This window comes from Uloborus diversus, chromosome 8 (genome assembly GCF_026930045.1).
Source record: "Uloborus diversus isolate 005 chromosome 8, Udiv.v.3.1, whole genome shotgun sequence".
Taxonomy (NCBI): domain Eukaryota; kingdom Metazoa; phylum Arthropoda; class Arachnida; order Araneae; family Uloboridae; genus Uloborus; species Uloborus diversus.
Window position 1 is genome coordinate 85691763 of NC_072738.1, and position 72089 is coordinate 85763851.

General features: G+C 34.1%; 1 protein-coding gene across 1 annotated transcript; it reads right to left on the reverse strand.

Moving 5' to 3' along the window:
* Nucleotides 1-4473: 4473 nt before the first annotated feature.
* LOC129228151 (uncharacterized) lies at nt 4474-37014 on the reverse strand. The gene is made up of 7 exons (XM_054862801.1): nt 36842-37014; nt 30512-30588; nt 20860-20925; nt 20741-20773; nt 13072-13215; nt 6699-6740; nt 4474-4636 (listed from the first exon to the last, which is right to left on the reverse strand). The coding sequence occupies exons 1-7, from the start codon at nt 36903-36905 to the stop codon at nt 4550-4552; spliced, it is 513 nt and encodes a 170-aa protein (XP_054718776.1). The 5' UTR covers nt 36906-37014; the 3' UTR covers nt 4474-4549.
* Nucleotides 37015-72089: the final 35075 nt, after the last annotated feature.

A 72089-nucleotide genomic window follows, 5' to 3' on the forward strand; every position in this document is an offset into this window, starting at 1 on the left:
CTCATGGGGGGGGGGAGTAGTCTTTCTTCCACATGTAACCCCCCCTAAAATGATACTCTGTATCCGCCCCTGTATATAGTATATATATATATATATATATATATATATATATATATATATATATATATATATATATATATATATATATATATATATATATATATATATATATATATATATATATATATATATATATATATAATATACATATATATATATATATATTATATATATATATATATATATATATATATATATATATATATATATATATATATATATATATATATATATATATATATATATATATATATATATATACATATATATATATATATATTATGTATGTGTGTGTGTGTGTGTGTGTATAAACTTTTTTAGTATTAACAAAATAAGAGGAGGTGAATCTTACATACTTTGGAATGAGTCGTGCCTCAAGTCCCGAAACTTGTGTCAAACAAAGCAAAAGCAAAGAAATTTTTAAAGAGATTTTTTAGAAGAAGAGTAAAGGGGTGAAATTCATAGGTTTGACATTTAAGATGAACATTTCAAGTTCATGGTTAATGATCATTCAAGTTAAAAGCCATTTCACTCTGTTATCTGGATTAGTACTGTTCTTTGGTTGCTCTCTTCCTTAAAATTGTGATTCCTTAGGAAAACCGAAATGATACGAGTAAAAAGAAAGTATAAGATTTTTTCAACTAACTAAACTAATACAGAGGAGTTTTAATCAACAACCCACATTGTCTTTAGTATCGATTTCAAATTTTCACCATCATATTCCAAATTTCTATAACGTTTCTTAAAGCCCTCGTATCTCAAAACCTCTTTATCTCGATTTTTTTCTTTCCTGTGAAATTCGAAATATACAGATTCGACTGTATGCAATATTCCCACTGCGCCACTCATAAAATTAAACATATTTAACAATTTGCGGAATGAATGACGAAGAAAGGCTACATATACGTGGATTTAACAAATCAATCTCATTTCTAAAGCGAAGTGTCAAATTTTCAGTCAATTATCAAAAATTGTCGCAGCAGAGGGAGGCATCTTTATGCTTGAGGGTCACTCATGTAGCAGATTATCATGTCATTGGGAGGGGGGAGCGAAGTGAATTTTTGACCTTTGTTACTCAGAAAAATGTCGTTTTGATTTTTTTCTTTTTCTTTTTTTTTTCTTTCTCTTCTCTTTTCTTTTTCTCTTTTTTTTTTTTTTTTTTGAGACAAACATTTCAGAGGGGGTTTTGTCCCCAAACCCCCCCCCTTAGCTACGCCCCTGGTAAGAGTAAGAAAAAGAAGGGCGGGGGGGTGTAAAATGTTACTCTAAACAATTTATTGCTCAAAACACTTTATACGTTTTAGAGTTTGCTTTAATTTCCTACTCTTTACAAGAAATCTCTTCTTCAAACGAAGTATAAGCGATTTCCGTTTTTTCGCTTTTGAAAGTATATAATCTATCCAAAAATTTTGGATATGGAAAGGTAAGCGAATTTTATTTTTTAACGTTTGGTTTGGATTCTGTACTTATACAAGATAGTTTAGAAATACGTTTTTAGACCACAATGTTGAAAATTTTTTGGACAGAGTCCCTTCCCCTGCCGTTTCCTGACGTAGCAAACACAGCCAAAAAGTATATATTTAGACCTTTGATTCAGAAAGTTTTCCTGGAGAAAACTCCCACTCTCTCTTCTAAAGTCTCAACATCTAGCCTAAAATTACGTTTTTAAAGCTTCGATACTTCAATATCAATTTTGTAAAACAACAATCGAACCCTGAGTGTCTTTGATCCCCTAACGTGATCAGATATAAGCCTAAAATATGTTTTTAGGACTTTAATTTTGGAACATTTCCTAGAGAGATATCTTAATCGCCTTTGCCCTCTCACCTAACGTCTAAAAAATTAAAACTGCGTTTTGAAAACTTCAATTTTGAAAAAATTTCTTAGGGAAGAACTCTTTACCCCTTTGCCTAACGTCCCCAAAGGTAGCCCAACATTTCTTTCTTAGAAATTTGGGTGAGTAGGAGAGCTCGCTAACTCTTCTTTCTGACAGAAAGTCTAAAATGAACTTTAGCTTTAAGAATGATTTTGAGAGGGAAACCTCCCTCTGTTCTGTCCTCTCTTCCTCCTAACATTATAAAACAAAGCCCAAAGTGGAACGTCAATTATGGAAAATTTTCAGGAGAGAACCGCCTGGCTTCACAACATTTTTTATGCCAACGTCACCAAAGACAGCCTAGAATTGCGTTTTGAGGCTTCGGTGCCGAAAAATTATAAAGAAAGAACCCAAATCTTCCCTTTCAACCAAACCACCAAAGATACCCAAAATTTGATTTCAATTTTAAAAACATTTCAGTAAGAAACCTCAGCGTCTCTCTCTCCCCTAACACCTACAACTTCGTTAGAATACGCATGCCACATTGAGTATCCGACCATTCACGATTTCCTTGACTTCTTCTAAGTAGCCTATTCTGCATTTTAAAATTTCGTAAAATTTCCTTTCGTTGCCCGCTGATCCCCTAACGTCAACAAAGAAACACTAAAAGAGGACTAATTCTGAAAAACATTGGCAGAAAACCCCAAAGTGCTCTTTCTAATATCTTTACTAAAATTGTAGTTTTTGACTTAAATTTAGCAATATTCTCCTAGTGTGGGCCCTTATCCCCCTTAACTTTCTTTTTTCTTTTGAAAAATATAGAGAATAATTAAGTCTTATTTTTTCTTTAATTAAATCTCTGGTTTTATTTTAAATACGTTTGACAGTTTTATGTATTAGCTATTTCACTAAGGGCGGCAAACACTGTTGCTACGCCACTGATGCATTCAAGTAAAGCTGAAACAGGGATGACAAGGGGGAGAGTGGTCGTGGTCAGGGTGCAAATTAAACCATCAAAACTTTTAGAGGTGTTTAAAAAATACTAAAGTGTCATTGAGGAACATTTTTTGGATGCTTGTGGAGCTTCGTAAAATTTGGGGAAGAGAGGAGTGCTCTGTCGTTCTTGGGTGAGTGGGGGGGGGGGGAACACCCAGAACTAAATCTGCATTTTAAGATCTGCAATGAAAGCTATCGGTAATCTCTCGATAAACCAGCGATTCGAGCAATTTACCCTTAGCTGCGCAGGGGTGCCTAGGGGAGGACGGAGGATGTTATGGCGCAGACAGCACCATTGAAAATTTTTAGAGAAAATAAAAGAGCTCCATTCCTTAAGTCAGTGGCGCCACTAGGGGGGGGGGGATGATTCGGCCCCGGGTGTCACCCGTCTGGGGTGGTGACACTCAAAGTGGAATTGCAATTTTTTCTGAAAAATACGAAGTTAAATTGCATTTTTAAGACTACAAATTTAAAATTTTTTCCGGAGGTAAACCCTCCGGGACCCCTTCTTTCACCCCCACATCATGGGGTGAATACTATACTCAGTATTTGGTTCATATTGTCAGTACTTGGACTGAAAATTGTATTAATTTCATGCTTACAAAGAATACTAACACCTTTTTTCTTTGTCGAGGGCCACAAATTGGAGCCCCGGGTGTCACCGATGCTGAGTACACCAATGCTTAAGTTCTCCTCATTTTCGGTAACTTTGAAAAGCGAAACGTTTTCTTTTCCTGATACATAACCTACTTTTGCACGCTGTATAAAACAAGATGTAGCTTTTTTTTTCTCTTCATGTTCGACTTTGATGTGGTCCCCATTAAAATATTTCAAAACTCTTTCAGAATTATTTTACGAAATGCGGACGCATAATCGAATTACAACTAAATCCCGCATCAACTAATGTGGACTCCGTCAAAAGTAACGTACTCTCTAACCGCACTGCCCTCTAGCGGAATTCTTCAATTTCGTCCGCAAGAATCGCGGGGAAAACAGCGGCGGTCGACACACTACTCTTTCTAGGCACTATAACAGAAGTCATTCATTTATTGTCCGTTTTTCATGCGAGGGCACTTATCCCCGCCTCCTTGAACGCAGAGTTCCATTTTTATGCGAGGAAGATTGGTAAGCAATCCACGCGCTTCCAAATGAGAACAACCAAACAGCCTGAACTTGGGAATTTTAATGTGCAAAAAATTCTTTGTGTCCTTTTACATCACTTGCTTCACTTGTCTGTTGTCATGTTGGTTATTCTTACATTTTAAAAACTGCTGCTTTTACAATAAAAATGCTATGATCTGAATATACCTAAAAGACTGAAATAGAATCATCGGATACCACGTGACGAAGGAAGAGTCAAGTGCCTTCTTGTGGAAAATGGACAATACCCTGTTATGGAAGTACCCAAGAGAAGCAAAGTAAAATTTAAAAATTTCGTAGACATTGGTTTTGTTCAAAATCAGATTGAATTTCAATGTATTGGTTCGCAAAATTTAAAACTGAAGTTGTGTTTAAATCATTGTTGTCGAGTATATTTCTTAGCCGTGTAAACTCAATTTGGGAATGGTATCAAGAAAATGAAAATTGTAAAACAGAAGACAAGTATCCTTTTATTTATAATTTTTGGAAACGTTTAGAATGAGCTTTATTCATTTATTATTTTTTTTAAATATTTTCTTAAAGAACAGCTTGAGCTTCTTCAGATTCTTCAACTGCCATACTTCCCTCTTCCATTTTCATTGAATTTTCCATCATGGTGCAATTCTACAAAATGTAAAATATTTTTATGAAGTTTTTTCCTCATAGTAATGGAGAAAACAGTAAAGTTTTCGAAAAAAAAAAACTTTTAAAATTACAAAAAAAAAAAATCTTACATTTAAGTTATATGCACAAAGATAACAATTTAAGCCACATGTGCAATATACCGACGGTAAATGGTGCTAAAGCAAATTGTGCCACATGCTCAAAGAAAAATTATTACTTCAGCGAAAAAGACAACAGGTATTTAAAATTAAAAAAAAGCTCTTTTCAACATGTTAACACTACATGCAAAATAGCAACAGCCCATTTTATGACATCTTGATCTAGCGACTGCAGTTTAGACCTTGTTTTGGACTACGGCTCCACTAAATTTCCGCTTACGCTTACGGGCCTTGACAATTTTTGACTTTTCTGCGTTAAACCGATGCAGCTTATGCATCCCCTAATCAATGTCAACGTTTCAATGCAGCTCATGCATCCACCAATCAATGTCAACGTTTCAAAGTTTGTTTATTTTTGATTGGACGTCGCCAATTTTGACCGCAAGAGGCGCCACAGTGAACCCCCTACATCCACCAATCAATGGCAAAGTAATGGAAACAGGGATGCCCTGTAGCGCCCTCTTTGTTGCCATGTGTTTCAGCAACAGTCACGGCCTATAAGAATTAAGTGGGGCCATGTTTGGACTCATCAGCTGGAATAACTAATAACCGAGCTGGAAATGACGAAACTGTAGTCCCTGGATGTCATAACTGGGCTATCGGAGTTTTGCGCGTAGTTCTGCCTTAGCCCTGGCTTAAGGGCGATTTACTTCTTATTACCAAGCTTTTACTCTCGATTCGCGAGTTGAATAGCACCATTGCTGGTGAACTCTCGGTGGTGTGTTTAATTCATTTTAGCTACCAGTTAGTTGGTAATCTCATCATCAGTGCGAGAACATCTGACTCCAGATCAATTATTATTTCAGAATCAACAGTCTATAATGAGGAGGGAAACTGCAGTCTCTGAGTGCCATAAATGGGCTGTCGGTATTTTGCATGCAGTTCTGCTTTATTGGTTAATTACTGCTTATATTAACATTACCCCCGTTTTAAAGTTTAGTAACCCTTTTTCAATAGATAAATTCCATATTCATGTGGTAAAGATATCAAAAACGTTGAGCTACAAAAGGATAAAATCTCCAGCCGAATCTCCAATTTATATGTGGCACAAAAAAAAAAAAAAAAAAAAAAAAACTTTACAAGCTGAAATAAAATGTATGCATTTTTAGACATACTACTAAAGCTCACAGAAGCTTCACCAATGGAGTTTTACACTTTTGGTTCGTAGAAGCGATTACTAAGAAAATGACAACTGTACACTGAAAAAAGGAATGAAAAAAAAACTCGAATGTTTTCAGGATAGGTCTTTTATTAGAAGAAATTAGAGAAAGAACCATAAATCAGGGTATATTGCATGAAGTATTAAAGTTGTTTACATGATATCAAATAACGTTCTATAGAAATTATATTTTGAGTACCGCATTTTTATTCCTATTTTCATTTGTAGTCATTTTACACGCAAATCAAAATTGTCAAAAATCATTCGTAGGACTTTAGAAAATTTTTGCAATTTTATACTATTTTACTTTTCAAAAATTTTTTTTCGAAGTTGTTGTAAGTTGCAAAACAATCAAACAATTCTCTAATGCTAACACTAACGGCCATGTTCGCTAGCTGATAGCAGAGTTGAACTTTAGTGAGATACGTCAACTTCCAATTAAAGTCATCTGATTGGATGAAACAGACATCGATTGACGATTCGAGTGTCTAAGTGAGATTATAATCGGTTGATGAGTATGGCCGATAGAAAAACACTACAGTATCGCGACCAATATATTTTTACTAGTAACCCACCAGTTCTGACAAATAGTTAGAAAGAACGCTATCCATAGCATCTCGTTAATAATTGATTAAAAAAATATTTTTTTTATATGTACAATTTCTGGGTTGATTTATAATGATGCAAACTGCACAGTAAATGCAAGTGGAACTGCTTGCAAAAGAAAAAAAAATATTCAACTCACCATGCTTAAATTTTCAAGAAGACACAGGACGAAATCTTGAGACTAAAATTAAAAAATAAAACAATGAATTCTAAACGAAGAAACGAAAGATAACAAGAATAAAAATAAATTAGTATAACATTTGAGTAAAATATCAAAAGCAAAAATTATTTACGAAAAATAATACTATTTTCAATTCGAAAACAGGTGATTTATTCCAATCATTATTCATATACAAGATTCAAAACGCTGGTATTAGAATTTATAAAGATGTACTACCCAGAGGCACTGAACATAATCTATACTAATAATATAAAGAAGAGAGGGAGGATTTTTGTGTGTTTATATATTCGAGGTAATCTCCGGAACCACTGCACCTATTTGAAAAATTCCTTCACTATATGAAAAGTGCTTTCTTACTGAGTGTCATGGGCTATAATTCGAAAAAAATCCGATAAATATTTCTTTTTTCATTCCAATTTAGGCCCAAATTTCACATAAACTCCCGAATATGGGAGTGAAAAATGACTTGCACATATTAATACAAATACAAAAGTGACGACCAGCAACAGGCTCTGGGCCCAGCTAGACTGGTCCTAGTCAATTTACAATCCCCAGTGAAGATCAATGGCCCTCTTAAAACTATCTACTCCCTTGCTCATTACCACCTCTTCCGGTAAACTGTTCCAAGGTTCCACTACCCTGCTAAAATAATAATTTTTCCTAACATCCATGTCAGCCTGAGATTTAATGAGCTTAAAACAATGACCCCTTGTCCTGTTTTCAGTGCTAAACTTCAGCCCCGTAACATCTTTCATTTTAATAAATTTAAACAACTGAATCATGTCCCCTCGGTCTCTTCTTTGCTCAAGACTGTACATTTTTAGCCTTCTAAGCCTGGAATCATAGTCTAAGTGAGAAAGTCCATTTATTAGCCTTGTAGCTCGCCTTTGAACCCTTTCCAATACATTAATGTCTTTCTTAAGATAAGGAGACCAAAACTGAACAGCATACTCCAAATGAGGTCTTACCAAACTTCTATATAAGGGCAGAAGAACTTCTTTAGATTTGTTTGAAATAGATCTATTGATAAACCCAAGCATCTTATTGGCCTTGTTACTAGAAATGCTGCACTGTTGGCTAAACTTAAAATCCTGACTTATTAAGACCAACAGATCAGTAACTTTGTCTGCCTGACTAATGACTGAACCTTGCAAATAATAACTTGTACACTTATTTCCATGCCCTAAATGTAGCACTTGACATTTCCCAACATTAACAGCCATACCCCATTTATCAGCCCACTCCGTAATAGTATCTAGATCCTCTTGCAGCTGTTTTGCTTGTTCTTCATTTTCTACAGTCCCCATAACTTTGACATCATCAGCAAAACAATTCATGTTCCCAGAAATATTTTTGTGAATATCGTTCATAAAAATAATATTACACATCGTTATTTAAAAATTATTTTTGAAACGGAAATTAACTTCTGTACGTTACCATGGTTAGTCATTTACGCCCGTTGATTGTTTCGTTACTTTTTCTTACATTTTGTTTTAATCATTTTTAAAAACGTACTTATTTTTGCGATCCAAATCCTTTTCTTTTATTATAAAAAGACTTAAGTTGAAACATTTTAACAATTCAAAAAAAGTCGTCTGCTTTTATTTTCTTAGTTACTATGGAATTACGTTCAATAGATTATTAAAATATTGCGATTACAACATATTTCCCATAGTGTTTATTTTCAGAAAATATCGTTTTGCGTTTTAAGCAAGGAGGGAAACTTTCTTCCTCTCTTTTAATTTTCTACTACGGGCAAAGCCGTGCGGGGTACCACTAGTTTTCAATAAAAATACAAGAGGTTTAGCAACTAATTTTTTTGCCCAATTCTGTAAAAGTTGTTTTTCTGCTAACGCAGTATCAGCGTAAGAAAAACAGCCTGTCTTAGCTGCAATGTATTTTCAAATCAAGTTGCTGATTATTGAAAAGGAATAATTATTTAACATTTTTGCTTGAGATTGAACTTTATTGAAAGGCAAAACGATGTACTGTTTATTAAATTATAAAATTTATGGAAAAAATAAAATAGACAGAAAGGAAAAAAGAGAGAGAAAAGGAGAACTTAAGAGTATTTTTAATCCTCCATCATTTACATTTATTCACGGGGCCTTGGCATTTTTTTTGCTGCGTATCTATTTCGTCACTTTTTTTTTCAGTATTTTCAACAAAAATACAAGAGGTTTGGCTACTAATTTTTTCGACCAATGTCTAGGATAACTCTTTAAACTTTAAACTTATTTATGAGTTATGTAAAAGTTTTTTTTTTCCTAACGCAGTATCAATGTAAGAAAAACAACCTGTCTTCGCTGCATCGTATTTTGAAATCAAGTTGTTGATTATTAAAAAATAATTATTATTTAACATTTTTTTTTTTTTTTGAGATAGAACTTTATTCAGAGGCAGAACGACGTACTGTTTATTAAATTATAAAATTTATGATTAAAATAAAATAAACAGAAAAGAAAAGAGAGTGAGTAAAAAGATAACTTTCGATTCTTTTTAAGTCTTCATTTCACATTTATCCACGGGGCCTTGAGATTTTTTTTGCTTCGGGACTATCTCGTTAGTCATTTTTGCCCATCTTTTCCAATAAAAATACAAGAGGTTCGGCAACTATTTTTTTTTTCCGCCCGATTATGAGTTCTGTAAAAGTTGTTTTTTTGCTAACGCAGTATCAATGTAAGAAAAACAGCCTGCCTTCGTTGCACTGTATGTATTTTGAAATCTTGCTGTTGATTATTGAAAAAAAAAAAAATAGTATTTAACGTTTTTGTTTGAGGTAGAGCTTTATTAGAAGGCAAAACGGTGTACTGCTTATTAAATTGTAAAATTTATGAAAAAAGTCGACAGAAAAGAAAAGAGAGAGAGAGAGAGAAAAGAAAACCTTACAGTCCTTTTAATCCTCCTTCATTTCACATTTGGGGTAGTGAGAAGCAAAGGGATATAAGCGGACATTTTCAAGTTTTGAGTAAAACGCATTTAAAGATAACGTCCTAGGTTGGCTGTAACTGATCTTTTTTTCAAAATCATGCTGTAAAGCAGTACATACCAGGGCTACTAGTAATATCTCTTGACCCAAGACAGAAGAGAGGTTCCCCTACTAATTGTTCTGTTTATCTCCAAATTTTCAATTTTACCACTTCCGTCCCTTTGCTTCTCACTGCCTCATTTATCCACGTGGCCTTGTTTTTTTTATTTATTTATTTTTTTGCAGTATAAGAGGTTTGGCAACTAATCTTTTCGCCTAATGCATTTTATACCTCGCAAAACAAATTTATGAATTCTGTAAAAGTTGTTTTTCTGCTAACGCAGTATCAATATATGAAAATTAGCATGTCTTCACTGCAATGTATTTTAAATTAAGCCGTCGATTATTGAAAAAGAATAATTATTAAACTTTTTTTTTTAGATTTAACTTCCTTAGGAGGCAGAAGGGTGTGTACTATTTAATAAATTACACAATTACAAAAAGAAAAAAAAATGAACAGACAGAAATGAAAAAAGGGAGAGAAAAAAGAGAACTTTAGAGTCCTTTTAATTTACCTTCATTTTACATTTATTCACAGGGCCTTGACATTTTCTGCAGCGGGTCTATCTCGTCAGCCATTTTTTCGCACCATTTTCAATAAAAAATACTAGAGGTTTATCAACCAATTTTTTCGCTCAATGCCTTTTATGATAACGCTCAAAACAAATTTATGAATTCTGTAACAGTTATTTTTCTTTTAACGCAGTATCAAGGTAAGGAATACAGCCTGTCTTCGCTGCAATGTAGTTTGAAATATCGTTGTTGATTAGTGAAAAAGAATAACTATTTAACTTTTTGTTTTGAGATAGAACTTTATCCGGAGGCAAAACTATACACTGTTTATTGTTATGGTTGTGTTATTATTAGTAACTTTGTACCAGCTAGGCTGGCAACTTAGGGTGCGCTGCATCACTTTTCCAACTGTACCGTAATTCGGTGTGTGGTTGTGTTATTATTAGTAACTTTGTACCAGCTAGGCTGGCAACTTAGGGTGCGCTGCTTCACTTTTCCAACTGTACCGAAATTCGGTGTGTGGTTGTGTTATTATTAGTAACTTTGTACCAGCTAGGCTGGCAACTTAGGGTGCGCTGTATCACTTTTCCAACTGTACCGTAATTCGGTGTGAAGTAAGACTTCCACAGTACACACATGCCTTAAGGACCCGTTTATAGGGTAGGCAACCATTCACATCACAACAGCACATTCCCATAAAGAAAGGAAATACGGAAATACGTACTGTTTATTAAATTATAAAATTTAAGAAAAAAATTAATAGACATAAAAGAAAAGTGAGGGAGAAAAAGAGAACATCCGAGTCCTTTCAATCCTCCACTTTTATCCACGGGGTCTTGGACGTTTTTTGCTGAGGGTCTATCTCGTCAATCATTTTTTCCCACGACTTCCAATAAAAATACATGAGGTTTGGCAACTATTTTTCTTCGCCCAATTATGAGTTCTGTATAAGTTGTTTTTCTGCTGAAGCAGTATCAATGTAAGAAAAACAGCCTGTCTTCGCAGCAATGTAAGCACCGTTTATACGTTTCTCTTTTATACGTTTTTATCAATTTACGTTTTTAAAATTGGTCCCTGCAAAGTCTAATACACATTAACCTATACCTATTATACGTTTTTTCGTTTGTACGCTTTTTTCATATAGTCCCTTCAAAAACGTATAAATAGTGCTTCACATAAAGTTGCTGATTATTGAAAAACAATAATTACTTAACATTTTTGTTTGAGACATAACTTTATTCGAAGGCAAAACGCTGTACTGTTTATTAAATTATTAAATTTATTAAAAAAGGGAAGTAGACAGAAACGAGAGAGAGAAGAGAGAGAACATTAAAGTCTTTCTAATTCTCCTTCATTGAAATTTAATCACAGGGCCTTGACATTTTTTTGCTGCGGGTCCGTCTCGTCAGCCCATTTTTCTACAATTTTTAACAAAAATATAAGAAGTTTGGCTACTAAATATTTTGCCCAATGCCTTTTAGGCTAATTCTCAAAACAAATTTATGAGTTCTGTAAAAGTTGCTTTTCTGCTAACGCAGTATCAATGTAAGAAAAACAGCCTGTCTTGGGAGCAATTTATTTTGAAATTAAGTTGGAAAAGAATAATTATTTAACATTTTTGTTTTAGATAGGACTTTATTCAAAGGTCAAACGATATACTGTTTATTAAATTATAAAATTGAAGGAAAAAAAATAAAATTAACAGAAAAGAAAAGAGAAAGAGAAAAAGAAATCATTTGAATTTTGACTTCTTAAATTCAAATTATGGGTTTCGGATCACGGATTGCGATAGGACCTACTTGTTGAGTTTCTTGTTTCTACAAATGGACTGGGATGGAAATGGAGAAGAAATTTGCACACATCATATTATGATTGGCGGTTTTCCAGATTAGGTAATATGAATTCGAGCAAGTCCATAAAAAAAAGAAATGATCATTTGGATGCGGTCTTAAAGATCTGGTTGCTTTTCTCTGGTTACTGCAAATTTTCTCCCGTATACTCATCATAAAGATTAAATTTGGTGTATACCATAAGATATTTTAATTTCTTATCAATCTTAAATGATAGGGATTAGTAATCTGGATATTTTGTGTTGAGATTAAGTTTTGCTTTTTAAGTTCACTTATGTTTATGTTTTATCTGAAAAAACGTAATTCACCCCACCCCCTTTAAAAGAAAAAAAAAATCTGCTTAAGTTAAGCCATGAATGAGCGCAAACGATTTGTAACCATGGTGGCAAAAATTTGTCCTTTTAAATAAACACTAAAACAACTAACTAGTTTTAATTTTATACTCTTGTTGTCATGGTAACATGGTTATCTGAAAAATTAGAGGAGCATCAACTTTAGTCAAGCGAGAACAATAAGCAATTCGTGATTGCTCAAAAAAGATAACTTTAGGATGCTTTTAATTTTTCTTCATTTTACATTTAGCTACGGGTCCTTGACATCTTTTTGCTGTGGATCTATTTCGTCATCTTTTTTTTTCCTTTGTGTGTGTGTTTGTCCACAGTTTTCAGCAAAAGTACAAAGGGTTTGGTGACTTGTATTGTTAACAAACTCCCAGTGCAATAATTATTAATAAAGACATATGAATTATCTGAAAGTTGTTTCGCTATCAGAGCAGTAAAAATGCAGGAGAAAAGCCTGTCTTTTCTGCAATGTAATAAGAAATCAAGTTGTTCACCCAGTTATTACTCAAAGAGTTGGTCACCAAACCCCTTGTACAAATAGTTCTCAACACAAATTTGTTAAATTGTGAAGTTTATGAAACCAAAACAAAACGAAATACCTTAGAGTCTTTTAAATCCTCTGTCATCTCACATTTATCCACAGCTGCATTGACATTTTCCTGTTGCAGATCTTTCATGTCCGTAATTTCTTCTTCTACCATTTTCATCTTCATAGTATCCACTTTATCTTCTTCTTCGATAATCTGTAGGGGACATACACAAATCTCTGCATTTTAGTGAATTAGAGAAAAGGGTTCAAAATACATTATGCGCGAATGAAATTTAAGAATTGAATGATGGAGACAGACATAGATGAGTAGTTCTTAAATTAAGACGACAAGGATAAATATTCTGACCAAAACAAGAAGATTAATAGAGAATTTGAGCAAATAATCATTTGCTTTTGTGTTTATATATTTAAAAAAAAAACAATTAATAGTATTGCTACAGGTGCTCTGCCACTCTCTTTTTTTATAACGACAGGCGATCTTAAATTTTTGTCAGTAAGTAAGCGCTCTGAAATAGGAGGAAAAAAACTGCACAAATAAATTACAACAAAAATTCCTTTAAGATTAAAGTACCTATCTCTTGGAATACGTAAAAATAAATAATCAAATTACTCAAGAACATTTTTTTGCAATGGGTTACAAAAAAAAAAGCCTTTTTTTTATTTCAACATAACATTTCAAATATTTTTTTTTTCCTAAAGATTTGTTGAAGCGTTTCACTATTTCCAATAATAAATAAATAAAATAAAATATCTTATAAGAATTTGGATTTTGCTTTTTTATCGTTTCTAAAAACAAAAATGGAAGATAGTAATTTTAAAACTTTTTGTGAAAATAGAGATGTGTACCTGTGTACCAATAATTACTTGCAACAAAAACAAAATCATTTGCAGTTTACTCTCGCTTTCAGTTCTATTCATTTTGATACAGTAACGCAATTTTTAACTTTCACCAATGTTAAGTCTGTGAGAAATTGCATTTATAACTTTACTAATAACTTTTTTTTTAATTTCTTAAAACCAAAAATTAAGAAATAGCTAATTTTTTGGTGTTAAAGAATAATTTTTAGTGTGATTGGTTATTTAGATAAAAAGGTCTGAATTTCTTCGCACACAGTTGAATTTTTGAACAGCTGAAAAATTCCTTTAAAGTAGACAGTTAAAAAAGAAATTGTTCATGTTTTTTGCAAAGATTTTTTCAAAGTAAGTTTGTTTGAAGCGAATTAGCATTTAAGTTCAGGATTTATATTTGCCACTATTCTCCATGCAGACTCTAATGTTAATTTTTTAAAACTGTTAACACCAGAGCATTTTTTAAGGAATTTTTACTAGGCAACACAAGTTTATCATAAGAGTAAAAATCATTGAGAAGGTTACAGTCATTTTTTTCAACAAACGTATGCACTTACGTCGCCTGAAAGTGGTATTTCTAAAAGTACTGTTTGTTCTGAGGCGGCTGTATAGGACTTCTGATTTAAGAGGAAGCCGATATGAACCAAACCTTAAGTATAGTATTAACTCCGAAGTAAAGGGGGTCCGGTGGTTTCTCCCCCGGAAATTTTTCGAATTTGTAGTCTTAAAAACGCATATTAGACGATCTTTGGTAATGTTAGGATTGAAGAGGTTCGGTGTCGCTCACCTGTCTATTTTTCGAAATTGTATCTTTAAGAATGCAGTTTTAGACGATCTTTTTGATGATGTTAGAGGGAGGAGAGATTTGAGGGCCCATATCCCAAGAAATTTTTCTTGGTTCGTAATCTTAGAAATGCATTCTAACTTTCTTTCGTAATATTATGCGCTCGGGTGCGACTCCCTCCCTACGCCTATTTTTCGAGATTGAAACCTTCAAAACGCAAACATTACGTCTAATAACGTTCAAAAGAGGGTGGATCGGGGGTTGTCCGGCGGATTTTTTTTCTGCAATTGTAGTGCTAAAAATGGAGATCAATATGTTCTTTTCGTGATGTGACGTGGAGGAGTGATTAGAAGGCTCGCAACAAGAATTTTTTTAAATTTGCAGTCTTGAAGATGAATTCTAATTGTCTTTGATAATGGTAGAGGAGAAGAGGTTTGGAGCGCTCCTTCGGAAATTGTAGCTCTAAAAAGGTTGTTTTAGACGCTTTTTGGTGATGTTAAGGGGAGGAGAGATTAAAAGATCCGTCCCAGGAAATTTTTCTCATTTATAAACTTAAAAACGCATTCTATACTATCTTCGGTAAGGTTAGCGGTTGCAGAAATTCTGAGGTCCACCCCCCAAAATTTGTTTCAAATTGCAAATGTAGGCAATACATGATTCATGAGTAACTTTTAGAGTACCAGCAATCTTTCGAAATTGAAGTTCTAAAAACGTAGTTCTAGAAGACTTTCAATGACGTTAGGGAGGGAGGAGTTTTCCTCGGAAACATTTTGAAACTTTTATTTTTGAAATTATTATTATTTTGCTCTATATATTTGTCTTTTCCCCTGGGATACATAAAGTTATGCTCTCTTTTCTTTCTTTCTTTCTTTTTTTGTGTGTGTGTTTTTTTTTTTGTAATGTGTGTTTGCCTGCCTTTTTGGATTTCCCTTAAGAAAGGGAATAACATCGAGAGAATGATGTAGAGCTCCCAATTTAGGGGTTCCGGAGGTTCCCCTAGAGGGAATTTTGAAAAAAAAAAAAAGCAAAATTCTGCAGTTTGAAACCGTATAAAAGAAGATTGGAATCAAAAATATTCGGGGAAGAAATAGGCAAACAAAACTTTTTTTAAAAAGTATGTACTCTTGCAAGTTGAGATAATACACCAGGGTTGGGGTTTTCTACACTGTAAAAAAAATTCGGAAACGTTTCTGAGTATATCGTGCAGCTGCGGTTCATGAAATTTTCAAAAACGTTTCTGAGTATTTTGGAATCCTCTTTCTGTAATTTTCAGAAACGTTTCTGAGTATTTCGGAATCCTCTTTCCGTAATTTCCAGAAATGTTTCTGAGTATTCTGTGCTGCTGTGGTTCATAAAAGTTTCGAAAACGTTTCCGAGTATTTCGGAATTCTCCAAACAATTTTCAAAAACATTTCTGAGAATTTCGGAATTCTTTTTCCATGATTTTTTCTAAAAAATAATTCTTTACTATAGTATTGCATGCCATATCAGTTTCAATTCTTTCATATCTAAGAGCAATGAAACAAGCAATTTTAGAATCATTCGTGGATTTTTTTTTCTGAATTTCTAATGACAAATAGCATGGTTAACAGCATAACATATGCACAGTCATAAATTTTTGAAAATTTATGAAATAATATAGTAGTTTCATTCATAATCACAAAATCGTCGGGGGGAGGGAAGGGGAGTACTTTCTCAAAAATGGGATTGTTTGTTAAACAATATTAAACTTCAGTTTTTCTCTCAATACTTTCAAGAAAAAATTATCAACATATTGTATTTTCAATGCAGAACTTAAAAACATATTTTGTATCAAACTTGATAGCTTTTATTTTCGGATATAATTTGACAGAACTTACCTACACTTTGCGTTCCGAAATTCGTTCACGTCAAGTCAATTTCTTTGACGAACAAAGTGTACCGAAAAGTACCAACAGAGAAATTGATGAATTTAAATATGACACCAAGTTCTCCTGTTGGAAACATTCGGGGTGATTCTTCTGTTCTTGCCCGTTTCCAGTTCATCACAAATATAAATACTTAATCAAAATAGGTTACTGATTTTATTTTTAGAGTGTGCGCAAAATGCATTATATATTTTATTTATTAAAACATTGAACTCTATTACATGATTATTCCATTTCATATATACGAGAGTCCCCTCCCCCCACACCACAAGAGTGATGGTGCACCCATAAAATGATATAAAGCGCCCCCCACCTTAAAAAAAGCAACCCCTTGAAAATGTCAATGGCACAGTCTCTCACCATATGTGCATTGCATATTAATAACATAGTATTTAAAAACTGATCACTTTTAAAACGATGACATGAAATAATATTACTTTTTATTTCAGCATGAAAATGCAGCGGTTCCATTTTTGCCACTGACTCATTCTTCCTGACTGTCCTACATTAAACTAGTAGGAAATGTTATTTTCGGAACTAATGTCAAGGAATTTTTTTATTGTTAACCACATTTAACAAAATGAATAAGCAGATGAATTAATTTCATAACTATGTTCTTACTAATAGATAACATGGTCATTTTCTAATGGTATAAATATTTTTAAATGAATGAATAAATTATAATAAAAAAGATAAATTATACCGGCACATTTTTTGTGAAGCATATTACAATACTAGAAAATATTTGCATTACCATATTTCTAATGAATTAAACAATTGATTTTTTTTTTCTTTTTGAACCAAAATGTATGTACATTCAAGTATTTCGAAGTAACTTTTCTGTGATTGCTTCTCAAATATAAATCTTACTTCTTTTGCGTAATTAATCAGTTTCAGTTGGTTACAACAAATAGTACACCGCGCACATAGGTATGTAGGATAACTTTAAATTAATTCGATAAACCCAAAAACAGTTACAATTGGAGCCTCATCAAATGCAAATCAACAAAAATATAAATGTATATAACAACATGTTTTAAAATATTCATTAATACTTACAAGTGAACATGAGCGGAAGAAAATCTAAGTACCTCCATTACAACTGAATAAGTAATCCAAAGGATTTCGTTTCATTAAGTATAAACACGGGTGTTGAAACTATTCACACTTGAACACACAATATATATCCAATTATGGTCGCATTGGAAATTGTAAAGAAGCCAATGGTTATTAACTAACTTAATAGCTGCGTACATCGTCTAAAAAATCAAGGGCAGTTCAAAATGCAAAGGTGTAAAATTAGTTTCGACACATTTTACTACTCTCTAGACATGAAATAACAAGCAATCCAATGCTAAACAGTTGCTGACTGCAGCAACCATAGATAAGAAAAAAAGAAGTTCTCGTTATTTCCGACTCATTGGCGCCTGTGTTGGGAGGATGAAATAGGTTTCGAAGCGTTGCGTCATCACTTCCGCTTCTAGATATCTTGAAATAACAAAAAGCTTTCTGAATATTGAGGAGTTCGCTATAGGATGAAGGATTCCTACTATTTCGGAAACGTTTCCGATATATCTAGAAACGTTTCCGAAATTTGTTACAGTGTAGTCCAAAACTTGTTTTTCCCATCCCATCGGGAAAAACTGGGAAGAAGTGGTAAATACCAGGTAAAAGTGGTAAAAACCGGGAAAAACTTCCAAATAACAATATGTAAGAAATATTTTGGCTTTTTGAATCTGATGTGTAAAATGCAAGCTAGAAATAAAGTTATTACAAAATTCCCTTGGGTTTAAAACTATTCTGTAGGGAAGGAATATAAAAAAATAATTACACTTGAAAATTCCAGGGTCATCAAGAGAAGCAATAAATAATGTGTGTTTACTTTAAATAAAATTATTATTACAGTTTTAAATATAACCAGTTAAACAAATTTTTTTCTTAAATTTTGTTTTGATGTGATATTTACACAAAATGTTCTTTTGCATCACCAATAACAGTTATCGTCAAATTCTTGGCCACTCAAATGGAATGTTTGAAAAATCAGTTGAAGACATTTTTTTCCGTACAGGCATTATAAACACTATTTCACCAGCACTACGGTGGTAGAATTTTAAGTAAAATTCCTGCAATTAATGAAACATCTTAAGGGATGTCCGTCCTACATCATCAGAGTCTCCTGAACATATTTTTTCTAATTTTTCATTCATCCAAAACAACATTAGAAATAGACTGGATTTTCAAAAAGCCGCTATACTAGTGTTTTGTTACATGATGCTACAACCCAATGTGGAAGTAGAAGACTAAGAATATGAATAACAGGATTATGTGTATTGTGTAAATATTTATTAATAAATCTACTTCATTGCCCATTTTTGTAAATTTTCCTCTTTTTTTCAATTTTCAAGCTATTTTTTACTTAGAACTCAATTTTGATATTTTTAAAGATTGTTTTGAATTTTTACTTATGTTTTTAAAAATCAATTTTTCCCACGTGGGAAAAATATAGTATTTCCCAGGACGGTAAATACCGGTTTTTACCGTGGTATTTACCACGGTACTTGCCAACCCTGTAATACACAATAAATTTTTTTTAGGGGTCGATGAGGCAGTCGACAGAGAGATAGAGCGAGGGAGGAGAAAGGATAATGCATTGTTACTTGCTCTCATGGACTTTTTGAAATAGTTAGTTTTTAATCACCTCTGCAACCCATCGACAAAGTGCTTTAAAAGAAATAGGGTACAGACTTAGAAAATAGGTAGCAAGAGAGTTACATACTGCCCATTTGAACAATTCATAATTTATACGCTTAGTAAGAAATAAAATTGAAGCATACTTTGACGAACATACATTGAAGCACACACTGAATTTAACACATTTTGGCACTCATCCTCCCTATCAACTCCAATTTGTTAGAGTTTTTAAAATTCAAGGCTTGTAGCCACATTTTTGCAAAATTTCAAGCATTTGAAAATGAAATTGATTTTTTTCAAGTATTTTCGGTTTTTTTTTTTTTTTTTTTTTTAGGAACGACAACTCACACAACTTTTCATTATAAGCAATAGCTTTAAACTAAAATGTAAATTTTGCCCTGCAAATGATAGTATAAATAACAAATGTCTCAAAAACATTTTTACAAATTAAAAGCGGTAATGGATAATTAAAGTAACAGTTTTAGAAATAAGTAAATTTTTTTACGAACCAGACTTACCCTTTAAAATCCTTTGTTTGAATCATCAAAATAATTTTCAATTTCATTATAAGTTTAATAGGATTTTTAATTACATCTAACACGTGTTACAAATGACTCCATCATTCTTCAGTCCTGTTGTCTCGAAACTGGAGAAAAAATAAATAGCTTGCCAGTGCCTACAAGTTTCTACGCGCGAATCCCTTTTATTCACAAAGCCATAAAAAAGGAAGTGAGTGGTGTGGTATAATCCTCAGTTACCCTAAAGCAAAAATTACTGATAAGAATTCCAGGAAACAATCCCGACCCTTCAGCCGTCGGCTTCACTTTCTAATGAAAAACAGCTGTTTCTGTTCCGCAAACTGCTTTTGCCGTCCCGTCCCAAGTAGTTTTCCAGTGGGTCCCTGTATACAGATAGCCGCAAAATGGTTATCGGCTATCATCAATGAAAGGGCTAATGAGGTAGGGTGCTAATCGATTGCTTAATCTGGCGCCAAATGCGTGGTGACTCGGTCCACGGGCAGGGCTTTTCTACAAGGGAAGAAAAAGAAGGCTTTTGTCATGTACGAGTCGACGGTTTTTTTAAAAAAGAAAACAAGGGTCTTCCTAAGGTTTTTATAAAGATTTGAAATCGGTTTACAAAAATGGGTGAACCAATTTTAGATTTTCCAATGTCGCCCAGTGGTTTGATTTCGCATCTTCTAGGCGACAGATTTTTTTCACTAGGCGACATTGGTGTCGCATAGTCCCTATGTTAAAAAATGCTCTGGTTAACACCATTCTCTGCAAACCATTATATCTTCATGCTTATTGAAATCCCTTCATACACACTACGTTTACCTTTTTAAATAAAACTTTCATTTTTCTTTAATGATGGAGTGCTAATGAAACGTTCTGGTTAAATGGAAAATGCCTGATAAAAACGTGTAAAAGGAAATCAATTACTATAAATTGTTGTAGCAACAAGAATGTATGAATACTCAATCTTACCATTCCAGCCGTTCTTAAAACACAGAGTAGTACCTGAAAAAAAAAGTTTAAATTAAGCTTGATCAAAGTATAAAAAGTTACTAATTAAGAAATGAAAATATACTTTTATAAAGACTCACATTTTTTTCTTCCGACATATTTGCTTCATTCATATTCACAACACACATGTCGAAGTGCATCTTAAGCTAAAAAGAAGAAAAATACGGACATGAGTTTTTATAAAATGCATCTAACAAACACGCGAAAACGAAAGTTATAGTTTGAGCTAACTCATCAGAAATTTTGTCGCACATATTATTGTTTAAGACTTCTGTGAATCGCGGATACATTCATAATGCTTTTAAAATAAATTTAACAAAATTTTAACCTTAAATATGCGAGTTGAACGAATTGCACCTATGCACTTTACTTGAGAATTCTGATTTATTTAAGCACTTCAATATAATTGCTATGTTCAACAATCAACCAGCTGTTGGAATAGTTACCAACGCCAAATGTTATGTCCTACGAACCTAAGAGAGTAAAACTTATACCTCAGAGATTTTTTTTTTCTGCTTTATTCCATGTTTGTTCCAGGATATTTTGTAGAACCTTTCACATGTCTCTCTGACTACGGACACCACTAGCTGCAAGATATCAACATTACTCCTATAACGAGTAGTTTTTTTTTTTTTTTTTGAGCAATCACGATTGCTAATTGTTTTCATTTGACCGTCCTTGATGTTGTGGTTCCTTTTTCAGCTTGAACCAGGGGCTTCTGCAGCACCGCCACCCATCGGCCTCTGCAGGCGCGCCTCCTCTGGTCCTGACCGCTGTCACTTAGAATCCGGTGGCGTGCATATCCTACATACACACGCGCGCTCATACACACTCACACACGCAAGCGCCTTGACACACATACACACTGACACACATATGCGCTGACACACACCCGCCTTTACACACATACGCTCACGTTCATACACGCAGGTCTACGCACACACACAAGCCTAGCCTACATATGCACGCACGCACACCTACACATGCTTGCACGCACGCCTACACACACACACATTCCTGCACACACACACACACAACTATACACACGTAATCGCCCAGGAGGAGGGGCAGGCTTGAGGGGACAGGGGCCGTTTCTAGAAACAATAACTCAAATGAGTAGAGTAACGCCTGAACTCGTGATTGCGAAAAACCTAATTTGGATTTAAAATTTCAGAATTCAAATTAGTTTTTTCTTTTTTTTTCTTTTACTTTTTTTTCTATTATAGACTACAGTTTATCTTTATTTACACGATTGAAAGACGAATCATTACAGAATATCGTAACGATTGGAAAAGCCATGTTCGACGTATGACACGAGGGAAGCTTCCAAGAGTTGCCTTTTATTACAGACCCAGAGGCAAACGAGACCGTGGTGGGCCCAGGAAACGGTGGGACGACCAAGAAGCCGGAACACGCTATAAGCCTAATCCTTGACGATGATGATGATGACAATTAGGGTTTTTTTTCTTTTTTTTTATCTTCAAGGAGTTAAAATACGTCTTGAGAGTTTTGAAGGAGTGAAATCCATTTTAAAGGAGTGAATTACGCAAACACACAAAAGATCACAAGGGTGATCCTTTCCATAAAACAACTAACTTTCTAAGCATGAATTAGAAGATAGTGGGGAAAAAAAGGATGTACACTATTTTAATTTTTAAAGTATGGAACGTGTGACATTTTGTATTAAAAAAAAATAACGTACATTCAAAAAATTATTTTAAAAATTACAACTGTATTTTTTTCTGCGATGCTATTTTATTTTCATTTAAAGTACAAAACGTGAAAATACGTTTGATTAAATTTTTGAGGCGTATTTCCTATATTCAATGAGTGCAATAAGCCTGTACATGTACGATTTGCCACAGGGAATGTGAAAGCTGGCAAGCGGCCAAGTTAGTACGATTTCATATGAATGAATCTAGCAGGGAAGAAGGGAAAATAGCGGTAAGATTTTGATGCACGAGTTTTATAATGTCACTAGGGTCTTATAAGACGCGAATTTATTGCATTCTCTAAGTTGAGAATGAGGGGAACCAAAAAGAGTTTCTATGGAAACAGCAAAACGAAAATAAAATGTTTTCATTTCGTCCAGAAATGTAAAAGAAAAATGGTAAGCTCAAAATTATGCTGTAAAAAAATACAGTAGAACCTCTCAATAATGGACACTAAGGGGACCGAAAACAACTTGACCCTTTAATAGAGGTGTCTCTTCTTTGAAGGTAAATGAATTGAGGCATTCTGTGCACTTAACTCACTATAATTTCATTATGAACGGAAACTAATAGCATTTAAGATTAAATGCACAAAATGTTTCATATTTGCTGAATAAAATTTGGAATAAAACTGAAAAAAAAAAAATAAATAAATAAATAAAATAAAATTTTATCAAACATTTTGTAGCATAAAAAGTTTTGTAACTGATTTTCATTAATTGCAATTTTGAATTAATGTGTTACATGGATTTGTTTGATTTCATGTATTTTGCAATGCAAAAAGCATTGTGATCACATTTCAAGTTTTCTATAGTAAGCTTGTCATGGGCGGCACACTATCTGCCGAGGCTGAGCCCCTATGAAGAAATTGATGAAAAAGAAAAGCGTGAACGTTGGTCCCAGCAAAAATTTTATAATATATATTTGTTTATTTGCATGTTAATGTGAAGATAAACTTTTACCAGTTAATTTTTGGATATAAAGTAAACCTTAAATTCCAATAATTTCGATTTCGATGTTTCTAATGCATTTGTGCATATATTTTTTTTAATTTTCCTCAGTTGATGTCCCTTAAATAGAGTGTCCCTTAGTGAGAGGTAAATACATGGAGATCCCTAAAAAGGAGGACCAGAAAAAGTGTCCCTGAAACAAAGGTGTCCCTTATTCAGAGTTGTCCCTTAAAGGAGGTACTACAGTAAATCAATTAATTTTTGCATTGAGGATATAGGTCGAATATAGTTAAGGTTAAAAAAAATATTGCCGTGAACAAATTGTCATTTTTCTAAAATGCGTCTAAATAATCAAGAGGCAAAAGGGCACATCTGTAACGTATAAACTTCCATTCCCTGTAAACTAATAGACGCGTCCGTTTCCGCCCACAAACCGGATGTTTGTCTTTCCATCTCGTCTGTGGTCAGACCTTAGAGCAGGAATCAAAATGGAGGGAGCAAGTCCAATCATTGGTTTAGCAAAAGCTGAGACTACGACTCCAAGTCACGTGACTCAACAACGACGAATGGTTGACACGTTTTGAGTGAAACTAGCGAAAAACACATGATTTCATCCAACGTTTTGCTTTAAGGTCTATCACGTGACTTGGGGGTCTTTGGTTCACGTAAGAAAGTTTTCACTCCCTCCATTTTATCTCTTCTCAATGGGTCAGACATTACAGACGTAAAGAATATCTCTGCACTCGCAGTTTCTCGTATATTTTATGGGGTGTGAAGGGATGTGATTACAATAATCTAGTTCATACTGCTCTGAACGGTTTGTTAGGTAGTAGGGTATCGCAACGAGAGCCACAGGGCCCCTTTGGAAACCCCCCCCAGAACAAACCAAGGGGGCCGCAGGAAAAAATGTAAATAGGGGAGCCATGAGCCTTGCAAAGGGGCCCATGGTCGAATTGTTTCCAACTGGAAAATCATTTAAATGAGAATAAAATATTCTATTAAATTTAATCAAATCTATTACGCATGTGTAAATGATTTTAAAAAATGCATATGAATCTTAAACAAAATCATTACACACACCCCAAAACTTGCATTAGTTTTTCTCTGAGGTTTTTTCAGCACATTTTGCAAAAATAATCCCTGACATGAACATGAACATATGACTGTTTTTTGAATCTCGGCAAACACATTAGGTAGAAAAAGGTATTCGTAATTATTCCTTTAAGGGTTTGTTTACAATAATTATTGTTGAAAGGCTTCTTATATGCAGAGCTAGATAATGCAGATGCACGCCGTGCGCGGATACATCCGCTGACGTGCGGATACATCACCGCAGAATAGCGCGACGTTTGATACTCGTAAAAGTTCATACTCTTCTCTACATAGTATAAAATGAAGTCTCCAAAAAGCGTCAGTGTGTTTGAACTCACAAAACTCGAGAACTACCCGGCTGATTTCGCTGACATTTTCACAGTTTGTTCCTTTAAGTACTGAGAAGGTTTGCAGACCTGTTCGAAAAAAAAAATCGATGAAAAGTTTTTTTTATTTCAATTTAGGCCCAATTTTCACGTAAATTCTTGAATATGGAGGTGAAAAATTGCTTGCACATATTAATATTGCATATCGTTAGAAAGGGTAGAATTTTCCGCGTTCTACGCAATTTGTTCTAATGCTCTAACTTTATTACGGCGGGAGTTATTGGAGTTTTTAGCTCGAATTTTTTTAGGCTTAGCTGAAATTTAGGCACTACTCTTCTCTTCAATAAATCTTTCAAAAAAAGAGAAGGAATGGTCCCACAGTTTTCATTTTGACCCCATTGGAAAGAGAGACATTTTTTACTCCAGATCCTTCTCGACCTACGGTCGAAAAACTAAGCTTCTATCTCCAAAGGAAAAAAAAAGTTACAAGCATTTTTCATCAAATTCAAAAAACCGCATTTCCATTCAAATTGTTGACCATTTTCTTGCGCATTTTAATTCCTTAAACTTATTTTATTTTGTGTTTCCATGTTTACACTTTTTAAATCCATCTGTCTCGATTTAATTTCTTTAAAATATTTTAATATATGTCGTCATTGTTTGGAAGAGAAATTTTGCATGATGTTTTTTTTATATTTATTTAAGCCTGATTGTTGAATATACGTCATTTGACAAAATTTGTATTTTCAAGATGGACCGGATAAAGCCAGGCAACGAAGCTAGTTACTTCTAATTCGTTTTAAATTGATATTGATATTATTTGTTTAGATTGTAAAAATTATTACCAGATAATATATACACCCGCGGATTTGGTGGATGTATTCGTTGCGGGCACGCGCATCTCGCGATAATCATTCAAATTCTTATTCTAATTTGTTTTAAGCTGATATTATTTAATTAATTTGTAAAAATTATTAATAGATAGTATTTACGCAAGCGCGTAAGGTGAATATATTCGCTGCTATGCGGATACATTCGTTGCAGGCACGTGCATCTCGCGAAAATCATTTATTCAAGTTCTCCTTCTTTACTTCTAATTTGTTTAAAATTAATATTGCTAATGTAAAACGTAGTTATCATAACTGGACAATATAGACGGATGCAGATACATTCGCTGCTATAAGAAAATATTTGGTGTTGTGCGGATACATTCATTACGGACATGCGCATATCTCCATAATCGCGAGTAATGTTTTAATTTCAAACCTCTCCTTTTTTCCTTCTGTTAAAATTTTACCGTGATATAAAAATTCCACAAATTTTCCCGATCTATACTCGGAAATTTGGACATTTTTTCGATTTTAGCTCAATCCTTTTACTAAAAACTAAAGCAATAAAACACATTCTGGCATAATTTAATACTATCTTTCCGTTATTTAAAGACTTAAATAACAGTAGAAGCTAAACTGCGAAAAAGGCGGAACACGCCGATTGTGAATTCATCAGTTTTTTCCATAGTTAATCGCTTGGGGGGAAAAAAGCGTGTTTAATAATGCTACCAGAAATTCAAAAAGAAAATTTTGTTATTTTGTATTCAAAACACATTTTGAACACAATTCCGATCATTTCGAAGAAAATTCCAAACAATTTATTTTCCTTCTTTTTAAAATAGTTCATTTTCCGTAAAATGTTGTAAACTAAAAAAAAAGTATGCGCCGCACCTGCTGCAACCGCCACATCGGCCATTTTATAAAATTTGATTTTTCGTAAGTGCCGCGGCGCTTATACCCGAAAATACGCTATAGTTTTGGAATCCTTGTGTGCATTGGACTATTAAGGGACCAATGACACATGGGGACTTGCTCCTAGTGGTATCTCTCATCTTCATAAATAACACTCTTGCTACTAGATTTATTGCACTTGTTTCTGTTCCCTCCCTCAACAGAGAGTTTCCAAGAAGCAGCGAATTGCTAGTTTTTCCTTTGTTCTCAGAAATTTAGGTATCCTATTGATTTCTTGACTTAAAAGAGAAAGGTCCCACCAATGTATGATCTGCAGTAGAGATATAATTCCCAAAAACATGTTAGCTCACGAATGCAAAGATATCCGCTAAAAGAAGCTTAGATTTAAAATTTTGAAATTTAACTTAGGTCTTTGCATCCATAAGTTCACATAATCGGCATGAAAATTAGCTCTTTGTAGCCTCTACCTGCATTTATTTGCAATTTTGTGTTTTATAACGTTGTTTTAGCCAATTAACTTTTGAAGATGTATTTATTTCAAAAATGTTCTTATGATTATTATTATTATTGTTATTATTATTATTTTATTTATTTATTTATTTATTTTATTTATTTATTTATTTTTATTATTATTTTTTTTTTTTTTTTGGAATCCAAACCCCCTCCCCCCTTTTTTTACGTGAAAGACAATTATTTGTTTGCAGATACTCTTGAGTTGCGTGCGCAGATACTTTATATTTTTATATGACTCTGCTTATATGACTTGTTCTTAGTTGGGAAAAAAGGGTAAAATGATCAAAATAAGTGTTTTGCATAGTTATGTATGTTTCAGCATAAAAATCATTCACAATTTGTCTTTTTTTAAATGTCACTATGTTCAATTCAATTCAATTCAATTTAACTCATTTTATTTCAATCAGGAGAATATTTTTTACAAAAATGCATTTCACAAATAAAATAAAGAAAATAAATTACAAACAGAAGTATATTTTGTACTGTCTATTTGAAACTTCCTGATTGAGTAGATTTGAGTAAAGACTATGATTTTAGCTCTCCAATAGAGCAACAAAAGAAATATGTAGAATAATTTCTTTTCCTGCTGTATTGTTTTTTGCAATATTTCTTCCAACAAGTTATTCTAAATTTTGCATAATATAGGTTTTTAATTTTAAAACTATACGTAGAATCTCTTTTATTTAATTACTTTCCCTTAAAAACGTTTTAGAAAAATGATGGCAAAATTATCGCTAAAGAGAAAATGAATCAAAACATAAAGTAGTTCTGTGAAAGTATAAAAACAAAAAATGTAATGTTCATGTACGCTTATGATACTTGGAACTTTTTTATCCGTATGTGTTTATGTGTTTTGAAAGAATGGTCCAATTCAACGAACATTTCTAAGATGAATCTTTGCAATGACTCCTCATCTCCATTTTACAAGCTTCATTTTTTAATTTGAACTATTATTCTTTTAATTTGGAACAATTTACAACATGTTTTAACATGAAACTTTGAGCCTAAATTTTTTGGATTTTGTATAAATACAATTTCAATGGTAGATTGGCTTTACCGGAAAAAACGTTATATGAGGCAGTGAGGAGCAAAGGGATGTAAATGGTAAAATTAAAATTTTGGAGATAACCAGTACAAATGGTAGGTAAGTCCCTTTTCTGTCTTGGGTCAAGAGATAGTACTAGTAGCCCTGGGACGTTTTGTTATACAGCATGATTTAGAACTTAGTGAAACTTGTACAAAGCATTTCATATAAATATTTTACGTTATTTTTCGACACATAAAAAGTGTTCAACATTAGTATTTGCAGGAGAAACTGAAAACATTTTCTGTATAAGTAAATAATACCAGCAATAGAATGTTCGTACCTAAAATCAGAAACCTATAAAATTCTCGACATACTTGCATTTTTTCTTTTTATGGGTTTAAAAGAAAAAAGAAAAAAAATAATGAATTCTGAAAATTTTTTAAGAGCATTATTTTCTCATATAAGAATAAGAGTTGCAATGGGTTTTATTCTCAATGTTGCAAATCTTTCTAGAGGTATAATTCTTTCTTTTAAGCTTAAATATTTATATTTTGTTTGTTATTTTTGTTTTGTTTGGTACTGTTTGAAAGGTGAAATATTTGTTGTTTCCTATGAAATCAAAACCGTCAATTTCAATATAATCCTCTAAAAATTTGGAGCCTTTAGAATTAATTTAATGAAAACAATTTTTAACCTTTATATACATTTTTACATGTTCAGTTTTGAAGTTTTATGCATTGAGAGCAATTTTTGTTTTTCAGATTTGAATTCTATTTATCTTATTCTTTGTATGCAATTGTATTGCAAATATGCACCTGATTTAAAATGCTTGCTATTTAAACATTGGTAATACTTTGAAACTGCTGAAATTTCACACCTATAATTCTAACTTAAAATAATTTGAACTATATTGGAGCAGAAGTCCAGTGCGTCTGTGTGTATGAGAGAGATAGAGAGATATACAGAGTTACAAAATCAGGGTTGCAATGCCGAAAAGTGAGCCCAGTTAATTCTTTCTGCTTCTTGTTAAAATAATATAAATAATTAAAATAAGGCTTTAGCAATCAGAGGAAATTTTTAATTCGTTATTCAATGTTTTGCTAATCATGTATATGTAGTACTTCATTCCGTAAACTTTTGTCTTCAATTCTTCATACAGTATTGTAATGATTATTTTACTCAGTATTACACCAAAGATTGAGATGGTTTCTTTTAAATTCTAAATTTATCAATCGAGGCAGTGAGAAGCAAAGGGGTGTAAGTGGACATTTTCAAGTTTTGAGTAAAATGCGTTTAAAGATAACGTCCTAGGTAGGCATTCATTGTTTTTTTTTTTTTTTTACAAATCATGATGTACAGCAGCACCTACCAGGGCTACTAATTCTATCTCTTACCCCAAGACAAAGGAGAGGTTCCCTTACTATGTGTACTAGTTATCTCCAAATTTTTACTTTTGCCACTCACATCCCTTTGCTTCTCACTGCCTCATATGTTATTCTTTACCCTTAATGCCATTCAGCATATTCTCAATCAGTTTAACTTTAAGACTTTATTCTTTCTTTCTACTGCAACCAACAATGAGGTTGTTTCCTTCGGTCAAAAGCAGTACTTTTAGTCACTAAAATTGATAGAATACGCAAAAAAAAAAAAAAAAAAAATGACCCAGAAAATTCTTTCATTTTCCCAACAGTTATTTTTTAATTATTTTTTTTAAATGTCCGATTTTTCAAACAACGCGTGGTCTTGATGACGTCGCAAATGATGCTCTTTGGCGCATCTTCGTACTGCGTTTCCACGTAATGATAACCAAGAAGCGAATTAAAATCGAGCTATCAACCATATCATTGCCAATACACGTGAGTAAAGAGGCGAATTAAATATTTTGCTCTGTGAATGGCAACACAGAATGGCATTTCATCATTTGTGATGCCATCGGCAAGAAATGTAAACAATGAAAGATCACCGATTTAAGTAATTTTTTTAAAATATTTAACTTAAACAAATTATTTAATAAATGCTTATATCCTATGTTTTTAAGCATGTTCTTTCAGAAAAAAAAAATACTTTTAAAATATTGGAAACGACCCCATTCGATGTATCACATTTGATCTGTTTGAATATTTACGATATCATTGCAAATGCAGATTTTCCCATCAAACATTTCTTGAACTGAAACTTTTCTTACCCGAGAGGGACCACGAAGTATTTTGGGGCTCATGTGAGGGCCACACGTCAAGAAAGGTTGAGAAATCCTGGCTTAGAGCCACCATCTCCTAGAGCCCGATAAATGGCAGTAAACTGGCAGAATGTGTGCTAAATTCAAGCAAATACATTTCATATTCATGACGAAACTTATGCAAAATTACTTACGTTTTCAGTCAGACTCTCTTTCAAGCACGAATATGTCTTATTCGTTTCTTCAACAGTCATTTCTCCATCCATAGGCACTGAAATGAGGCGAACATATTAGCAAACAACTACATTACCAGTCATAATATCCAACATCACATAATGGAATACAAGCGATCTACTACTAAACCAGCTACATGAACCACTTTTAAATCGGTAAGGTATCGGACTTTTGACTGGAGGGTCCCGGGTTCCCAGCGGTCTTCATTAATGGTGACTGGGGGACATTAAATATGCTCGTGGTCAACGTCCTCCTAGGGAAACAATACCTCTGGGGGGTGCTGGACCAGGGATTATTCGATTTCTGGTCTGGATCAAAACATCAGAGTTGTCTTCAGAGTCTTTAACTTAGGATTAGGGGAAAGTGGGGAAAAGTAAAATTGTAACGATAAATTACCATTTTCAAAATGAAGAAATCGGAAATTTAATTTGAAAATTGCACGGTGTCAACTGCAAAAAAAAAATTTTAAATGAAGCATTTTTACTGTGATTTCTTTGATATTGGTTGTTATTATGAATACATATTTTTTCATTAATGGGGTAAGAGAAAAATTAACTATTTGGTGCCAAGATTTGGCTTAAAAAAAAAAAAAGTACGGTGCAGTGAGTCAACGTGTTGGCAGGATACAAAAAATAAATGTTGATCACTAGATAATAAAAACGAATCTTCATGCATTTATATGCAGCAGGATTTTATTTTTTTTCCACTTCCTTGTTCATTTATTTTTGCAGATCACTTGTCTCTTTGTACAATCTAATTAAATTAAATTAATCCAAATATAAATACAAACATATTTGCTCTGTCCAATCAATAACCATGTATTTAAAAAAGGTTAACTTATCGAGAGACTAAAACATAATTTATTTTTAGTACCTTTTGAAGACTTCAGACTTTCGGCAGATTCAAAAAAATGATTTTTCAAAAAAACTCTATTTCGACACTTTTTTTTAGTATAAAATCATTTTTATTCATCATCTGTCGTCGAATTCATATTAAATCATCCTCATATCGTCTAGAATTCTGCTCTTGAAATATATCACATTGTTCTAACTTGAAACTAGCTGAATGACAGTTTATCATTGTTGAAACAAATTTACTTTTGCTTCAACATGGTCGATAATCACATTTCACTTCGTTTTGGTTGAAATATTTCAAAAACAAATGTTTTACATTACGGGAAACACGTCTTAATAGTCGAGTTAGAAGTAGAATATTCTGCCCTCTGATGAATTCCCATGTCAGCCATTAATAAACAATTCTATCTATGTGGTTAATAAAGCTAATTTGAGTTCACGTTCTCGAAAACGATCCATATAATGAAAACGTTTTGTTTCTGAATAAGAATTAAATAGAACATGCTGAAGAAAAATATGCAATATCACCATTCTTTGTTTTTCGAAAATTAACATTTGGCGAAGCTGCATCTAGTTTCTCCTAATGTATTATTGGCATGGGAATAGTTTAGGTAGCTGAAAATATTTGAGTGCTTTTAGAAGCAATCAATTATTCGTTGCAAATTCAAAGGATAATTATATAGAGTTTCTTTCTGTTTATAGTACTTAAATTACTGTCCGAGTCCCATTTGGATAAGGTAAATTATGTTCTACCCGTAATAGGACATTTAAAAATAGACAAACGAACCAGAAGTGATATCGATTGGGGTAAATGAGCTGTGTAAGTATAGATTTCAGTTTTTGAAGACTGTGATGAAAATCAGGCACAGTAATAGATTTTTGAATAAAAAAACATTAGATTCAATATGACATTAAATAAAAGCTATTTCACTTGCTTTTAGCCCAAAAAGGTAGTGACGGCAGGCCCATCATGTCGAATTTTTTCAAGTCAGGGAGGGGGCAAAAGGTGTGTACTCAATGTAAATTTCATCGGCAAACAGCACAAACCAAACCCACTTATATGAAAAAACATTAATTTTTCAAAGCTTGGGAGGCAATTGACTCCACCCCCCACCCCCCATCCCACCCCTGAATCCCCTAAATGGCTGGCCTGAGATTGACTCGGATTTACCTGACTGGTCGGATTTACAATGTCGCAAACACCACGATTGTGAGAGGCTCTTACGACCATAGGAGCCCTGAAGATGAAAAAATGCAAAATAAACGTTTTACATCGATCTCTCGCAGATAAAGCCCCCCCCCCCCCCCTCTCTTTTGTACAGACACAAACAAACGCATTGAGATGAGGTCCCAAACTTGTAAATCTGCCACTGCAAAAAGGGAAATAAAAATTAAGAATAATGTGTTGAATAAAAATGTATTGTAACCAGAGTCTCTTAGAAATTTTATGGCGATTTCATATTTAAAAGAACTGAGGTAATTTGAAACAAAATTTCAATGTTTTAACTTGATGCTTCCCTAGCTCTCGGGTGATTTGAAGATAAAATTTTATGCAATGCACAAGACCATATGAGGCAGTGAGAAGCACAGGGATACAAGTGGCAAAATTAAAAATTTGCAGATGGCAAGAGATTGTACTAGTAGCCCTGGTAGATGCTGCTGTACAGCATGATTTAGAAAAATCTTCAATTAAAGCCTACCTAGGATCTGATCTTTAAACGCGTTTTACTAGAAACTTGACATAGTCCACTTGCATCCCTTGGCCTCTCACTGCCTCATATTTTCTGTGAGTAGAGGAAAGTAGAAGAATACCGCTCATCATTTGAGGGAAAACAGAAATAGCTAGTCAAATTTAGTCAAAAAAACAATATTTTTTTTACGTACAAAAAGGCATAAAAATTGTTTACAATCAACTAATTTGCATGAATGTATCAGGATGTGTTTTTTTTTAATCGCTTAATTGACTGCTTCACTGATTGAGCAGTAATGCTTGACATGATACGGCTAAAACAGAACTGCATGCAATACACCGACAGCCCGATTATGACATCCAGAGACTGTAGTTTCAGAGCGCGTGGTCATCGTGAAGATCCGCCCCCCCCCCTGCCCCCACACACAGAAAAATATGAAGTGACGGGCCTGCGAGAAGTACGGTAGGGTCAGTTAGATAAAGGGAAACAGAATTCCACTGTTTTAACTCGAGATTATTTCTTTTTTCTTTTGGGTGAATTGAGAGATAAAATTTTATGCACTGTGTCAAGACTACAACACTTTCTGAAAGAGTAACTTGGTGTGAAAATTTTGACTTTATGACTGTTTGTTTGCAAATGCAATCCTGTTTACATTAACCCCAGAGTGTTTCCTTTTACCCCAGAGACTAAGAGGTAAACGGAAACTGGTTTCTTTCTTCATGTGGTTAATGCAGTCAGACAATCGCAACATACGCAATGAATTTGGAAGTTTAAGAAGTTTTACACCAACACTACTCAATTTGCGGCCAATAGGTCGCATGCAGCCCGCTGAATCCTTTAAACGTAATAAAAAAAATTCAAATTCAAAACGGGCTAGCGACAGTCCCCGCAACTTCAAGCGAGTTCGTGCGTGCCTAAAAGAAGCTGCCTGAAAATATTCTTACGTAGTAGCAATGGATCTTGGTGACCTGATCGGTAAAGCATCGGGCTCGTATCTGGACGGTGCCAGGTTCGATGCCAACCAGTAGAAGATCCTCCGTGTCCGCTGATGATGACTGGGACACGTTAAATATGTAGTGGTCATAAAGTCCTCCAAGCGATTCAGTACATCCGGGTCCGGGGGTGTTGAACCAGGAGTTGTTCAGCTTCTGGTTTGGATCATAATTATCGAAATGTCGACAGATGGTGCTTCCATCTATCTCGTGCTGTCTGAACTAAATTGAACTTCCACTTTAGTGGTGCTCAGTAGACGGAAGTCGTACCTCCTTGCCGAGAACCTGGTAGCATTGTCTACTCAAGCTTGATACCCGAATGCTTTAAGCAACAACATGCAATAGCAATGAGGTGTTGCACGACGAATGTGGGATCAAGCGTTTCAATCGAATTGACTGCAAATTATGAAATACAACATTTAAAATAATACGCAAATTTTTTATTTTGACGATGGAACCCTCAGCATATTAAAATGCACCAAATTACTCGACTGTGCATAACATGGAACGTGGATTTATTTGATCTAAAACTACTTTTTCCTTTCCCCTTTTTTAGCCTACTTTCCCAGTAAAAGTCAGAGAAAGAAGAGAAAAGCATGAAAGAAGGCTTAATACATCTTAAAAATATCCTGAAAAACAAAAAAAAGTCAAAAATAAATAAAATGGTTAGATAAATATTGAAAAATTAAAAATTGGAAAGTAGGGTATTGAGATGGGGAAAAAATGTCTGTCGGTCTGTCTGTCTGTACCCCCCCCCCCCTAATAACTTTTGAATGAATAGTCCGATTGGAACAATTTTTTTTTGTTAGAAAGATCTCGGCGAGGACATCTCATTCCCATAATTCATTTTTTGATTTGAACAATTTTTCGTTCAATTTTGAACAGTTCAAAAAACTTAACATTCGCGCCTACGGGGATATTCAAAGCAAAAATAAATCTTGAACTTAGAGCCGAAGTGGCTTCAAACAAACTTTGTAGGGAAAAGCTTTTGATGAAAAACATGTGTCGAAAAAATCTTTTTGATTTGAACAAGTTTTCGTTTAATTTTGAACAGTTCAAATCTCTTAAGATTAGCACCTACGGGGACGGGGAAACTGAAAGTCAATATAGATTCCTAACTTAAAGGCGGATTTACTTCAAACAAACTTTGTTGGAAATAGCTCTTTACGATTTACTCCCGACTCCGACTCCGATAATTTTGGGGCTCTTGACTTCGACTCCTACTCCTGTGTTCGAAAATTACTCGGACTCCGACTCCCCGACTTTGAATCTGACTTCGTAGCTTTCGCAAAAATTTATGCACGGAGGAAAAATGATTGACTCCAACTCCTGGAAATTCGACTCTGACTCCAACTCCTGTATCAAATAATAAGTCCGACTCCGACTCTGCAAGTATTGGCAGACTTGCGGACTTTTTGAGGAAATGACCGATTCCAACTCCGAGTCTTTGAATTTAAAACTTTCGGCTCTCGATGCTAACTCTTTGGTCCCAAAATGAGATGGACTCCAACTCTGACTCCGCAGTCATGGTTTTTACTGTGAAATAATTGTTTTGAGTATGTTTTGATTTTATTTTCAAGTTAAAGTTTTAATTTACGTATTCAGTTTTTGGCGGAGAAATTCGGAGTCCTTTATGTTTCTACATAAAGATATGTGCAGACGATTGTTTTTTTTTGACAATCAAAATTATTTCTTTAAGTTGACATTTTATCGTTTTTATTTATTTTTGAAAGTACATTAATTCATTCTTTAAAAAAATTTTGGCAACAGGGGAAAAACAAATGGTTTTTTGAGCAATCACGATTGCTTATTGCTTTCATTTGACTGTTTTTGGCGTCCTATCATTTTATTTTACCACCGCCACCCTTCGCACCATAACCGTCGACCGGCTCCTCACGATGCTGCTCCTATAGCGAAAGCCGTCTCCAGGTTGCATCCATGTCCTACACACATGCGCATACACACAACTACCCACACATGCATGCCTGCACACAGACACAAACACATATGCCTACACACACATACACATACCGCGCACCCACGCACACACATTCATACACAAAACTACCCACACACTTATGACAGCACACAGACACAAACACCCGTGCCTACACACACATACACATACCCCCTGCCCCTACTCACAAACACACATACCCCCAGACGCAAACACACACGCCTGCATACACACACTCGTGATTGCGAAAAACATATTTTAAATTCAAGATGTCAAAATTCAAATTGATTTTTTTTTGGATATGATGTATTTATTTTAATTAGCTTTTAATTTCAATTTTTTTTTTTTTTTTTTTTTGAAAGCGGTAGAAGATTTTTTTGATGGAAAAAATGTATTTAGCTGCTTTGTTTAAAAGGTGCTGCTATTTTATCTGTTCTTTTATTTATTTTTTACGTATCTAATTCTTTAGATGAGCGAGGCATACTTTATTTCTCGAAATCAGTTTGAAATATTTAAAAAATATGTTTGAAATAATATACGATTTTAGCTAATTTTGAGAGTATTGATCAGATACTAGAAAGTCGATATTGGTATACGGGAAAGTAGGCTCGTCTAGTTCTAGACAGAACTTCTTGTTTTTCTTTAAAAAACAAAAATAAACCCTGCGGGAATAACCAAGATCAGAAACATGAAATCCGTGAACTTCCAGTTACTAGTAAAATTCCTGTTCTGGAGTTCCATTAGTTTAAAAATATTAACTGGAAAAACTTTTCGTTTTACAATAAAATTGACTTACTTGCACTAACAGAGTAAATCCAAAAAGCAGTGAAAACTGACAAACTAAGAATAAAACGTCCCATGGCTTTACAAGAAAATTAATCCTGTCCGAAGTCAAGTTATGATTTCAAATATTTGAGTTATGTTGTGTCATCAGAGTATTCCATATATATTCCGTGTGCAAACTTTGTTTTTTTAGCGACTCTTTTGTCATGTAGTGATGTCTAATTTATTTTGCAAGGTGGAGTTTTTATTTTTTTCGCTTCTGCTGTTCCGGCGAATAGAATGGATTTTTTTGTAAAGGGAATCAGGACGTATTGTCAAAGAAGAATAATGGTCATTTCCCTAAAACACTGTTTCTGAATTGGGATTCGCATGAAAGGTTGCTGTATCTAACTGGCTGCGTTTTAGCAAAAAGTACCATAGTGGTTTTTCAAGCTTTGGAGGTCACGTGTGCAAAAATAGTACAATATTCTTACAGAAAAGAATACAATGTTATAAGTTTTTACTCATGCTTGAGATCAAACGCACAGCCGTCAAAGCGACATCTGCTTTTTCAATTAAATAATAAAGATTTTAAAAAATGGCTTAAAAATGAGGATGGAATCAGGACTAATATTGTGGGTCAAAAAATGACCGCCTCTGGGAATTTTTGAGCCTTTGATTTCTACTCTATTTTCCCAAAATCTGCCTGGCTCCGACTCTGACTCTATAACACTGGCGGAACTGCAGATTTAGAGAGAAAATGACCGACTCTAACTCCGACTTCTTTACCTCAAAATCAGCCATACACCGACTCCACAGATCTGAATGGAATGACCATTTCGGACATTTGAAGAGATAGGTTTATGAATTAATATTTGATGTCCTGACTGCTTTGATAGAATGAAAAACCACTTTTGCACAATACTCAAAAATAGGGCAACGATGAAAACAAAATAACCTTCTCAGTAATCACTAGAACTGAGACAGCAAAACTTAGTCGTGTTCAGGAAGGAGTTTCCATTCTCAACGGGGTTGTTTCCTTCAGTCAAAAGTACTACTTTTTAGTCACAGAAATTGATAGAATAAGCAAAAAAAAAAAAAAATAATAATAATTTGAATTTTGACCTCTTGAATTCAAATTATGTTTTTCGCAATCACGAGTGTGTGTGTGTGTATGTAGGCGTGTGTGTTTATATGTGTGTGGGGGTATGTGTATTTGTGTGTGGGGGGTATGTGTGTTTGTGTGTGGGGGGATTGTGTGTTTGTGTGTAGGGGGTATGTGTATGTGTGTGTAGGCATGTGTGTTTGCGTCTGTGTGCAGGTATGAGTGTGTGGGTAGTTGTGTGTAGGTGCGTGTGTATGTGTAGGTATCTGTATGTATGTGTACGTGTCAGTATGTATGCGTGTATGTGTTGAGTGTGTATGTGTGTAGGTGTATGTATGTATGTGTTATGTGTATATGTTTGTGTGTGTGTACGTGCGTGTATGCATGTGTGTAAGTGAAGGATATTGACGCAACCTGGAGACGGTTTTCGCTAGAGGAGCAACATCGTGAGGCGGCCGGTCGACGGTGGTGCTGCAGAGGGTGCTGGTGGGAAAATAAAATCATAGGAATGCCAAAAACAGTCAGATGAAAGCAATAAGCAATCGTGATTGCTCCAAAAATTAAATTAATTTGAATTCTGAAATTTTGAATTCAAATTATGTTTTTCGCAATCACGAGCTGTGACAGGACACTACTCATTAGAGTTATTGTTTCTAGAAACGGCTTCTGTCCCCCCAAGCCTGCCCCTCCTCTTGGGCACATGTGTATAGTTGTGTGTTTGCACGTTGGTGCGTAGTGTATGTATGTAAAGGCGCGTGTGTGTGAGTGTATGTGTATGAGCGTGCATGTGTGTTGGATATGGACGCCGCCAACCAGGAGAAGCGAATTCTGGGGGACAGTGCTCAGAACCGTAGGAGCCGCGCCTGCTGAGGACGGTGGGGTTGAAAAAGGAACCAAACGCCAAGGATGGTCATATAAAAACAAATAGCAATCGTGATTGCTCAAAAAAATAACATGGACACAGAAAATACTTTCATTTTCCCATCAGTTATTTTTTAATTAATTTTTTTAAATGTCAGATTTTTCAAGCAAGGCGTGGTCTTTATGACGTCACAAATGATATCCTTTAACGCCTTTTTCACTACGATTCCACGTTATGATAATCAAGCAACGAATTAAATATTGCCTCTACGCTTGCTATCAACCATATCGTTGCAGTACACGTGAGTAAAGATGCGAATTAAATATTGTACTCTTCTGAGTGGCAACAGTTAATGGCATTTCATCGTTTGTGGTGTCATCGGCAGAAGCATTAATCAATGAAAGCGCACCGATTAAAGTAATTTTTTAAAAAGTTAAACTTAGTCAAATTATTTAAAAAATGGTCAGATCCTATGTTTTTAAGCAAGCTCTTTCAGATAAAACAAATACTTTTAAAATTTTGGAAGCGACCCATTAAACTTTTAAAAAAGTTAATAAAAAGTTTTTATGGTTGGAGTTGTGTTGTCATTATTTTGTCCATGAACTTGAACATTGCAAAGTGGATAGGAAAAACAAAAAAATAGCTACATAAAAATATATATAATAGGGTAAAAGCACCAAACATTGGGTACCTTTTGTTTTGCCATGCACCCGCAGCCGATATAATTAAGAAACAAGAAGTTCCATCAAGAACTAAACGAGTCTACTTTCCATTTTCATACATACCTGTACATGTAAATGATGGTTCATTTGTGTGTCTGTGTATTAGGGTGGGTCGAAAAACGACTTTTTATATTTTGCTGATGGGTAGTGTGGAAAAGGTGCCATTGATATAGCAAACTGCACACAAAAAATTTGAATTTTTTCTGACAATTTCTTGATCTGCCGCAATTGGGTTGAAGTTTCGAAAAATGCTGTTTTTTCATGATTTTAGCCAAATTAAGTAAAAATGGTATGTTTCTATTTTCGATGATGAGTTGCGCAAGAAAAGTGCCATTGATGGCACTACTCCCATAAAAATTTTAGGGTGTGTGGTATAGCTCTTTCCTTTGCCACAAATGAGTAGAAGGTTTGGCAATTTTCAGTTTTTTTAACGTTTTCAATAAAAATTCTCAAATAGTAAAAATTTTGTTTTCGCCATATTTCTCTGCCATAATTCTATAGTTTTATCACACGTGATGCATTATTAGATGCGTGTTGTGTTATAAATTATCTACTTATTGCGTATAAATTTTTAAGTTTAAAATATGCTATTAGAAAACCTAGTGCAGCTCTCTCTTTGATTAGCGTTTAAAACCAACGGGAGTAACGCAGAATTTGCTTTTAATCACAGGTAAATATTTTAAAATAAGAACAAAGTTATTATCTCTTAACTAAAAACAATCACGTGAAACGGCACTCTCGTTAAAACATCAAAAAAAAAATGGTGTAATTGCAGGTGTTCTATGCCTAATTCTGCATTTTGAGGACATATAAGGGATGTTTACAAAAATATCAGGGAAAAAAATGGGAGAATTATTATTATTATTTTTTTTAAGTCATACAATATTTAACAACTTAAGATGGTTCAAAATAAAAATTGTTTTTGGTTCGAAAAATCGTTGACATTGACTGACGGAGAGGAAGACCGAGGGAAAAGAAAAGATCACGCAGTGTCGCTTGCTCACATCTGCTTTTAGAAAAGTTAAGTTTAAAAATTAAAAAATAAAATTTTAATCTACTTTTATTATTATTATTATTTATTTATTTATTTTTTTTTTGTTCAATTGATAGCTCCAAAATAGTCGGTAGTCTGGTCATACTGAGGTTGCTTATTTTCCGGGAAAAAGTCAACAGTTTCCCATACTCCTCGGAAGTCCCGAGGCGAAGTGAACCTTTAAGGAAACCAAATCCCCCCTCCTCCCCGTCCTTCAAAACTAAAACATGCACTCGGCTAGCTGTTAAACTCTTTTACACTGATCATGTCACATTTCATCAAAGTGATGATTGGCTTTCACATATTTGCATTTCATTTAATTTTTTTCGGATCATAGAATTTTAATCAAAATCAAATAAGGGCCATTCCACAGAAAACGGTTATTTTGTCCCGCACGTGACTTTTCATTAAAAATGATAATTTAAAAGGATAATGAACAAAATTTTGTTGCTTAAGAATTCGCAAACGTATGTGTGACTTCTTAAGCAAAAAATTTCGTCATCACCATTTAAAAATTATTCCTTTTTTTGTAAAATATAGGAACCGTCACGTGCGGGACAAAATCACCGTTTTCAGTGACCATAGACACATTTCTTTCTACTGTTCAAAATATCATTTCTCAACAAATGAGATATGTTTCTTTTACGTTGGAACCTTGGAACCTTAGCTTTCAAAACATTTAATTTGTTTCGTCATTGCTATATTAATAGAGAAAAAAAATACGAAATGCACATAGCAAACTACAAAATGTTGACTTTGGATATCCTGCACGTGATCCATGCAAATAAATTGAAATTTAAGTAACAAAGTTATTTAATGAAAAATAATACCGTGTCAGGAGAATCTTTGTATCAAATGTAAATATTATTAAAATATGTGCTTACTCCTGTTGAATTAAAATATGAAGATCTTTAACAAAATATTGGTGAAATTATCGAATTGGAATGTGTGACACTTAACGGTGGAATGGCCCATAAGTTATTGAATGCATGTGCTATAAAATGATCGCATTGCGAAGAAGTAAAAAAAAAAAAAAAAAATTAAATTAAAAAGAAATTCCCCCGTTCGAACCCTAAGGGTAATTTCTCTCATTACCCTATAGTGCATTTACACGTCTCGTATACTATTTTCATAATTGCACCTTTTTTTGAGGGGGGGGCACTCCATGAAAAGGTCGCTATTTTTTCCCGTACGGTACATTTCATAAAAAAGTATTACTTTTAAAAGGTAACGAAAAAAATTTTTTGCTTAATTTTGGACTAACTACAACAGTAGCAATCAAGGCTGCGGAATTTAAGTCGGAGTCGGACAGATTTTGGGTAAAAGAGTCGGAGTTGTTAGAAAATATAGGCTCCGGCCTTTTTTTTTCTTAAATTTTCACTGACTCTTCTTACATTAAAAAAAAAAAAAAAAAAAAAAACGACGACCAATTGGTTCGAATACATGTGTAAAGGCCTACTAACAAGAACATAACTGCCATAAGCCGAATGGATGTCACCCGGGGCGCACAGTCGCTTAGCAATGAAGCTTTTGGACTTGCAAGGAAGCTTTTTTCTCTTCAGGCACAGTTTTCAGAAATTGAAAGCTCACGATTTGATGTACATGTAAATCTATTTGTTAAACAATAAAAGGGGGTGCAAATTAATCCTTTTTAAAATAAAAAAACGGAGTTTTTGAGTAATCTCATTTTTAAAATAGCAACTATTTTAAAATTTGATTTCTAAATTGAATTTCTAAGGTTGCATGCATTTTAGGTTTACAATAAAATACGAGCTGAAAATTTCAAACAAAGTAGCATTTCAAAATCTGTTCAGGGCTTTTATCCCCACTTCGTGTGGGGGAAAAACTAAAAAAAAAAAAAAAAGATGGAGTCGGAGGTTTTAACCTGGGTTTTCTTGCCTAGAGCTTTTGAATTTCACTGTCAAAAATGAAACGCTCAATTTTGACGATTCGGCAATCCTCGAGCACTATTTCGTTATTTTCGACGATCCTTTCGTCACCGAATCACGTGATATTTGACGAAACCAGAAATCTCAAATTTTTGACGAAATTATTTCGTCCCAATTTCGTCATATTGCAGTGCATTCTGGGAATTTTCGTTTCAGTCTTGTACTTGCTCGTTAAATTATCTTACGGAAATTATCCTACAGGATTCATAAAAAAGGTTAGTATTTATTGAAATTTGTATGTGCAATGTGCCTTCTTTTATGTATTGTTACACTTTTGTTTAGTGTTGTGTTTATTGTTGTATTTAAAACACATTAAAATTGAAAACGAACGGTTCGATTAGGTTTAGAATTCTGTCTGTTAACTTTGAGTCACCTCCACGTTAGGCTTAGCTAGCGTTATTTTTTTTTTATTTGAAAAAGAGAATATTGGTTTGTTGACATTTATTTCCAAAACGTACTTCCTTTATTTCGTTAAAAAAATTACAAACATGACTAAAGAATTTGTACGAATTTAAACTCACAAAAAAAAAAAAAAAAAAAAAAAAAAACACTCCACTGTAGCTAAACTAACACAGATGATATAAGCGCTTTTATAAATGGCATAGAACTTTGAAGCTTTTAATTTCAACGTGTAATATATTACATGGTTATGTGTTTTCATTCTTCTCCATGAATTTTACAAAAATAATTCTGTTAAACGAAGTGTATTTTTTAGTTTAATAGTTCAAATTTGTTTCATTCTGCATTTTTATTTTCTTAAAAAAATACTATGTACCAATCCCCCAGTAAGTATTGATATTTTTTCTTCTTCCACTCTACATTTAATGTTTTTTTCAATATAATAATTTATACAGTAGTTCCCAAAAGTGTTCGCAAACTTATCATTTTCAATGAAATATTGCTATACCCATTAGTAAAAATTAATATTTTGGAATGGGTAAACAATATTACAAAACTTCATGAAATATTTAAGTAGCAAAATAAAATTGATTTTGAAGAAATTAATAATCAAAATGTATCAAGAACTTTATAACACAAAAGTGTTCGTAGAAAATATTTTAAAATAATTGTTTAGCAATCTTTGAATAAAATCGATGAAACTCGAGGAAAAAAAAAGCGCTTGATGCAATAAAAAATAAATGCAAACCGTTTATATCAGCTTTTGGATCCGAAATGATACCGTCTTTTATTTTGTTAAGCTCGTAGACAAGACTTTTAAATGCATATCCCATGTTGTTTATATAATCTCTTTCCCTGCAGCAGATGTTTCTAGCAATAAGTGCTTATGTTCATTATTTGTGGAGCCTTTTTTTTTTTACTTGCATAAAACATGAAGTAAAGTAAATATCAATTTAATACAAATCATTTTAAGATAAAGAAAATATTAATTTCCATAAAGAACTCTATCTTTGTGCTTGATATTTCAGCAGAATATTTTCAATATTTTTTAAAAAATTTTCGCAAATTAAAATAAATTATTGAAAGTAGAGTTTTAATGTTTAACCTCGATTTAAAAAGAAAAGATAGTATAGCAGCATGTTTGAAAATTGTAATAACAATAATAAGCATTTTTTGTTTATTTTCCCACTTCATACACTAAATTTATAGGTTTTTCTATGTCAATTTGTGCTACATGATTTGTCATAATTATGAATTTTTCCATTATACATAGTTTCTACAGCTACAATAAATGCAGCATTAATTTCATTGCCATATTTGCCGCCTCAAGGTATTGTCAACAAAAAGTGAGAAATCCCGGTCTACATTAAATCAGACTAAGAAGCATTTTATAGATGAACTTCCAATAAATCCAAATTTTTTGTTGGAGCATGTGTGAGCATGTGTGAGCAAATGTTTTGTTTTTGTTGATTTTGCTGGATACAAAGTAAAATGTCTGAAAATTTAACCGAACTTCAATTGAAAAATTGAAAGGATAATGAAAATATATGAAAAATTAAAAGGATAATGAAAAAATATGTAAAATTAAAAGGATAATGAAAATATATGATAAGAAGTAACAAGCTTTGCTTGTTTGTACCACACTGGTCCCTATTTTCATTATAAATCTTTGGAAAAAAAATCCATTGATATCAGTCAATTAGTTCTCAAGACACAAACAAACAAGGAAATGCACTTTGTTATTGGATTTCCCCTATCTTTGGCAGCTCTTCTCCCTTGGCGTTTTTTTTATTTACTGCGTGAAAATTGCATATTTTAAAAATCAAATATGCTTAGTTAAAAGGTGATACTCCCTTCGTCTCCGTCCCAAACTAGTAAGTAGAGCTACGTTTGAATATTTTTGTACTAGTGATTGATTCTGATGATTTTATGATTTTGTTCGAATATTTTTTAAAGATTTCAAGGTACTATACTATCAATTAAAAACTTTACTTGGCAAGCATTCCCTCTTAAAATCATTACCAGCTGAGTTAAAAAAATCCGAAGTACACACGCCCTTAAGCTACGCCCCATTTTGTAAGTACTCTACCCCCAGTATAGCAGAAAAATCAGTTTTTTTTTCTACTAAATCCCTATCCATCAGCTAGAAGGTAGCTTTATGTAATTATTAGTTAACTTATGAAATGGAGCTTGGCTTCGAGTGTTGGAGCCCTGGGTTTTTGACTCGAATTTGATTATGGTTTAAGGAGGTAAAGCTCGGTAAGTAAATGTTGTTCATTGATAACATAGCACAATAAAATCTCTGAAAAAAGTGCAAATAAAATCATAATCACCAGTTTCAGTACTTAATTCATAAGTACTTTATTGGAACTAATTTGAGTAGGGGGAGAGAGTACTTCAGAAAACATTCGTGAAGAAAACGGAACACGAAAATCGAAAAAAAAAAAAGAAAAACGGTGTATTTTGGCTATCGGTTAAAATAAAAAATAAATTTAAAAAAAATCACAGATCAACAATTTTCGCACTTTTGATTTTTTTATAGCTCAAAAAAATGAAAATTCAAAATGTGCAAAAGAATTAACTCGTTTAATGGCTAAATAATGCTGATTCTCGAAAAATTGAAGAAACTCTAATTCTAGAATATTATTCAGAAATTAATTTCAGAAACTAACTGAGAGTCTATCTGCCTAAATAAAAATTTTGTTCATCCGCTGTAAAAATAACTCATTCTTGCAATCTGCTTGAAAAAAAGCTGTCAGCATTGAAATCATCATATATTTTGAAAAATATGAAAATTAAATCAGATGCTTTTCAAAGTCACAAGCGAATCTTAGATTTTTAACTTAAGGAAAAAAAAAAAAAAAACTCAGATTTTGAAAGATATCGTGAAAACATGTTTTATTTCAGAAATAAACTGATGAATTTAATCTTAAAACTTTCCTCGAAATAGAAAAAAGATCCATGTGCATGAGGGCATACACCTATGGACTTAAACCTTTACTTATTATGTTATATATTCTCTTTTTAAAACTTTTTTTAGGATGGATCCAACATCACGGAGATAATTGGAACAAGGACAGACGAAGACTTTTTCATAATTATAACAATATTCTAAGTGTTCGTATATTATACATTGATTTCATGTTACACATGTTTGGAAATAAAAATAAAAACTTAGGGGTGAAAAGCAAAGGTATATTTTTATAATTATTTAACAAACATTACACTAAATTAATTTTACCGAAAGATTTATTACACATCTGCATTTTTTTAAGATTTATATTTTCAAATACCTTTTGCAATTTTGGCAGAGAATTGTTTTCAAAGTACAGTAAAACCTGTAAAGTTGACCACCTGTCTATGTTGACCGCTTTTTGTCAGGAACGGAATGAGCCCTATCTCATATAATGAAGGAAAATCTCTGTAACTTGACCACCTCTCTATCTTGACCACCTGTCTATCTTGACCAATAATGTACGCCAAATTTGGTCTGGAGTATTGTAAAAAACCCTTTGTAAGTTGACCGCTTGGTTTATTTTTTTAAAACTTTCTTCAGCATATTATTTTATTTTATTATTTATTTATTTATTATAAAAATATATTTTTTTTTTGATAGCTTTCAAAGAATGTTTTTAATACTTTGATGACATACTAGAATTTTACTAACTAAACAGCAGCATAAAGCTTATGCTGCTCTTTATTCACCAAATTTGTTTTTCATTTGTTGTTCTATTTGAGATAGCTTTTTGTACTCTGTTCAATGAAAATAGGTGTCAGTAGAAAAGTTCAAAGTCTTTTCTTTTGGTTGCAATATGTTGTGGCAATACAGGAATTCTGCTAAAAAGAGCAGGCCCAGCTCTATACATTTTGGGTCCCCCTGCAACAAAATATGTAGGGCCCCTCCCCTAGTGGCCAGCAGTGTCTATTTGTAAAACGAATAAGCCTTAGTGCTAGTTTTTTTTTTTCCATTTTTTCAATTTCTAGGGCCGTTAGCCCCTTTAAGGACGCGGGCCCCTCACACTGCGGGTACGCAGATCTGGGCCTGCTAATGAGTAATGAGTAAAGTTACATGTTTCTGGTGCAAGGGATTAAGATATAGGACATTTTAATTTTGCTTTTATGAACTGGGAGGGTCGAGCTTGTTGCTTTTTTTTGCTATAAGTTTTACATAAAAAGGCTTCAAAAAGAAAGTTAGTGAAACTTAAGATTAATAAAAAGTATGAAATATTAAAAGTAATTGAAAAAGAAGAAAGCCAGAGAAAATTAGCTGACACATATGGAATTTCTAAAACTACAGTGTCTAATATAGTTAAAAACAAGGGAAAAATAACAGAAGTATTTGAATAGTATTTTTAATTATTGTTTTACTTTCAGTAATGTTAAACAATGAAAGTGGAGTTGAACAGAAAGAGTAAGGGTGAATTCCTCAAAAAATATGAATACATGGTGCAAGAAATGATTAAAAAAAAAAAAAATCATTACCGCCCTTTATAAGTTGACCACCTGTCTAAGTTGACCGCCAAAGTACTGCACCGCGAGTGGTCAACTTACACAGGTTTCACTGTATGAAGTATGAAATGCATGCAATAACAAAATTCCTGTATTAAAAAACAGGAGTTTTATTATTGCATGCATTTCATGTGGCCAAATAAACATTCTACATACAAGCAAAATTAATAAAACAAATAATTAATTAGAAAAAGAAAAAGGTAAGCTTTTCCTTAAGATTATCTAATTTTATTTTCTGTATCTAATTTTAGAACAAATATGTACTAACTTAAAGTTGTCCAATTTATTGTACTTTTTCTTTGAAATTTGTGGTATAAGTTGGATAAAAATCTTTTTTTTTTTTTTTTCTGGAATTTTTCATGCGATGCAATGAAGAAACTTCTCAGCAATTTTCTCCCGAGCATATATCGATCTAACTGTGCATAAAAGTGGCACATGATTTATTTTTCCAGAACCCAATGTCTGCTGAGGAAGTAGCACTTTTATATTCCCAGTAGGGGCAGGGCGATGTAGGAATTTCAACATAGTGATGATTCGCCGTCCTTACATCGCGATGTAGCGATGTAGTTCAAACAGTTTGAAATATTCTTTCCGCTTTAGGGGCACCCCCCATCCCCAATTAGGGGAGTTTTCCTTACAAAAATCCAGGCTTTTGTCAGATCTTTTTCTAATTTGGCACATAGGTTCTTTAATCACATGGGGTAGTACCCCATATGAATACTACCCCATGGGAAATTATGCTATGTGGATTTCCAGCATCAAAGGATATCTGGGCCGAATCTGGAAAAGATCCGATGAAAACTGGATTTTAATAAGGAAAACTCCTATGGGGTTTGCCACACATAGCGGGGCGAAAACTACACTATGAGAATGCCGAAACATCAAAAGACAAATGTACCAAATTTGGAACAGATCAGACAAAAACTGGGTTCTTTTAAGACCCCCCCCCCCCACCCACACACGTGGTTTCCCACTCCATAGCAGGACGAAGACGGGAATTTCCGAGCGTCAAAGGATATCTGTGACAATTTCGGAAAAGGCATGATAAAACTGGTTTTTTGTAAGGAAACCCCTCATTTGGTGGTTGTCCCCCATAACGGGGCGAAAACCACCCTATGAGAATTCCTGAGCATCAATGAACGAACCTCTATGCCAAATTTTGGAAAGATCCGACAAAAAATAATTTTTTTTCAAGGAAAACCCCATCGGGGTTGCCCCCCCCCCCCCCCAACCCATACATTGACGGAAGCTAACCTCCGTGAATTCCTGAGCATCAAAGAACCTCTATGGCAAATTTAGAAAAGATCGGAAAAAAACTTTTTTTTATATAAGGAGAACCCCCAATGCGGTGTTGCTCCCCCCCCCCCCCATCATGGAGAGTTGAAAACTACCATGTGTGAATTCCCGAGCATCAGAGGACCTCTGTTCCAAATTTGGAAAAGATATGATAAAAACTGTTTTTCTATAAGAACCCCTCCCGTATGGGGGTTGCCCCCCATAGCGGAAAGAAAACCACCCTATCAGAATTCCTGAGCATCAAATAACGAAACTCTGCCAAATTCGGAAAGATCCAACAAAAACTGGATTTTTTTAGGAAAACTACCATAGGGGTTGCCCCCCCCCCCCCCCCCATAGAAGACCGAAAACTACCCTGTGTGAATCCCCGTGCATCAAAGAGCCTATATGTCAAATTTTGGAAAGACCCGACAAAAATTGGATTTTTTCAAAGAACCCCCCCCCATCGCCCCCCTCCCCTTATAAAGTGAGGAAAACTACCCTGCGTGATTCTTGAGCATCTAAGAACCTCTGTGGCAAATTTAAAAAAGATCGGACAAAAACTTTTTTTTAATACGGAGAACCCCCAATGTGGGGTTGTCTGTCCCCCCCCCCCCCATAGAGGGACATAAACGACCTTGTGTGAATTCCCGAGCCTCCAATAACGATCCTCTGTGCCAAATTTGGAAAATATCCGAAAAAATTAGATTTTTTGAAGGAAAACCCCCATTATGGGGGGGGGGGGGTTGATTAGATATCATGGGGAGTTTAATCTGCAATGATTTGTTTTACCTTTTTTAAGAAGTTGTTTGTTTGCATTTTTACATAAATAAAAATTCGCTTGACATATTCTATGTGCCTCTTTTTTTAAACAATTACTTGTCTTTTTTTTTGATGGGGGGGGGGGAGGGGGGCTGCAGGCCCGTTGTTTCAATTTTTTCCCAAATATGACAAAGAGTCTGTACTCAATAAAAATTTTACAGAAAAACGAACTAAAACAACGGCCAGTCATGTATAAAAACATGAATGTTCAAAAATCAAGACGGGAGGGGGGGGGGGGGTCAATTGACCCCCTGACCTCGTAAATGACGGGCCTGTGAAAGTGACTATACGTAATAAAGTGGGAAACTACGGTGGTAAGATTCTGAAGTTAGGATTTGATCACACGCACACGAATCTTATAAAATACAGTCGAACCTCGTTATAACGAACTTAAAGGGACCATTAAAATCGATTATTATAAAAAGTTGGTTCGCTTTATCCAAAAAACAATAAACAATAAGACAAAGATTGCAAAAAAGTTCATTTCAGCAGTTATTTGTTTTAAGCGTGTTCGAATTAACGAGGTTCGACTGTATTCTCAAAAAAAAAAAAAAATTAATGTGCTCAAAGAGAAAAAAAAAAGGAAATAAATTTTCTTAAAAATTTACGAAACTAACGTCCTCATATATGACGAAATTAATTTGACGAAACTAATGCTCTCAAAACTACGAAAATGACGAAACTAGAATGAAGAAATATTTCGTTACATTTGACGAAATTCGCATCCTCAAACCACTAACAAAAGCAGTTTCTTCAATTTGACGAAATGTTTGCTCGGAGCATATCCCTGGAAGTGGTTTCGTCAAAAACGAAGAAAATTTCGTCAAATTTGAAAGTCCATTTCTGAGAGTGTTCATGATCCTAATCTAGGGTTTTGCGAAAAATATCATTCACAGCCAGTTTGGGACCACACTGAACGATGAATAACTGGTTCTTGTCTGCATAGCAGTAACTCGTAGGCTTACCCAAGGTTCCTCCTCTTTGTTCCCATTGTATCGATTCCAGATTTATGCTCCATGGGAAATGGATTCGAAACAATACCCGATGAACACATACGCAACAAACTCCGTTTAATTAGCGTGAGAAACAGAAAGACCTTTGGTCGAAAGCAAGTTTTTATTGAAGTTGAATTAAAAGGAAGTTCTTAATTGATATAAAGCGTCACGTCTTTTTTTTTTGTAACACATTAACCGCCTGAAATTAAAAAAAAAAAAAATCGCACAAGATTCATGTCATAAAAGCTAAAAATTAAATAAGCAATTCTGTGCGTAATACGCGTCTTTCAGTGCTAAGAAACAACAAACTAAAAATCGTCTCTCTAAAAGGACTCTTTATCATGTAATTGAAATCTAATTAGTGTTGCAGGGCGAATTAAAATGATGAAAAATGTAGTTTAAAGTAGCAGTTTGTTCAGAACTAAATGTGTCCTGATTTCTCGCATACCAAATTCAGTTTATTCAGTTAGTAGGCATTAAGAATTTTTTTAGTAACAATCAAGGCTTCAAAGAAAAACTAGTTAAGTTCAAGCACAGTGTTTCAATATACAAGCGCATATAAGAGTTAGACAACGATAAAATTAAAAATTAAAAAAAAAAAAAACCCGACTGAGTCATAACTGTAGAATCATGAGGGAAAATTGAAAATCCTTTAAAAAGCTTTATATTATTAACTAGTAGCACCCGCACGGCCGCACGGCTTTGAACGTAGTAGAAAATTAAAAGGTCTTTTGGTTCGCCTGTAATTTATAAATAATGTATGCCAATTGGCTTGACCATATTACGGTTCAACGTTATGATAACTTGGTAATTTACTCGGTCCATCTTATGATAATTTTGCTCGGGAAAATGTTTTCGAAATTGGAATAGAAAAAGAACAAAATCGAATTTTCGAAAAATCGCTTCGAGGTGCACACACTCATGCTACAAACTAATTCTGTGCCAAATTTCATGAAAATCCATTGTGAAAACGTAAATTTTATAGTTGTTTTATTAACTGTAGAGTTTTACTTTCTAAAATTCAATAAATTGTTCAAAATGGAAAATGGCAATTTCTGGACTACTATTAATCAGTATAGTTATAATGTTTAGTTTTTTTAAAGTTAATGTTTTCAGTATGCAATCAAATTCGAAAAAAAAAAAAAACGCTTTGCCGAGATAGTGGGTTTTTCTCAAGTGGGCCCACCCGAACGAGGGGCTTGAAAAAAATCCAGAGGGTTTTAAAGTCCAATTACTGTTACGGAGGGAATTGGAATTATTGACGTAGGGTAAGGTTTGGCGAGCACTGACAAGAATAGTATAACGATGGAAAAAAAAAATTAAATAGGAATAGCGATCGAAAGAGTACGACAATTTTTTAGAATGCAAAAAAGATTGAACTTTCAAGATCAATATGCAGTTATCGACGAAGCACTTGCTCGATGTTTAGCGTACTTCCAAAACGTAGGTTTTACTTATACGAGGTAGAAATTAAGCTCAGTTCAGGTGTGTAAATTGCTTTCCATTAGCCAAATTTTTAAAAATCGAGAGTTTATTAAGAACAACAAAAAAATCGGGAGAAATGAATGATGGTAAAACGGTAGTAGTTCAGACAGAGTGGGAGATTCTTCTAAAAAACGGGAATCTTTCGCCAAAATCGGGCAAGGTGGCAACTCTGAACTGCAATGAAAAAGTAGGGAACGGCTGATTAACATCGTTGCTAAAAATCGGAAGATTTTTTTTTTTTTTTGGTTCCAAGTTTTTAAAGATAAAACTTCCTTTTTAGCCTACTTTCCCAGTAAAAGTCAAAAAAAGAAGAAAATAGCATGAAAGAAGGCTCAATGCATCTTAAAAATATCGCGAAAAACAAAAGAATGTCAAAAATAATTAAAATAATTAAATAAATATCGAAAAATTAAAAATTGGAAAGTAGGGTATTGAGATGGGGAAAAATGTCTGTCGGTCTGTCTGTCGGTCTGTCGGTCTGTCTGTCCCCCCTAATAACTTTTGAATGAATAGTCCGATTCGAAAAACCTTTTTTTTTGTTCGAAAGATCTCGGCGAGGACACCTCATTCCCATATTTTACTTTTTGATTTGAACTACTTTTTGTTCAATTTTAAACAGTTCAAAAAAACTTAACATTAGCGTCTACGGGGAAATTCATGGCAATTCCGAACTGTGAGGCGAATTTGCTTCAAACAAACTTTGTAGGAAAAAGCTTTTGATGAAAAACTTGTATGTAAAATATCTTTTTGATTTGAACAATTTTACGTTCAATTTTGAACAGTTCAAATCCCTTAATAATAGCGCCTACGGGGAAACTGAAAGTCAATGTAGATTCTGTACTTGAAGGCGGATTTACTTCAAACAAATTTTGTTGGAAATAACTCTTGACGCCAAACTCCAGAGTTCGACTCCGAGAATTTAGGGCACTTGACTCCGACTCCAGCTCCTGTGCCCGACAATTAATCGGACTCCGACTCCCCGACTTCGACTCTGACTTCGTAGCTTTGGCAAAAATTTATACACGGAGGACAAATGACTGACTCCGACGGATATGCGCAGACGATTTTTTTTTTTTTTTTGACAAAGAAAATTATTTCTTTAAGTTGACATTTTATTGTTTATTTATTTATTTATTTATTTATTTGGTAAGTGCAATAATTTATTTTAAAAAATGTTTTTGGCAACAGGGGAAAAAGACGATTTTTTTTTTTTTTGATATAATATATTTATTTTAATGAGCTTATTAATTTTAATTATTATTTTTTCGTTTAGAAAGCTGTTAAAGATTTTTTTTAATGGAAAAAAGTGTATTAGCTGCTTTGTTTAAAAGTTGCTGCTATTTTATTTGTTCGCTTTTTTTTCTTTTCTTTACGCATCTATTTTTTTTAGATGAGTGAGGAATATTTTATTCCTAGAAATCAGCTTAAAGTATTTTAAAAATATGTTTGAAAAAATTTGCGATTTAGCTATTTTTGAGAATATTGGGTATACGGGAAAGTAGGCTCGTCTAGTTCTAGACAGAACTTCTTGTTTTTTTTTTTTTTTTTTTGTTTCCGGCAGAAAGCCGCCATTTAATTTGACAAATTTCAGTCTCTACTCTTTAGAGTAGAATATTAGAAGTCTGTGGCATACTATGCGCGATTTTATGCTCAGCTAAAGCCTGGGGCATCCGAGCTAAGTCAGTCCTACACCTGTTTTCTGGTGCTCAAGTTCTTGCAACTAACGGAGGCTGCTTTCTTTCCCCACCCATGAGTGATAGAGACGAGCATACCTAACAAAATATTACAACAAGCTCAGAGCTCTTGGTACACAAAATAGTACCTCTATTTACTTCGAAAATTGGCGTAATAATCAAAGGCTCAGAAGGAACAGTCCCTTTAGCCAATTAGCCTCTCTTAATATAATCGATAATACCGTGGAATCACATCATCTGATACAATGTCTAGACCCAGCGGTTGATCTTGACGGCGTCTTTTTCCATCCTGACTTACCGGTTCAAGTGAATAAACAAACAGATCTTCCAGCCTATTTAAGACAAGTAGCTCTAGAGAGAATTAGAGAGATTCCAATTGACGCTATCCGAGTCTACACGGATGGCAGTAGAGACGATAATAACCACTCTGGTAGTGGAATTTACATCAAATCGCAAAGTCTTGACTTGAGGATTCAGAGGAGAAACCCTAATTACTGCTCTGTGTTCCGTAGTGAGCTAATAGCCATTGATGAAGCCCGCCTAGACTCTCTGGAGCTTCTCCCCCACGGAACCGAAATCTGGATTCTATCCGATAGCAGAAGTGCAATACAGCACCTGACCAGATGGCAATGTGTGAGAGATAGTGTAGGAGTTTCAATACTCAACAAACTAAAACAACTTACCGTCTCTCATCAAATTCACATGCAGTGGATCCCTTCCCATGTAGAAATAGAAGGTAATGAGATCGCGGATACCTTGGCAAAAGCTGGTGCTGCTGAGGTCTCAGAGCCAACGGCATCACTCACCTTTCAGGAGATCCACTCAAAAATTAAACACAGGGATAATATCACTTGGATTATCCAGCCAGAGCACCATTGGTACAGATGTTCACGACCTGGTGGCTCCCTGACCCCTGAGTTTAACAGACAGGAACAAACAACTCTTGCCCGTTTTCGTAGTGGACCTCTTAAAACTTTAAAGTTTCCGGAGGGGTCGAAGACCCTTCAGACTTGTTCCAAGTGTTCGGTTGAGCAGGCCTCGCCTGACCATATACTGTCGTGCCTGGGGTTCTCCAGGAGGGATTTGACTGAAGACCAGTGACGGTGCTGGATTTCTTGAGGGTAAACAAACTCATGGACCTGGTCTAGCTCTGCTGACCATGGGGGCATGCAACAACAACAACATGCGCGATTTTGGTGAGTTTTTAAAAATGATATTCACTATTTTTTCATTATCGGCGCAAGCAGGCTCGGACTGGCCAGGTCGGCAAGTCGACGATCGCCGAGGGCCCCCGAGCTGGGAAGGGCCCCAAACGAAGCGTTTTTTTTTTTTTTTTAAAGCGAAAAATGATAAAACAGTGTTTTGATTTCCTTGTAACTCTTTCGATCAGCTTTCTTATGCTATTTGCGAGGATCAAAGTCTGATTACTGAATGGGTCAACTATGCTGTGGCCTAGGGCCCTTGCTTTTTCGGGGCCCCCAAATAGCTTACATAGTTTTAGCCAAAGACTAAATGTGTAAGGTTTGACTGCATGAAAGAGTGAAAAATATTTGAAAACTTGTGGGGGGGGGGATTAGACTGTAGGATAAATAAATGAACATTTTCAACTGCTTTCGGTAAAAGATCTCTTAATGCTTCTTTTAAAAAGAATTTTAAAACACTTCCACGTTTTTCATATCACGGAATTTTTCACCGGACTTACACAAACCCATGTGAAAGCAGTGGTTCATTAACCATTCATCATTAACTGAACTAACTTTTCAAATCGTTTCCATCTGACCATTTCTGATTTTCATAAAAAAAATTTTATGGTGGTGTACACATGCCTTTGAAACCAAAATTTGAATTATTTTCAGCTTCCAGGATCCAAATCCTGAGTATCTAAGATCCAAGGTCGCCGGATTGAGCTGAAACCCGAGAAATTGCTTTTTCAAATTTTGCGGTTTCATATATTTGATTCAGGTGCCACTTTTTGAAGTTTAAAAAAATATTTCCTATCCTTAAATGACCATAAAGCATTGCATTAAGGAAAAATAGGTTACAAAGAACCACCTGGTGACAATAACTCAGCTTCTTTAAAAAAAATGGTAAATGTAAATACTACTTTTGCGTTTAGGAGGGCAGTGCTTTCGCACTTCTTTTGTTGGAAACTAAGCCCTAGTGATAATACCAGTTTCCCTTCAACTTTTTTTTTAAGAATAGACAAAGAGGTTCCCAAAAATATATTGCAATGGATCCACAAATGTGTAAAGCCTCCATTGCGGTCATGAGATCGAACTCAGAGGGCTGCAGAGGGTATTAGATTATGAATATTGATCCAGTTTGGGGATACTTCTTATAGGCCGGGTGGTGAACACCAAGGGGTTGAATTTATCGGGAGTCATGGTGCAGATTGCACCATTGAAATGTTTAAAAGAGCAGCTTTTACTGTCTGACCACAGATTGTATGGAAAGACAAGCATCTGTTTTACAGTCGGAAATGGATGAATCCATTATTTTTTACCGATGTCAGCGTTTGCAGAAGCAGAGTCTCATTCAAATGAGCGGAATACGAGCATCAAAATTTTACTTTCCCCTTTTATTCACATAGATTCGTTTTATCTGGACGTTTGAAAATTCCATGCAATCCGTGGTTAGACTGTAGTGGCGTTCATTTTTGAGGGATAGGAGGTGCGTCCTTGCTTTTGGAAGGATAGGCACTTATTATTGGAACTCTTGGTTGGAGGTCAGAAGAATAAAACTTCTAGTTGCAGTAGTTAGGCTCATTACATAAATTAGGATTCGATGGAGCAAAGTGGTCATTTTTATCACTATTTCACTTTAGTTAAATAAATACAAAAACTTCTTTCAAATCTTTTTTTTTTTTTTTGTTATGCATTACAATAACAAAAAAATGTTGCATTGAATTTTAGGAAGATAAAAAAAATATTTAAACAGAGCTTATTTGCGTTTTCTTTTTCATATGTGTCGCTGGGGGTCTGGGATGGGAGTTATGTAGTCATAGTTAAAATAAAATAGATGTAAAACCACCAAAATAGCCTTTTTCTTTAATGCTCAACACACCTAGTTCTTAAGAATTTTACTTAATTTAATTAAATTGGAAATTTCTGATGGTCAAAAATTTAGTTCACCAAGAATTTTAATTATATTTCACTAATGGATATCATCAATATCAGCAAGGAAGTTGTGATGATTTTTAATGTTTGATTCCTTAAGGAATAGATTAAAGATAGCATCTGCAGGGGCGGACTGGCTGACTTTGGCTCAGTCGGCAAAGGAGTAAGTACTTTGGTCCACTTCTGTGAATTAAAAAAGTTAAATTAAACAGTGCCGGATCTTCGATTCTTCCGAGGTCAAGCAAAGACATTAAATTACTGCTAGTTCATATTTTCCTCCAAGTTTCTAAATCAAGTTTTAAAGTTCTAAAAAAAGAAAATTGTGAAACGTAAAATAAAGCTAGCACTGGCACATTTTTATGTGCCTTGAAAGAAGGATACTAATGATTACAAGTCTTAAAAGACACATCGTTAGACTTCTATACTGACAACATAGGAAAAACAAAAAGAAAGGTAGGAAGCATTTAAACCCTTTTGGAAAATTTTCGAAATTGGTTGATCTATATAGGAAGAAGAAAAGAATCTTCAGAAGGGGTTCTAGTTCTCTTCTAAGCTATATTTTCAAAATTGAGGTCAAAAGCTAGATTTTGCAACTTTCGGTAACCTTAGAGGAGAGGGAAAAGAATGTTCCCCACGGTTTTGTTTTAATTCAATTTTGAAAGGAAAAAAAAAATGAAAGTCCATATCAGTCTATCTTTATTTACAATAGAATGTTGAGGGCTATTCACGGAAATTCTCCGAAATGTTAAGTTTTAGACATGCAATTTTAGACTAATCTTGGTTAATTTAATGTCACAGGGAAGCATATCGGGACTTTCTACGAAAACTTTTTGACTTTAAACTACTAAAAAACGCAAAACTACACTGGTAAGCAAAAATTAAGGACGAAGTCGAAAAATTAGCATATCAGCTGAACGAAGAGGCCGAGCGGACAGAAAGACCAATCAGGAGATTAAGTAAGGTGATGTACGGTAGCACATGCGCAGATATGCAGGCAGACGTAATTGGGTAGTGTCCGAGTAGTATAAAGCATGTTGTCGGTGTAGGATCAGTATTTCTGGCAAAGAGATTGCACGCCGTATAGCAGTTAAAATCACACCGAGTTGCTGCCTCAGCGAGAAATGGCGAATAATCAATCTCTTAGACGACATCTGGATGCTTTTACCCGAGGTCGAATCATTGGGAAGTTGGAGGAAGGCCGCAGTGTGACAAGTGTGGCTGCAGAGTTCGGAATTGCTCACAGCATCGTTTCACGACTTTGGAGACAATTTCAAACTACAGGAACAGCTATCCAGGGGTTCAGAAGTGGTCGTCCACGAGGAACCACACCCGCAGATGACCGGTATATCGTCTTACAGGCCAGAAGAAACAGGCGGCAGACAGTGGGAGAAATCGCTAGACACACGACATAGGCGACTGGACGACCGATATCGCGTTTTACCGTGGCCAGAAGACTGCACGGTGGTGGTCTGTTTGCACGACGCCCTATACGGTGTGTACCTCTAACGCCTGCCCATCGGAGAAGGCGTTCTCTGTGGTGCCGGGAACACCGGAATTGGAGAGACAATGAATGGGGACGAGTACTCTTTACAGATGAGAGCAGATTCAGTCTGAGTAGCGATTCTAATCGCATACTCATCTGGAGAGAGCGGGGAAGCCGCAATCATCCCTCGAACAACATTGAAAGGGACAGGTATGGATGTCGCGGTGTTCTCGTTTGGGGAGGCATCATGCTTGGTAATCGTACAGACCTTCACATCTTCGACGCAGGTTCAGTCAACGGGACCCGTTATTGTAACGAGATTCTTCTTCCATATGTGCGTCTTTTTAGAGGCGCTATGCGTCAGCAGTTCATTTTCATGGACGACAATGCACCATGTCATCGCACAGTAGCTGCCGAGCAGCTCTTAGAGAGTGAGGATATTGAACGTATGGATTGGTCGACACGATCTCCGGATCTCAATCCCATCGAGCATGTATGGGATTTTCTAGGCAGACGCTTGGCAGCTCGTACCGTACCTTACCATCAGTAACGATTCGGGAGCTTCGATTGGCGCTGCAAAACGAATGGGCAGCAATGCCTCAACAACTCATTGACACCCTCATTCTCAACATGGGCAGACGTTGTGAAACCTGCCTAGCAGTCGGGGAGATCATATCCCCTACTAAAGACCGGATGTTTCTTGCTGGACACCCATCACAGGGATGTTTCGGCCTTCAGTCGCATTGCGCTCCATGCTACTTTTTCAATAAAGCTTCTTTTTATCCCTCTGATTTCTCTTTTAGTAAGTGTTGCTTACATTACACATGTCCTTACGTATTAGGGATCTTACGGTATTAAATGTGTTGATTTGGAAAGCTTTTGTACAAAGTTATATTGAAAAAAACCGTCTCGTCCTTAATTTTTGCACACCAGTGTTTCTTTGGTCACGTTAGAAAGAGAACGAGGCTCAGTGATCTCATTTGGAAGCATTTCAAAACTGAAGTCTACTCGACCTAATTTTCAAGTACATTCAGTTACTATAGGAAACCCGGCGACGCGGTTTCAGAATTTTTCGACAGTATTGAAATTTTAAAAACATAATCTTATTATATGTTTGGAAAGATTAAAAGGAAAGGAGACAGGTTTCTCTTGTGTATCCTCCAAGATTTTTAAGAGGGTGCCGTGCCCTTCCGCTTTTCAGCTAACTTTGGCACTTAACATAATCAACTCTCCTTGCCCCTTAAAAGTTTCAACATAGCTTAACAAAAGCAAACTTTTTTTGAAAGAAAAATATTCACACAAGCCTGTCCTTGAAACGTCACTCCCTCATTTCAATCACTTATTCACAAGAATATGATTAGAATATATCTGATGTTTTTAGCATTATTTTTTAAACTAAACATCTGAAAGCTTTTCAATATTTTAAAAGAAACTACTATCGAAAACACTTGGATTTTGTATGCACCTAGTATACCAAAAAGTAAAAAAGGCACCTATTTTATGTGACGAAACTTCTATCAAAAAAGTGTCCTTTTATCTGAAAGCGCACTACCCCTTTTTTGGTCTTAGGGGAAACATTTTTTTTCCAAAACTGAAATCAATTTTAGGCTATAGAGCAGATAAAAAGGTTACGTAATTCTCCTACGAAAATTTCTAAATGTGAAACTTCAAAAACTATCTTTAGTGACTTTAAGGGAATGGTGAAGGTTCGAAGACTTTGTCTGGAAATTGTCCGATATTTAAGACAAAAAAACACAATTAAGGGCCTTGATACAAGAACCAGGTAAGTCCAGACTTACTGATGGTAAGACCAACAAATAACACCAGTGTCCGATAGAAACTCTATTTTCTTTCCTTCATTATTTACAACAAAGCAGAAGTCTGATCTTACATTTGTGTTCTGCTGTTGCACCAATCGGAACATCTACATTGTCCACACGCAAAAATAAATTTAAAAAGATAAAAAAAGGACTTACCTGGTTCTTGCATCAAAACCCTCAGTTATAGACTATCGTTGGTGACTTTAGAAGAAAGTCTTGACGTTACCAAAAGTGGAGTCAGGAGACCCTCTTCCGAAGTTTTTCGAATTTGACTTTCTAAAACCACGACTTTAGGCTTCATTTGGAAACGATAGGAGACATAAGGGGTGCGAGGTTCGTCCTCCTAGAATCTTTAATCGTAAAACCTTTCTCAATTTCAAGTCAATTTAAATTTTTTTAGGGTATTAAAGGGTTCAAGGATGCTTTTTTAAGATTGAAAGTCTTATTTAGGCTATCTTTGAGGACATAGAAGTGTCAGGAAGTCCCCAGAGCTTTTTTGTCATTGAAGATTTAAAAATGCAATTTTTGGCTGTATAGTGCACTTTACAACTGTATGTACGTTAAAGTATTCACAGTCTTAAGTACGTGTACTCTCCCTAGGAAATTTTTCAAAATTGAAGACCTAAAAACGTTTTCTACGCTATGTTTGATGACATAAAGGTGAGGATTCTGGGACTTTCCTAGGAAATTCATCCACTTCGAGGATTCAAAAAGGTTTTGGGGAAGCAATCGTAGATTTAGGAGCTCTCCCTTTTGAGTTAAAATTTTGTCCTGTTTCAGATTCAGTTTGTCGTAATCCAGACTTGCTTCCCCGTATGCGATTATGAGATGAAAGTACTCGTAGCGATAATTTACAATATACCAATGAAATCTCTTGCCAACTTACAGCATTTAGTTGAATCTGTCACACCCAGCTGAGTACATAGTGAATATTATAGTTGTCTTTTTCCAGTTGGCCCCGGGCCCGCAATTCAGGATATTGTCCTTTAATATTTGTTGCCCAATTCTAAATGGGCAGTCAACAATTTTCGTGGCTGCAGAGAGCAAGTTTTTGATTTCTCTCAAAAGTTATTCTAGCCTTAAATTCATTTCACCATGAAATTGATGCAGAAAGATAGCTGGTCTACGACTGAAATATCATGTACAGCGGTGGTGCCCAAGCTACAGCCTTCGGGCCACATGCTGCCCGCGAAGCTTATCTATGTGACCCGTTGTATTCAATGTTATGAAACGTAAAATATAGTCTGAAAAATTTCAAGCGCACTAATCATCTTTATTCGGTCATAGGAATGATAGATGCAGAATTTGAAGCCAAGTAGTCATATAGGTATTGATTTCTAAAAAACAGATCCAGAGTTCGTATCAATAAAATAAGCATGCAGTAATAATGGAAGCAAGTTTTGGTTTGTAATTGTCTTTTATTTTCTTTGGTTTCCCATTCTATTCAGGAAAAAAATTACATTTATTCTGACCCGGGATATCCCTCTTAATATGAGATTTGGCCCGACGTAAAAATAAAAAATGTTGGGCACCACTGATGCATAGAATCAATCTCAGTTCTGTAGAACATTTCCCATTTTTTACTTAATGCACAATGCATTATGCGACTTGAATTTGAAAGGCAAGAAATTAAGTTATTTTTTAAAAAAAATTTGTTTCACAAAAAAAGGGTTGACTATTTTAAGTTGACCCCCTAAACAGTTGGCCCAGTCGGGGATCCCCGACTAGCCGACCTGGCCAGTCCGCCCCTGAATAGTACCTTAATTATATAATTAAAAAACATTTCATCCAAATAGCGTTCTGAAACATTTTTACTTAATTAAAAAGCAGAAGGGAAGAAAATGATCAAGGTTATCTAATTATTCAATGTATACGAAATTCTTCCATTTCTAAGCTTCTGATATTTAACAGGAATTTTTCATTTTTGATATAAAACAGCTCTACTAGAATGAATTGAAAGCTATGGTTGCAGGAAAAAGTGTTAAGAACATTTCAAATATTACAGAACACAATCTTACGCACTAATTCAATTGATACACCACATTAAAGTTTTCTAGTTGTATTTAATCCAGTTACCTTAAAAACAGTACTTGTTCAGTAAAACCAATATTTAACTGATATCTTCCTGATAAGTTAAAATCACATGATTTTAGATGAACAAAATACGTTAAGTCTGACCTATGACCATTTTACCCCATCTTAATTAAGTTGTTCTAAAATATTATCCTCATCTATATATATAAAAATGGATGTTGGTAAATTTGTTCCCTAAAAACTCAGAAACTACCCAGCAGATTTGGCTGAAACTTTCACCGTTTGTTCATTTTGGTACTGGGAAGGTTTATAGATCGGTTCAAAAAAAAAATCCGATTGATAGTTCCTTTTTTATTCCAATTTTAGTTTTTGCGTTTCGTGTGACTGTTCGAGGCTTTTCTCAAGTCAAATCTTAAAGTAACGTTTTAAGACAACAGTAACAAGACTGACTGATAATAAATGAATTTGGCTCTCCATTTAATCGGAACTTTAATGCAATTAATGGTTTTTTAATATTATTTATGCTAAATGGACACTTACTCATTACCCAATCAACCACAGCAGAAATATCACCGATATTTTTGCAGGAAGATTTCAGTAGCTGATGCATTTGGCAGTTTTTTCAACTGTCGCTGTTTTTGAAGCCAAAGACTACATAATAATGTTTCACAGCTTTCACCATGTAAACAAAATATCGCCAATCAGAAATTTTAAAATAACTTTTTTTTACTGTGTAAAATATTCCAGCAACTAAATTAGGCAAATCCATGAACAGCACAAAAACTTCAATTAAATTTTCTTTTTGCACAATTTCAAACGATCGCCAAATTCTATCGCCTTATTTTGGATATATTTCGGATGAAAACCTTTAGCGCCATTTCATGGTGACCAAAAGTATCTCAGCATCTGACGACAATATCTCTGTAACGAAAATTAGTAACATAACGTTTTCCAATTAAGGAAAGAGGGGGTGCATTATTGTAGATATCCCAAAACGATTCCCGCAAATTTGGCAAAGCCGCACAAAGAGCCCACAATGATTGAAATTTCCCAAAATAACTAAAGCAAGTATAAGGAGATGACGGGCAGCTACATTTTTCTAAACACTTCGTACTTCAATAGCCATACAAAGAAGGTTTTAGAATCCATGTTAAAAAAAGTATTAACAGATAAATCATTTTAAACATGTGTGAAGATTAATTTCATATTTTGGAAATTCTTCAAATTTGTATATGCCTAAATGTCGTGCTTTTGTTTCCAAATCAATACTATTTTGTTTTTATTCTAATTGCTATTTTGGTTTTATGAGTAAGTAAGAAGCCCGATTTTTAACGTCAAAAAAGAGTGTTTTAAATTCCTTCACTGAAAATAGAAAACAAATGCAAGTAACGATTGTTTCTCATAATTATTGCTGACACAGGCAACGCCGGGTATTTTTGCTAGTATATACATAATACCCAATGATCGAGTAACGAGCATATTTCAACAATGAAACTCGCGCGACGGCATGATAATTTGATAATATGTTTTGGTAATGTTTAAGAGCCACTGTCTCTAAGAATCAGGCAGTTTACAGCATTTGTGATTGTTGACATTTTAAATTTTTCTTATTTTAACATATGTTGTTCCTTATCATGAATGTAATGTTTGTGCAGCATATGAGCTTTGTCTGCTTTGCCGTTTTTGGTAAATTAAATTTTTAAATTTAGGGGGCGTGGCACATTTTTGCGTGTTTTTCAAATTTGCAGATTTTAAAGTTCTTGTTGCTTTAAAGCGCCCCTATAATGACATGGATTTTTAAATTCTATGCTATTGTATGGTCTTCTTAGATACTATTACAGCTGTCAAATCGGTGTCACTATGAGGACGACGACCACAAACTCCGTTTAAAAATGACCGAAAATGAATTTTTTTACTACATTCAATGCCAATTTTCTCAAAGCGCCTTCATGATGACATCAACGTTTTTGCATAAATTCCTAGCTACACTTGCACACATCAAAAATATGTAATAAAATTGGTGTCTATAAGGGCGCCAGAAGATATTGGATCTTTTATGTGATAAATTTCACAAAAATGCAAATGTTTAAAATCTAACTACTACTCTCGCCCTCATAGCAGAGATCTGAAACTTATTAAGTTTGATAACCAACATGTTCGTCTAACACATAAACTAAAAAAATCGGTGTCACTGCTATTACTTTCGGAAATATAATCATTCGAAATTAGTAGGTTATGGAGTTATTTAAAAATAGACTTTTCTAATGCGAATGACTTTTTGCACGGTTTGTTTTAAACTTGAATATAAAATTACAGTAGTGACACCTAAAATAATATGTTTCTAATGCTTTTTATAAAAAAAGCTTTATAAAAAGCATTAGAAACACAGTAAATCGATATAGGTACAGATGAACGTATTGTGTAATGTGCATTATAGGCTAAAATAGTCGTACCAATATTCATATTTTTTCAACCATACTAATTTTTTATCTGTTATTTATATTAAAAATGCAACTATTTATAACATAATGTCTTAAATAGTTATGAACATAATGTATTATGTAACGAGCATTCAGAATATGAAACATAATTTGAGGATGAAGTAGACTAAAACAAAGAAAAAATAAAAAATCAAATCACCCAGTTTCAGGAAGACGGTCATCTCTTCTTGATATCTGGCAATTTTGTAGCACTAAAGCTTGGGAAAACACGGTATCCCGGAGAAATAGCAGAAGTTGACCATTTGCTAGCCCCCTCATAGCAGAGATCTGAAACTAATTAAGCTTGATAACCAACACGTTTGTCTAACATTTGAACTAATAAAATTAGTGTCACTCCTACTACTTTTGGAAATATAATCATTCGAAGTTAGTATGATGTGGTGCATTTTTTTTCATTTATTATTATTATTTTTAATTTATTTTATTTGTTTATTTATGTATTTTGTTAATTTAATCTCATCACACCCAGATAGTGTTTTTGACCATATTTATTTTTAATTTATTACAAAGAAGCAACGTTTAACATAAACAGCTACAGGTACAGGTGGATTTATTGTGCATAGTGATGTAAAATACCTGGGTATTTATCTTTAGGGGTAAATACCCAGGTAAATACCCAAAATGGGTATTTATTTCAAAAATTTATATTCAACTAAAATACTTTTCTGTATGTATTCCACTATGTATATATATAACCAACCATATACAAACAATAAATTTTTGCCCAAAAATTGTATTTTGATCACATATTTCAAGAATTACTGTGTGGAATAACTTAGCAATCTAATATGATATTATATTCACATTAAATGTGTTGGATATGCCTAATTTTCATTGTTGATAGCCAAATTTCGGATATAAAAAGCCATTCTACAAAAAGTAAAAAGCTTAACTGGTTACAAAAAAAGCAAACATCATTTTTTTAAAGTCCTAGTCTTTTATAACGTAGTAATATGTCCCTGCATGACATCAAAATGTAACGAAATGTTGCTCAATTTATTATTACTATTTATTTACCTACAGTCGTCCCTCGCTACTTCGCGCTTCGACTTTCGCGGATTCACTACATCGCGGTTTTTTCGTTTTTTTTTTTTTTTTTTTCAAATATAGTAATTAGTCTTTTTTATGCACTCGTATAAACTTTTTCCTACAAAAGAATAACAAAGTTTGTCTTTCAAGTAAGGTAAGCTCTTCTGAGGGGCTGTAGTTGTACTGGTTGAGGGAGTGGAGGTATAAAATCGCCGAAGAAAGTGCAGCGAATCACTATTTCATTTTAACCGTTAAACACTATTACTGGAAAGTATAAATCACTAGAGGATAAATAAATCTGTAAATGGTGTTCAACAGTGTACTAGCTTTTTTAAGTTATATCCTCGATACCTTTAATGAGGATAAATGTAGAAGAACGGGGGTAATACAGTCACTAACTCAGTGGCGGATCCACAGGCCTGTTTTTGGGGGGGGGGGGGGGCGATTTTATCCATATGCGATTGGTCCATAAAAAATTGGGGGGGGGGGGGTCAGAGAAGTCACGGGAGGGGGGATGTGGGCAGCGCCCTTATTTATTTATTTATTATTTTATTTTAAATTTTATAAAATTGGGCTATGGTATTTTTGTTGTTGGTTAAATGATCGTCTCAAAAAAAAAAAAAAAACCCTAGGTACACGACTTGAAATCTCGAGACAAATATCAACAGTAGACTTCCTTCTTTCGATTCAAAGCTCCAGTTTAATCTTCATCAAAAAACGTGACAAACATTTAAAGTACCCTTATTAAGTCAATTCTTCTTTCTTTAAACACGTGAATCGATCAGCACCAGCATTTTCCAGTCGATCTATAACTTTGAAGTTAGAAAAACGGAGGGGCAGTGCCCCTTTGTTTTTGAAAAGGAGGGGCAGATGCCCCCACGAGCCGCCCATGATTCCATCCCATCCGTTCTCACATGCGCTCAAAAGTATCGGACGCACAAAAGCTATTTCGTTGCGAAGATCATTCATGAGCTTCTAAATTGAGTCTTACAAATAAAGGAAATACATTCCCTTATATCGCCATTTTTTATATATTTTCTCTCATCCTATTATGGAATGAAAAAAAATACCATTCTAATGTAACGTGGGATTTTCAGAGATCGATATGACATGGATTTATGAGGCATTTCTATGAATCTCCTCGGTAATACATTTTTGAATAAAAATAATGTCTAATGATTGCAGAAAAAATGAAAACAAGCAACTACCAAAGTTCACTATAATTACAAATAGCGTCAATAAAAAACGCGAAACAAAAGTTTAAATAAAGATATATCGAAATAAATCTTGTAACAAAAATTGCTTTTATGATAGAACCAGAAGCAAATAAAGCGGTTAATTTTCGTTATACAAAACATAATTTTCCACTATTTAACCAGTATTAAAATAAGTTTAGGATCAAAATACAAACGTTTTAAGTGTAGTTTACTTTTGTTTGAATAAGATTTTACTAGGAAATGCGAAATACAAGAGACAGAAAAGATCTTTTAACAATTAAAAAAAAATTGATCTGTTAAAAAACCATATTCTGTTACAGCATTGTTAAATTACACTTAATCAGTGGCGTAGCAAACTTGGATGTCAACCGGGGTGGTAATCTGGGCTATCACCCCTCACCCCTCCCCATCAACCGAAGGCGAAAAAAAAACCTTATTCAATGTTCGATGAAAGAAACGAAGTTCATACAATATTCATAAACAAAACGAAATTGTGTCCCCCCCCCCCCCGAGAGGGATATCATCCGAAATAAACGTTTCCTTCGTATTGATACCAATGCATTTGAGAGATTATAAAACATATGCGAATTTCTGTTGGTATTTACATTTTTTCCGGAACTCTTACATGCGTTTTGGTTGTCTCCGCCCCCCCCCCCTGCCCCACTCCATATGAGTACCAGCCGCTTCAAATGCCCTTCTAGTGAGACCAATATGTTTGATAGAAAAAAAATATTTTTTTTTCATGTTGGAAATAAAATTCAGAATTGAAACATCGAAATTTCTCATATTCATTTTAGTGTCACACTCTAGGGGGTGTCACCCGGCTTAGCCCCGCCCTGCAAAATAATTTTTAATATAAATTGAAATGTTGGGGAATTTTTTTTAGAATTGAAGCATTTAAATTTTTCAAAAAAAGTTGAAGATCAATTTCAGGTGCCACCTGGGGCAAACCCATCCGCACCACCGTAGCAATGCTACTGACTTCATCAACTCACATTTATATATAAAATAATTAAATTTATCAAATAGATAAAGGAGAAAAAAAACCCGTATTTTCATATCAATCAACTAAAAACCGGAAATTAAGGGAATATGTAATACCCCCCCCCCTTTAGCAAAAATAAAACGTATGTATGGCACCAGTTATAAATATGCAGGAATGATTACACCTTCGAACGATATAAAACAAACGCTGAGAAGGAAATACGCTTTCAATTTTTAACATTTATCATTTAAATTTTGAGCATAAATGAAAAAAATTTAATGTATAAATTTTGAATTTGAAAAAAATTAGATTATTCTTCAGAAAGTGCTTAAACAAAAACGATTTATTTTGGTATGCAACCTAATAGTAAAGAAAAAAAAACCTACGAAGTCTGTTGGGGGGGGGGGGGGCGATCGCCCTAATCGCCCCCCCCCCCCCTGTGGATCCGCCACTGCACTAACTGGCAATTAAATCTTCATCAAACAAGTTAAGCTATTTTCATAGATTAGTAGTAGTGTGTAAGAAATGCATGTGTGTATGCGGTTTTATTTCCCAATAATAACTATGTGATATCTATTACGTCTAATATATCTCATTTTCTCATATTTTGTATAATATATTAAGTAATGCAAATGTATTTATTGGTGGCTAAGGGTGGTGTTTCAACAGGGGTGATAGTAACTCAACATCAAAAACCCTGAAAGTGAAAATGAAAAGCAACGAAACCCTGAGAGGTTACTAACACTATGTGTTTCATTTCCAGGGGTATCTTCAATGAGGGGAGGGGTCATATTAACACAGATTGAACCATAGAAATTTTTGAAGGAGTGCTTTATGGTGTTTTTCTCCCTTTATTTTTTCTTTTTTGAGCAGCGCATCCCTGTCGTGCAAATATCACAGAAGTTGAACATAAAAACAGCAAATAGGAAACAAATATACACTCACCTAAGTAGTTTAAAGAAAAGCCAGAAGTTCGTTTCTTAACATGAAAGGAAACTAATATTGAAATTTTTGACAAACACGGTCCATGTTTCATGCAGAATGTTAATGTGAAAACTTTCTCTATATTTGCAATGTTATCACTTAAACAGCAATAAAATAAATAACATCATAGTCTTAATAACTTCTCAGATTATTCTTCCAAACATCCCTAATGCTTCCTTTTTTTTTTTTTCCCATTTTGGATATGACTAACCTAGTTTGTGATTTTGAAATCCTGAAGTTCATCATTGAATTGCTTATACTTCTCCAATTATGGCATTGAAAAGAGAGATTCTTTGGTTCACAATATGTTTCTTTCAGAATTTCATCAAGTCTTTCTATAAAAAATATTATAAACTGTGTAATACATATGTATGTATCAGTTTTACCAATTATTTCATATTTAGCTTTAAAAAAAATCCCATTCACTTTTTGCATTTTTTTTTTTTTTGTAAAATATCCAGTTTTTGGGTATTTATCCTGGCCTTGGGTAAATACCCAAAAAATATTTACCTACCCGTTGGGTATTTACCAGCATCACTAATCCATATATTTATCCACATCACTAATCGTGCATAATATGTTTAGATTATCATACCAATACTCGCCTTTTTTTCCGGTCAAATGAATTTATTTATTCTAATCCTTCTTGCCATGCATTTGACCTTTACTTGCACATGGTAAACTTCTACTATTTCTCCGGGATATCATGTTTTCCCAAGCTTTAGTGCTACAAAATTACCAGACATCAATAAGAGATGACCGTCTTTCTGAAACTGGGTGATTTGATATTTTATTTTTTCTTTGATTTAGTCTACGTCATCCTCAAATTATGTTTCAGATTCTAAATGCTCGCTATATGAATACTTATGTTCATAACTATTTAAGACATTATGTTATAAATAGTTGCATTTTTAATATAAATAACAGATAAAAAAATTAGTATGATTGAAAAAATATGAATATTAGTAAGAACTATTTTAGCCTAGTATCTAAGAAGACCATACAATAGTATAGAATTTAAAAATCCATGTCATTATAGGGGCGCTTAAAGCAACAAGAACTTTAAAATCTGCAAATTTGAAAAACACGCAAAAATGTGCCACGCCCCCTAAATTAAAAAAAATTAATTTCCCAAAAACGGCATGGCAGACAAAGCTCATATTTTGCACAAACATTACATTCATGATAAGGAACAACATTTGCAAAAATAAAGAAAATTAAAAATGTCAACAATCACAACATGCCTGATCCTTACAGACAATGGCTTTTAACATGCCAGAGAACGGCTTTATCGTGACAAGGCTGAACTCGATCCGGTAACTTAACTGTTTTACTGGTAAGACTGTCATTTCAGGGGGATGAAGAAACGAAAGAATGGTCAACAATGAATGCTACCTACTGGAGTTTAGGGATAATTCGCTGGGGAGTTAGGGTTACCATTTCAATCATCAAAATATCACTAAACAGGCAATGGCTTTGTAAAGCAATTTTCACCCGTCATACCTTGACAGGCGAATTCCTAGTATTATAAAACAAATCCAGACACATTCTTGATCCATCAACAGAAGCTGCTTGCACAGCCAATCTGATAAAAATTTTAAATGTTCAAGTTCAAATGTTTCAAAAGCAAACAGACCTTTTTCAGTAAATAAACGACAGTAGTAAAATTTGGAATTCAAAACTTAATTCCTAGATTTTTTAACTCTAAAAAAAAAACATTACCCTCGTTCTTCTATTTATTTCAAAGATATAATCTTTTATTTGATGTACGACCACTTTACTCCAACAGACCCTAAAATTAAAAAATTCGATTCATCTGTCTCATAAAAATTACAGAATAATTAAAGGCTACATGCTAAAAGGTAGGTTTGTAGGAGAAAAATTTACACACAAACTGCATTGAAATAAAAAGAAGAAACCAAGTGGTGCCAGAGCATTTTATTAATTAAATTGCCCATGAATTTGACACACATAATTGAAAACATGTCGCATCTTACATAAATGACTCAAAACTGTACATGAATTACAAACAAAAACACTAGGAATATAGTCAAAACTGAGAGATGAATGTATCAAATACCAGGTGCAACTCCTTTAAAAATCTAATAAATTTAAAGTTCTATTTTAAACACAACATATGCAGCACATGAATTTATGACATTACAAATTTGTTTTTTCCATATGCTCTAAAAAACTGACTTGTGATACTTCAATAATAATTTAAAACACAGCACTGATTACATTGTTGGAGTGTGAAAGATTTTTTCATGATTGACAACTTTATGCATTACTCTTCATTCGATTTTGAGAGGGGCATTTAAAACATCAAGAAAAGAAACAATTTTCAAGAATTATCGTTCAATCTTCAAAAATTGTTCCTCAAAACATGTTACAGACAGATTACTGCAGTTTTAAGAATGAAAATGTTGCAAAACTAAGAAAATACTTATTAGCATTATTATGTGAAACCTATTACCATCAAAACTTCAAATTGTAAAATCATGAATCAAAAATAAAATTTCCTTTTTAAAAATTACTCAATGCTGAAGAAAAAATGAAAGAAAAAAAAAATCTAAGTAATTGTTTACATTTATTTGAAAAACAACTTTTTTTAGAACAAGAATAAACTATCTTTATCCTAATGTAGGAAATGTTGAAGGGAATGAATAATGGATTTTAATAAAAACCAGTTTTTTGGGAAATGGGCAGCCTTTTTTAGCTCACTTTAATTTCTTCTGCAGACAGACCCCACCAGACACAACCTCAACTCTTTCTAATCACTATTTTCTCCCCCATTTGTTCCATTGATTAAACATATTTTTTTTTTTGCTCTGGGAAAAAATAAATGCACAAAAAAATTTAAAAAAAAAATGTATATTACTCATCTTTGACAACCATTTTCATACTAAATTTTGCATGAACTTTTCCACTGCAATTCCAAAATATTTAAGCATTTAATAAAAGCACACTCATTGATCTTTTAAACAATAATTTTGTTTTAATGTTCCCAAAGACGGTTTTGTGGATCGTCATTGAACGAAATATAATAAGAAAAAAGGCGAAGGATAAGGCAGTGGTCTTCCAACTGTGCTTGGCAAGCCATGCAGTTCAGCAGTACATTTCTATTAGTTCCAAGAACTAAATTAAAAATTTAAATTCATGCATATTATATATGTATACCATTAAAACTTGTGCACGTCTATCTGTGTCTATAACCCTTACACATCCAAATTGTCAATGTCTACCAAGCTGATACTGGTACC

Coding starts and splice junctions, on each gene's coding strand:
- LOC129228151 (XM_054862801.1), bottom strand. CDS start 36,905: ATGGGACGTTTTATTCTTAGTTTGTCAGTTTTCACTGCTTTTTGGATT. Junction 13,216..20,740: donor TTTTAAGAACGGCTGGAATG/GTAAGATTGAGT, acceptor TGTCCCCTACAG/ATTATCGAAGAAGAAGATAA. Junction 4,637..6,698: donor TTCTTGAAAATTTAAGCATG/GTGAGTTGAATA, acceptor TACATTTTGTAG/AATTGCACCATGATGGAAAA.